We start from the raw sequence: 72,089 nt of genomic DNA, 5'->3' as shown, positions 1-72,089 counted from the left end.
TGTAACACTTGTAAAGCAGAAAAATCCCAACGATGGTCAGGTAACTCCCTGCCAAAAAACCGATGGGTTATAATTTGATGCCTATTGTTTGATCGTGTTTAACAACCGGGGAGCTTGTTTCCTCAACCAAGTAACACTCACCAGAAAACGAACTTTGTCATGTTGTTTGTCGTTCTCAGGACGTTTCTTGACCAAGTTAACCTACGCCAGGTCAACTTTCATTTTCATATTGATGTTGTTAAATCAGCGACTATGCGAAGTGTTCTTTTTTTTAAATTTTAAACAATCTTAAAATGATCATTAAAAAAAGGAAAAATTACCACAGTTAAAAATCACAACTCTGTCTGGTCTGTGAAAAAACAAAAACAAAATGAATGTGACCGCACACAGGAATATTTAATTTATATGGTGGATTAAGGAACATTTTTCTCTTATCCCTTTGATAATCACAAACTTTCGGAAAATGTTTCATTCACAAAAAAAAAAAGATGAGTTGAAAAAATATCCCTCGATTTAGTGAAAAAATGTTTCATTTATTTAAGAAAAAATCTATCAGGAAATATTTCAGTCACACCCTTTAAATGAATGTAAAGAAAGTAAATATTCTTCATAAAAAATGAGCATTTTAAATAATTCACCACACAGTTGAATTCAGAAATTCTTCATCACATCGAACTGCAACCCAAAAAATATTTCTGTTCCATGAAAAAACAAACTCTTCAAACAAATGAAAAGAAAAGAAACCCTCCTCCAAGGAAAAGTGAACATTTAAATAAAAATTCAACAATTCTTCATCACATTCGACTGTGATTTAAAAAAATGTGTATCTGTTCCATGAGAATCAATTAAGCTTGTTTAATTAATGTAAACATGTTTAATTAATGTAAACATGTTTAATTAATCTAAACATGTTTAATTAATCTAAACATGTTTAATTAATCTAAACATGTTTATATTGTCTCATTTCAGGTTAAAAAATAGGACTTATCATTGATAACCATTCTATATTCGGCAGATTTTTTGCTATCTTAATTGTGTTTTATGTCTTGTTAGAAATGTGATTATACTTTTTGAACAAAAAAATAGTAATTATAGCATGCACAATATATATGTGTGTGTGTGTGTGTGTGTGTGTGTGTGTGTGTGTGTGTGTGTGTGTGTGTGAACGTAACTCTGAATAGAAAAAAATAGTAATTATTCATGCACCTTAAATATATATATATATTTAGCTCTTTAGACTATTGTTCTAATCTCCTTTACATTATATATATATATATATATATATATATATATATATATATAGAGAGAGAGAGAGAGAGAGAGAGAGAGATAGAGATAGATATAGATATAGATATAGATATATATATGAACATAACCTTGAGAAATTGAACCCGGACAAAAAAAAGTGTTTATTTTGATTTTACGAACGTTAAAGACTTAAGAAAATAAGAACTGACGACACATGCGTTTTGTTCTTTTTTTTACCGCACTTTATAGTTAGAAAGATTGCTGACAACTTGCACCGAACCACGAACCATTTTTTGTGTACAAATTTCTCTCAGGAACAATTTTATTGATTTTGTAATTGTCTATGCTAATTATTCATTTTAAATGAATGTTAGTTCTAAATTCTGCCGCCAACTTTTCGAAGCGTAAAAAAGAAAAAAAGAATTTAGTGTTGCATTTAGAGTAGCAAAAATATATTGCTGAATAGTTCAGTCACATAACAGAAAGCTAGCTTTGGGTATCTTTCTCTTCTTCACACTCAATTTCTTACTTATGGAAAACTTTGTGGAAAAAAGATAAGGGGATGTTATTGATAATTTAAATGAAATATTTAAATAGTCTTGAAATTCTTGTTAAAACGGAAATTAAGGAATTAGCCACATGAGAAAAAATACTTAGTGGAAATAATAATTTTTGAGGATTTAGGTTTCAGTCTCCATGTGAGTCCATCATATAATAATATGTCAATCATTTTGGGGGGGGGGACAATGGGAGTCGATATCTCAAAAGAGGAAGGTAGAGATGAGTAGTACTGCCGTTGATAATGGGTATGTGTAACAATGGTCATAAAGTGGTAGTAGGAGGTTTTATTTAAAACCTCGCTTTCTTCCTCACTTTTTTCTCTTTCTTTGTTCGAGTGCTATTGGATAACAGGAATTTGTTTTTATGATTTTTAAAGAAAAATTATTTTCTAACATAAATTTTATAAAAAAGAAAAATACATCTGTATATACACGAGCCCTGTGGGGATCCTTGGATGCTGTAAAGCTTTCTGTTTCATTCCTGGACGAGCTAATGGAAAAAAGAACAATAAAAAAAAGAAAACATGTAACGAAACCGTGCATATATATATATATATATATATATATATATATGTAGTCATCAACATACAGTCCTGTTTTGTTGTATCACAACTCATCAGTGCCGCTAGACTACCACCACTCCCAAGCCAAGGATTGAACCTAGTAAGCAGTTCTACCAATCGACCAACAGGAGCGGCGCCCATAAATTATCTCGCCAAATGTCTATTTAAACAAGTGGGTGAGATTATTTACAACAGAGGTGATATATATATATATATATAAATATATATATATATATATATATATATATATATATATATATATTAAGTAATGTGATTGATGGTCAACAAATTTTTATGTTTTTTCTTTGGCAGACCATCTAGGAGTGTTTTCTAGGGTTTTGAAGGTCGCTGATTACGAATATAACATTGGTTTTGCCAGATTGGCTCTAGTTTAGAAGATACTGATAGCCCCAAATAAGCCTAAACTGCTAAAATTCTCCCTGAAATACTTCAATATAGAAGCAGTAAATAATAATTTTCTGATATTATTGAATCATACTAATGATTATGTATATATTGAAGTATTTCAGGGAGAATTTTTATATAATTATTTATATAGGGAGAATTTTTATATAATTATATACTGTAATTACTTAATAACATGTTTCATAAATATAGTTGCAGTATAAATTAAACAGTAATGAAGAATTTTCTTTTTAATTCCACAGTTGAAAATGAGTTCCAGAGAGAAAATGAGTTCTTCTAGAAGATGTTGCAGATATGAACCGGATGTCTTTTGTTACATCTGTGGACAGTATATGATGGCACAACAAAAGAGGAATATTACAGACTTTGTTAAGAGGGCGTACAAAGCATACTTCGATATGATACTTGGTGACCAAGACAAGTCTTGGGCCCCACATATGGTGTGCAAAACCTGTGTAGAAAGTCTCCGCGGTTGGACCAACGGTAAGCTGAAGTTTGCTGTACCAATGGTGTGGAGAGAGCCCAACAATCATTTTGATGACTGCTACTTCTGTCTTAATGACATGACGGGGTTTAACAAGCACAAGAAAGCAAATTGGCAGTATCCGAGCCTGGATTCTGCTATCTGTCCTGTTGCGCACTCTGAGGATCTACCTGTGCCTGTTTTCACCAGTTTGCCTGAAATCGATGAAACCGAAGAGATTCCAGCTGATCTTTCAATATCAAGTGATGATAGCTGTAGTGACTATGAAGAACCCTCAAATGGCCCTCAGGTTTTCAATCAATCTGAACTTAATGACCTAGTGCGAGACCTTTGTTTGTCGAAGGAGCAGTCTGAAGTTCTTGCATCACGACTCCAAGAGAAAAACATTCTTGATTCTGGCACAAAAGTAACATACTATAGAACAAGGGAAGGCAGCTTGCTTCGTTTCTTTTCTAAAGAAGATGACCTGGTCTTTTGTAATGACGTTTCTGCATTTCTTAACTGCATGGGAATTTCATCATATGACCCAGCAGATTGGTGTCTCTTAAGAGATAGCTCGAAAGCAAATCTAAAAAGTATACTTTTGCACAATGGCAATAAGTTTGCTGCTGTACCAATTGGCCATTCTACCAAGATGAAAGAAGAGTATGATGCTATCAAATTTGTTCTTAAAAAGCTGAATTACAACACTCATAAATGGATGATTTGTGTGGACTTGAAAATGGTGAATTTTCTGCTTGGTCAGCAAAGTGGGTACACAAAGAATCCCTGCTTTCTTTGTTTGTGGGATAGCAGAGCAAGAATCCAGCACTGGAGAAGGGAGAACTGGCCAGAACGAGAAAGTCTCGAAGTCGGCACAGCCAACGTCATCAATGAGCCTTTGGTAACCAGGGATAGAATCATCTTCCCTCCATTGCACATAAAACTAGGGCTCATGAAGCAGTTTGTTAAGGCGTTGAACAAGGATGGGGATTGCTTCAAGTACATATGCAGGCAATTTCCAGGTCTTTCCATCGAAAAAGCTAAAGGTGGCATCTTCGATGGACCTCAGATTCGAACGCTCATGAGGGATTCTGACTTCACTAATCATATGAACACGGTTGAGTTAAATGCTTGGGTGTCCTTCACAGATGTAGTGACAAACTTTTTGGGAAACCACAAAGCTGACAATTACAAGCAATTGGTCCATAAGATGCTTACTGCATACGGAAAACTAGGGGCAAATATGAGCATTAAAGTTCATTTCTTGTTTAGCCACCTCGACAGATTTCCTGGTAATCTTGGTGATTACAGTGAGGAGCAGGGAGAGAGATTCCATCAAGACATCAAAACAATGAAAGAGAGGTATCAAGGCAAATGGGATGAGCACATGATGGCAGACTACTGCTGGAACCTTTTGAGAGACTGCCCAAAAGTTGCTCACAAGCGAAAATCGTATAAACGTCAATTTTAGTTTTGTGAATAAAATATTGTTTTGTGTGTTCATTGTAACTAAGAATCTAGTGTATAATGCTTTGCATTAATTTATGATATATAACTGATTATGTAAATGTTTTTTTCACTTGGAAAATTAAAATTCAACAAATTTTTAGCAAATTTTTGGTATATCCTCGAAATCTATGAAAAGTGTTCAGTTATAGGATAAATGAAATGATGTTATATCTAACTTAACTTGTTAGATTGAGATTTTACACTGTCTTTGTGGTTTAAGATTATCATAAAAATCAATATCTGACATTTATGCACTATTTAGCCGTTTTTTGTACGTTTAGCTATGGTCACGATGTGGTGATTTCAGACAAACGACATCCCTTGGATATCTAAAAAACTAGAGCCAATTTGAAAAAACTAATGTCAGATTCGGATTCAGCGCCCTTGAAAACCCCAGAAACCAGTCTTACTTTGCCTGCCAAAAATATTGTGTGGACCAATGTAATTTAAAATAATAAAATCAAATTATAATTAAATTAAAAATCCGTTTCATAAGAAGGAATAACAACAAAATCAATTATATATATATATATATATATATATATATATATATATATATATATATATATATATATATATATATGTATGTATATATATGTATGCATATATATATGTGTATATATATATATATGTATATATATATATGTATGTATATATATATATGTATGTATGCATATATATATGTATGTATATATATGTGTGTATATATATATGTATATATATATATATGTATATGTATGTATATATATGTATGTATATATATATGCATGTATGCATATATATGTATATGTATGTATGCATATATATATGTATGTATGCATATATATGTATATGTATGTATGCATATATATATATATATATATGTATATATATATATGCATGTATATATGCATATATATATGTATGTATATATATATGTATGTGTGTTTATATATATGTATGTGTATATATATGTGTATATATATACGTATGTGCATATATATATATGTGTATATATATATATGTATGTGTATGTATATATATGTATGCATATATATATATGTATGTCTATATATATATATATGTATGTCTTTATATATATGTATGCATATATATATGTGTATATATATGTATGCATATATATATATATATATGTATGCATATAAATATGTATGTACATATATATGTATGTATATATATGTATATATGTATGTATATATGTATATATATGTATATATATATTTATGTATATATATATATATGTATGTATATAACTATGTATGTATATATATATGTATATATATATATGTATATATATATGTATGTGTATATATATGTATGTATATATGTGTATATATATGTATGCATATATATAAATGTATATATATATCTATGCATATATATATGGATGTATATATATATATCTATGTATATATATATATGTATATATATATATATGTATGTATATATATATATATATGTTTGTATATATATATATGTATGTATGTATATATACATGTATGTATGTATATATATCTATGTATGTATATATATATATATATGTATGTATATATATGTATGTATATATATATGTATGTGTATATATATATGTATATATATGTATGTATATAACTATGTATATATATATATGTATGTGTATATATATATACGTATGTATATATGTATATATATATATACGTATGTATATATATATACGTATGTATATATACATATATATATATACGTATGTATATATATACGTATGTATATATACATATATATATATACGTATGTATATATATACGTATGTATATATACATATATATATATATATATATATATATATATATATTTATATTCATCTAAATATTTTAAGACAGGAAAAAATATTAATTATAATATTGACTAGTTATGATGCATAAGCACTATCACTAATATTTATAATGTTTCTCTGTGGCTCTCTTTATATTAATTTTAAGTTCCACTTCCTATCTAATAACTTAGCTTCAATCTTAATATGAATATAATTTAATCACATTTATTAGACTTTTTATTCATATAGACATTGAATAACATCTTCTAAATACGTGTTTGATAATAATTTCTTTTTTAAAAGTTAAATGAATGAATGAGAGTAAACAAATAAGAGTGAACAGGGAGAGGAGGTTCTTGAAACCACTGTCAACTCCAATATATTCAGCGATAAAATCTGAAAGTATTGCAGAAGTGACAAGAAGCAAAAGTGTTGTTAACTGCCGCAATATCTTGTACTTGGAATGACATTACCAATTTAGTCATTCTCAGTTAAAGACGCCAGGAATATATATCTAATAAAAGAGATTGTGTGCTTTGATGTTATGTTATATGCAGGACCATGTGTTACTATGGTCAAGAAAGTAAAAGAACATTTCTGGTCGTGGCACAGAGCCAATGAGAGAAACAGGATCATGTTAGACAATGACGAAAATTTGTTCTTGAAACATCCCCATTCAGCTTAATGCTACATTTTACCAAATTATATTTAGGATTTTCTGTAGGGCGGACTGAAATATCTTCATGAGGTGATTAGTTAGCTGTGCATCAATATCTTGGTTGAAAACAATCTGGCCTGTAATACTATCTTTTGAAAATCTGTCGAACACAGCCGGAATAGACAAGGGAATATATTTGCTGCAAGGATTTCTAAGGAATAATAATAAAAGGAAAACTGAACGTTACAGATGCTTCCAAACAAATGTGATACTCTCTTAATATTATCTCACTTAAAAATGGTAATATTTAAGTGGTAGAAAACAATAGATAGCTTTCTGTATATCATCTATCAGTTCAAGAGTTGTATATGATATATGGATGATTGAAAAGCACCAGAATATTATCAGATCATTGTAAAAGTTTTTGTTTTTCGGTTTGTACAAGAAACATGTTAAACAATTGTCTTTATTGTATGTATATTGCTATTATTTAAAAATATATTCATTATTAATTTATAACTTTTTCGTTCAGATTATCAAAGCATCATTCATAGTTTTCTGCAATATTTTCATTCATATTGACTCGAGAACGACATTCTTCAGTCAACAGAAAGGAAATCATCTTCAATCATGATAATGCTCGTCTTCACACAGCGCTACAGACCAAAGATCTCCTAGGAGAATTTGGTTGGCAAAGTTTGCTCCATCCCTCATATTCTTCTGCCCTAGTTCCTTCAGATTATCACTTATTTTGAGAACTACAAAACAAATTAAATTGCCTTAGGTTAACATCAAAAGAGATTCATATTTCACTTCAAAACCTAAGTAATTTTAAGTTGGGCATTTATAACTTGTTTACAAACAAACAAAGGTCATTAGATTATGAATAACAGTTTCAAAAAACGCAGTTTTTCAATTTTCAATGTGAAATTCTAAATCAATAAAATCTTTTGCACTGACCTAACACATGATAATGACATATATCATGATGATTCGTGCAATATTTTAACATTTGCAAATAAATTCTACTTGCATATATTTTATGGAACTCACCCCACAACAAAGCATGGAGCCACTTGATATAAATAGCTAAAAATCTACCACCATAAGTTCACAAACTAATAATAAATGTTTTAGGGATGGATCCTCAAATAGAAAACAAAAATCTCCCTTTGTCAGAAACATTGCTCATGAGATATGAGGACTAAAACACAAAAAAAGGAAAGCTAGAGTACGAAGCTGCTGAAAGTAAACCTTACGTCTACTCTCTAGAAATCTGAACCTTACAAAGTGTTGTAAAGAAACTCACATCTTCAAACCTGAAGGTCCTGGGATGTGAGTGGCTTAATTGCAACAAAGAGTTAGCGTAAATAACAATTATTAGTTTGGTGCAAAAATAATGCGTTTTTTTGACGTTCCACAATATATATATACAAACGACATTATTTTTGCATGAACCTAATACAGACGCTTTGACTATATCAGTATAATGAAATTTGTAAAGAACCTGAAAAACCTGTAGCAAAATCCAAGTAAGGCAATGCCGATATTGATTATATAGATGGACAACTATTAGTGATTGGATGATTCCAATACTTCTTTTCTCATTCTGGTACAATTACTGATTCTGTTCTAAATTCCCGATTCCAATACAATAACAGATTTCAATTCTGATTCTTTGTAATTTCTAAATATAGAGTTGTTTTTTTGGGAGGAGAGTTACTGCAAAAAAATAAATAAATAAATAAATACAATATGTACATATAATTTCTTAAACATATTAATACACTTATTGAGGTGATATATACATTTTAGTTTTACTGGTAGTATAAAATCAATAAATATTTATCATTTCATTATTAATATGAGATATGGAAAATTAGGCTTTAACCAAAAACAAATGAAAAAAGATCAATCAAAAGCATGTTTCTTTTGGCATAGAAAATTTTTATGATACCGATTCTGATACGTCAACAAGTTCCATTTTTTTTGTTTCTTGACTCTAATTAAGCATCCCAACACTAGCAACTATAATGAAATTGTCAAATGAGGATAGACTCTGATACTCATACAAGAGTTCTAAGGACACACTATTCATATTAAAGACCAAATAGAATGAAAACTAATAAACTTCTCAACAATGTTTAAAAACTGAATAAATTGTATACAACAGTTGGCTAGCATCATTAGGGACTCTTACTTCAACTAGAGTTGCTACTCTTTTCCTCTTGTCCCATATCACTATATCAAGCTTAACAGTTCCATTTTCTAGGTACATGCTTATTGTAATACAAAGTCTTCATAAATGTTTTTTTAGGTCAAAAACAATAATTAATTTAATAAAACAAAAAAAATTAATAATAGTTAACTAAGAAAAATTGAAAATTAAAATGGAGAAGCAAATAAAAATTAACTAATTAAATGACTTTTCTTGTGCAAGTATAAAGAAGTTTCATTGAATGTCCTGGTGACTTGACAGACTGGGAACAGACTCAAACTGTTTCCATGAGTAGTGACGGTGGGAACGTTCTCAGAATTCACATTAGTCACCAGGTTTGTGTGCCATTAACAGTCTGAGACTGTTAATGGCACACAAACATTAAAACTTCCAGACAATTAATTGCACTAGCTTTCTCTAAATATACTTCACACATATAAAGATGTAGGGGATGTTAATACCTTTCTGATGAGCCCATCTACCATGAAACTTCAGCAAAGTGTTAAGATAAACCTATTATATTTATAATTGTCATCGCTACATACTGTGTTGAACCATTAATCTGTTGTGTGTGTAGAAACTTCCTGCTGTTCACAAGCATCGCATGGTGAGCAGGACAAATAAACATTCATAATTGTACATGTATATGTGTGTGTGTGAGTAGTAATATTGTTTGTGTGCTTTTAAACACAAACCTACATACATAAACTTGTAGATATGATAAATAAGTCTGGCGATATATTGTTACTTAAATTTTCTTTATATTCTTATAAATATATATGCACACGCGTGTATATACTTACTCACACGATATATATTAGTAATATTTCATTTTACTTTGTGTGTATATATATATATATATATATATATATATATATATATATATATATATATATATATATATATATATATTACTGATAAGCATTTTACCTTGCTGATTTCACACAGCGGGAAGCAAATGTTGACACTTTAATTTCATTCATTGTCGCATAAAAATGATCTATCGCCATTGCTTACAACAAAAAAAAAAACATAATCGCAAAAATATTTCGATTCCCTTGAAAACCATTCATTTCTTTTCTTCTATCCACAAGCCACGATATTTAATTTGATATTTATATCTTGTTGTTTATTCTGTTGTTTTTTTTTTGTGCGTGTGTAGAATCTGTTAAACAATATAAGAACGGAAAGACTATCTCTAATTGATATTAAAAAAAAAACATGAGAAAATAATAAAATAAAAACACTGTTATATGAGCCTCATGTCAGACTTGGCCAATGTAAGAACGTCATATCAGTGTAAATAACGTCTTAATCTTTTTGCGAAAGAAATACAAAATAAGCAGCTAATCATGCAAAGTATGTTTTAATCTTTAAAAAAAAGAAAGAAAAAAAGGTGAGCTACAGATGAAGAAGGAGATTTAAAAAAAAGGGAAAAGGATGAGTAAATAGTTTGAAAGTAAATTTCTAAAAACTGTTCAGTATATGCGAACATGTAAAACGTACTTTTAATCTATTTCTTTGCTTTTTCTTTCTTTAACGGCATATCAACCTCTTATGGGTCATTTAATGCTGAAACATTAGTTGTTGTTTAGTTGATAGAAGTTAAATGCTAGTAATGTTTCAGAGGAACCGTTCCGCTATATCTGGTTATATAGTTTCATTCTATTTGACAACTTGTTGAAGGTCTTTTGGTTAACTTCTTCGTAGTGTCTCAGTTGAATCTGGTAAAATGTATACAGCATGACAGTATATGATGCATTGTGCAGGATTATTTGCAAATTGGTACGTCTTTTCCTTTCACTAACTCTAAGTAAATTATATAGATTTGTTCTGGTAATTATCACTTCTTTTCTTGACATCTCTTTATTATCTCAGTGGTTTGTTTCATTGGCGTAATTTATTGTCTATACAGGAGTTCAATGATTTTTGCCCCTTTTTGTATATCAAGTTAGTTTTCATTTTAAGGCTGTATCATGGATTTTTCTGCTGTTGGGTTTAGTTTGAGTTTAATAGTTTTTTTTGATTCAATATGGCCTGGGATCCAACAGAAGATTGACTTAACGTTTATGATCATGATGATGGCTCAGTTAGATCATACAAATTAAGCTAAAATTGATAAAATCTTAATTTCTGATATTAGGCAAACCAAAATCAATAATATATGACAAGAATTCCTTGCAATTGATAATGTCAGGGTTGGAAGAATTCAAATGAAGACCAAAACAAAATAAACAAATTCCATTCCCTTTCATAATAGAGTGAATGGAAAAGGTTTTCAGAGATAAAAAAATAAAATGAAAAAATAAATGGCATATCTTACTTAGTAATCAGCCCAAAATATGATAACAAACAAGAGACAATCCTACAGATAGAATTGTGTCACAGGTGGAGTTTCTAATAGACAACCATATTAGTCTTTCAGAAAATGGCTGGATATATGCTCTGGCATGAATACCAGTGCAAGATCCTCTCATCAGAAGAGGATTGAACAGTTTATATGAAATTATGATTGTTTAATCATGGAGAGCAACACATAAATGAAGGTCATGTGAAGAAAATTCATGCTAGATCGAAGACAAGGATTAAACTCTTCGTCAGCAGTCAAAAACATGTCTCAATATAAATCAGCATAAACAGTATTTTAAGACGGAGAAATTTCCACAGTTTACTGAAACCAGTCAAATACAGATTTTAATTTTAAACCTGATATTTTACTCCAAACACTATCCATTTTCAAAGGAAGAAAAAAATTAGTTTATGTTCTTTTTAGCAACAAGATGGCATAACTTAATCTTTAGCTGTGATTCCAATAACAATCAAAAAGAATTTCTTTTCAAACTTTACAACAAATGCCTTGCTTTCCTGACTGCTGAAAAGCTGCTTCTGTGGTCCCAGTTTACAAGAATTCTGGCAAAATAACTGACCCATTACATTATCACCCCATTAGCCTCCTCCCACTTTTTGCCAAAATATTTGAATCCATAATTAACCAAGCTCTAGTCCATCACCTTACAGCTGCTAAACTTTTGACTGACCAACATTAAGGATTGAGGCAAGTCCATTCTACAGCAGATATCCTAACTGTAATCTCTGAATGTATATAGCGTTAACTGGACAAAACATGGGAGGGTAAAGCGGTAGCCGTAGATATATCTAAGGCTTTTGACAGGGTGTGGTACGATGGTCTTCTCAGGAAAATCAAATCATATGGTATCACTGTACGAATACTTAATATAATTAAATCCTTCTCAAAGAAGAGAAGAACCCAAGTTGTCCTTGACAGTCGTACATCTAAACAATATAATATAAATGTTGTTGTATCTCATGGGTCTATACTTGGATCTTTATTATTCCTAATATTCATAAATGACCTCTCTGATAAAATTGTCCCAGAGATGGGTATATTTGCTGATGACAATGCTCTATAACAAACACAAGGGGAAAACAAATGAACATATATCTAAGGAAATGGCAGAAACACTAGAGGAAGACCTCCCACCTGTAGTGGAATGGGGGAAAAATTTATGGTCACATTCAATGCTGCCAAGACTAAGCTTGTCACCTTCAATAATTACAAGAAACCTCAACCACTAATAGCAATGGCTAAAGATACATTACCTGAGGTACTTCATTCAAAATCCTCAGCTTAACGTTCACAGGGAACATAAGTTGGAACAGATACATTGAGAGCATTGCCAGGGCCGCAGTGAGGAAGGTGGGCTCTCTCTATCATGCTAGAAAGTTACTTACGCCTGAACGTATCATACACCTCTACAAGGCCACCCTCTGCCCATGCATGGAGTATTGTTGTCACATTTGGGCTGGTGCACCTTCTACTAGTCTCTAGCTCCTGGACAAGGTTCAAAAGAGAGTCACCAACTGTTATTCAAGCTTCAACCACTGTTCCATGATGAACAGTTACATCCCTCTTATTTTACATCCCAAGTATTTTAATGGTGGATGCTCTGACAAACTACAATCACTTGTACCCCCCAACAAACTTGACAAGCAGCCAAGTCCCATCCCTACACAGTAGAGATCCGTAGCTGTAAGAAGACCTTCTACTTCTAGACTCTGGAACTCCCTTTCGGGTTGATGTTTTCCCAACTGTACTGACATGCAACGGTTCAAGCGTAATATGAATAGATATCTTGCTGCTCAACTCCCTACATAGTATCTCTGCAACTACTATCCCCGATAGTAGTCTCCTACATCAAAGTGGCATTGTGGTTTGTTTGGGGTGAAAATGGAATAAAAAAATATTTTAAAAAGAATATCTGAAATTCTCACTGTCAAGAAGGGAATGTTATGTTATTTTCTTACAACTTTTATCAAAGTTCTATAAATCAGCCATTATAATATGAATGCTTTTCTTTGATAACTAGTTTGCACCTAACAACCAATTTCTATCATAACACCATTCAACAACCTGCTGACTTCCTAAATATAATAAAATAATGCACATCATATTAATCTCTGATGAGCAGCAACAATGAAACATAAGTGACAAATAATAAGGCAGACACATGATGTTACAGACAAAATGTAAACACAATCGATTACCATATAATCTATATGTAGAGAAAGTGATGATGATGCTACTAGGAAAACTTGTAAAAAATAAAAGCAATAATACAAAATGTCAGTTTCACATATAAATTTAAGTTTCAAACCAGACAACATTTAAATGGAATGTAACAAATTTTATTTTAAATCTTGACCATGTTAATATTTCTGATCAAACTTTAGTATAAAATATTTCATTGTCATTAAAAACATACGCACACTTCCTTCCTACTACAAACCCTAAGTCTGGGTAGTAATACAAAAAATAAAACGATCGTGTGGGGCTTTATGACTACACTATTCAGACTTATTATTAGTGATGACAAATTTAGTAAACTGTCTTTAAAAGTTAGTATCACCCAGAAATGAGGGATCATTTTATGTTTAATTTATATGCAAAACTAACATCTCCTCTAAATTCTAAAATAATTATTTGCTGTTTTCAGTCTTTATATATAATCGTCTAAAAAACAGCTCGAAAAACATAGTGTTTACACAGTTTGACACAGTTTGGAAAAAGGAGTTAAAAAAAAACTAGACAAAATCTGTTAGAAACCCACCGAATATATGTCAGCGTATGTCACGGTAACATATATTGAGTGAGTTTCTAACAGTATTTTGTCTAGTTTTTTATTTTTAACCCCCTTTTCCCAAACTTACCGTGTCAAAGAGAGAGTTGGGCGCCATTTTTAATTTTCCAATACATCGGTAAACACTGTATGTTTTTCGAGCTGAATAAACATGTTACATTAAATAAAAACACTAAAAAATTAGCCAGTGAGGTAGAAAAGTAACTTATCTTGGCTTTGATAACATTTATTTGTTATGTATTTGTTTTTTGATAACTGTTTCGAATCTGTATATAGTAAGACAAACCCAAGAAAATCGCTATTTTTGAGATACTTCTGCAATCACAGTTTCATGAATAAAAATTTGATTTAATTTCAAAGGGAAAAAATGCATTAGGTTTAAAGAATTTTAAACCCCCCCAAAAAAATGCAATAAAACATTAATTATTATAGAAAATATATACTCAGTGACCAGTCAACAGAGGGGAGGGGGAAGCATTTTTATACTCAATTGTAAAACCTTATTTAGACATCGTACAGACGTTTAGCAAATATGTGTGAAAAGAAATTTGAACATTTCAAAAGGTTTGATAAGGAGATCAGCAAAAGTGAACTCTAGAATATTTATTTTACTTATCATGATTTATCAACAAAAGAATAAAATTAAACTTGGAGAGTCAATTTTAAATCTAGGAATGAGATTCCTAACCTACTATCCAGTATACTTTAGAATAAACAATCTTGTAATAAATATTCTTTAATTTTCTTTTATTGTCAAAAAAAATAAAAATGAAAAGAATGTTTTTTTGAATCAGAAATAAGGCCTGTAGTTTTCTAATAGCAATTTCAGTATTCAAAAGAGTTCTGATTTTTTCAATCCTGATTTCCAATTAATTGTCCAACACAAGTAAATATGGAATAATATCAAAATTATGTATAAAATAGTTTCTGATATTAACATGAATGTCATGTGAATTGTTGATTTTATATCATGACAATCTAACGAAATGATATCCAAGTTATATTGTTCAATAAAGGGCAATGCTAATGAAAACCGAAATAAAAAGAGAGTGCATACATTCCCCACTGGTATTAGTGCATGAGAACAGAATAGAACTTTTTGAATTTTAACCTATTTTATGAAATTTATATTAAATGGCCTCTATTCTATCTTGTGAGACAAAAGATACCTCCTGTAAGAGTGTCTGCTCATGTAATCGTGAAGCAATATTTGCGTAATCCCCAACAACACTTATGAATTTGTTCTGCCTGATTTCAGTAGCAAGAAGTTCAGGACAATTGGAAACAATGCTGAGATAAGCACATATAGCATCTAGTATTCCCAAATAGTTATAAATTTCAGTACTGACCAGACTCAACGTTGCTTAAGCTCAGTGATCTGGAATCTATGTGAACATTGGGAAGTAAGTGAATAATAAGAAGATGCAAACAAAGTATTTTAGATTTATTTTATTGAACATTAATTATTAATAACTGCATTATATTAAGAAAATGTGATATTCCAAATACATTTTCTTTCTGTTTTCTGAGTGAATAAAATAAAAGGTCTAATTTTAATATTTCTTCATTGAAATTAGATTGTTATAAAAGTAATATTAGTTTTTGTATATTTGAAATTAAATCTGAAGATGTTGATGTTCTAAACGATTTTCAAGTTATAAATTCTTATTAAATTTACTGTATATGAATTTACTTTAACATTCCCTTTTATATTCGGTAATTAAATTCAATTAAATTTTTAATTATGTTAATCAATAATTCCACTGCTTTTTGTGTTGATGAACATGTTTGGCTTGTTAAGATCATTAAATACAGAATTTAGTCCATGAAGTTTGGATTAAGTAAAGAAAATCAAAAGAAAAACATTAAATTTGTGTGTGGTTTTCTTTTCTTTATTTATTTCCATCGGTTATTGAATGGTGTTACCCATAAAAACATAAGCTTCAACAAGAAAGCAGTGTGATACATAATATATTTGTGGAAATAAACTCTAATGTTGAAAATTTTAATTTCATGTTTTAAATTAAGGTTACTTAAAGGTATGGAAAGAAATAGTCTTATATGAGTTTAAACTTGAGCATAAATCAACACATTTGGCAAGGTTACACTGAAACAATATCCACTTCAATGTTAGTTTTCAAAATGATGCCATTGAGTTGAAATTGTTGAAGCTAAAGAAAGTCATCTATATATATAAAAGACAACACGGGCGCGCAAGTTTTTGTATGTCCTAAAAAGGCTTTGTTCGCCGGGCTTCTTGGGGGGTTACTATCACTTAGAACTTCTTATATACCGTGTAGATCATAATATGTACGAACTGCAAATGAGCGTTGTAGCTAGATTTCTTTATGTTGCCTTTTACAAAATTATTGCTATTTCGGCTTCTCACATGTTGCTTGAGCTTTCTTGCATGAATTTCTCGGCCTAGGGGCCAGGAGCATTCAGAAAGCAATGGACATTTGGTCAATGTCTATGAAACCCATCATATTAGACAATTGCTTTCATTTGGACACACTTCCCTAATAAAGGGGGAGCTGGTTTTCTCCAACATGTGGGGGAAACAAAACTCAAAGTTGGGTAAAAAACAAACCCAAAAGAACTTTCCCACAGTTAAAATAAAGTGCGGAATTTAATTTCCTTTGACCTAATTAAATTTGCCACGCACCTGTCACTTGTGCGTTTAAAACATTAAATTGAAATTCGTTTCAGTTACTTTCCTTTCGTGGGTGAGCGGTAACTTATCAAGTTTTTCACCTCAACGTTCCAGGTTTGATCCTACCTACCTACGAACACTTTTTTATTTTATTTTTATTGAGGTAGTCCAGCATTATTAGACAACTTACAAGTTTCTTCTTCTTTTTACATCATGTTCGCTGTTTTTTTTTGTGCTTCCGATTTTTTAAAAGAAGTTTAACATAGCATCTAGCCCCCCCAACACACAAACCTACAAAAAAATTTTTTTTTTGCTGTTTTTTTGTCCATTTTTTTATATTTGTTTTCGAGCCTACCTTCCTACCAAAACTTTTTTTTTATCTACCACTCCCCACAACACACACACACACCTACAAACACCCGGGCAACACCAGGTACCCTCGCTAGTTTGCATTAATTTGCAGTTTAGAACCACAAACTGAAGATTCTACTCAAAGCAAATCTATGCACACAGAGAAACTTGTAAGTTGTCTAATAATGCTGGACTACCTCAAGCAGCACATTTCAAAACCAATAATGGTTAAAAAAAAGGTGATAGTGAGCATAAAAAATAATAGTCAGATATCTACAAGGTTTTACATAAGCTGCATTATATTTACTTGCCTTCCAGGATTAAACATAACTTTGTTGGGTTTTTTTTATACGTGGGGATAGTCCAGCTCTCAATATAAGGGCATATTAAGTTGGGACATAAATAAAAATGTTGTCAGTTTAGAAATATTTTTTTACATTCACTATGAACGAAATGATAAAGTGTAGAATCAGAATCAATACTACACTTTAATCAAATCTGCAGAATATGTGTGTGGCATTGGTCAATAGAACAGTGTTAATCTAGTTGTATGACAATCCGGATATGGATGTGTGAGGATATTCGCCCGGGAACGATTAAATCAATTTTAAATCAATTTTCAAAAGCTGACTATGCATCATACCACAGTTATATTATGAAACATTGAAGGGGGGTGGGTTGGAAAAAACTCTGAGGACCTTTAATCGCATTACACAATTAAGATAATAAGATCAAACCACTTCCATGAAAAAAAGTATGGCCAAACTAATAGGATCTCCTTGAAAGAATTGTATCCGCAAGTTTTTGTGTTGATCAACATGTTTGGCTTGTTAAGATCATTAAATACAGAATTTAGTCCATGAAGTTTGGATTAAGTAAAGAAAATCAAAAGAAAAACATTAAATTTGTGTGTGGTTTTCTTTTCTTTATTTATTTCCATCGGTTATTGAATGGTGTTACCCATAAAAACATGAGCTTCAACAAGAAAGCAGTGTGATACATAATATATTTGTGGAAATAAATTCTAATGTTGAAAATTTTAATTTCATGTTTTAAATTAAGGTTACTTAAAGGTATGGAAAGAAATAGTCTTATATGAGTTTAAACTTGAGCATAAATCAACACATTTGGCAAGGTTACACTGAAACAATATCCACTTCAATGTTAGTTTTCAAAATGATGCCATTGAGTTGGGAATGTTGCATGTTGAAACTTCATGACAAAGTTAAACTATGTCCGAACTATAATTTTGCAGGAGCTTTAAAAAATCGAATGATTAAATTCAACTGTATCCATTGTATTCATCAAACTTAATACTCATAAGTTACAACTTATTCAAAAATCTGATAAAAAATATAATGTCTATGAATTTCTAGATGTTAAAATTTTATTCCACTGCAACTTGTTTATTTATAGTAAAAATTTGTTAGTTTCAATAGTTTTTATTTTGATTAATAAAGTTTTTAATTTGATTAATAAAGTTTTTAATTTGATTGATAAAGTTTTTAATTTGATGCTAAATAATAAGCATTTGAATTTAAAGATCAAATTAAATGATAATAAAATATACAAATTCTACTTTTCTTTTAATGTAAACTTCTTATACTTCTCAGGTTTTTAGATGAGGATTGATAATTTGAATCATTCAGAATACTGCTTTCTTTTTGAGTGTTATTCTCACAATGCTTTGGCCGATGTAAACTCCAACTTTCTTAACATCTTGTTGAACTTGGGAATCTTTCTGCCAGAGTAAGGAATCTGCACAGAATTTTGAACAGTACTTTTTTTTAATTCACACAAGAACTGATGGTCTAACGCATAAAGTACTAGATAAAATTCAGTTCTAAATGACACTCTTCTGCAGGTTGACGGTTGAATTGCCAGTATGGGAAATACTAAAAATGCAATTGTTAATTACGTGAGACATCTACCCAGTCGTGGTTGATGAAACGAGAGCATGCTACCCCCGTGATTACATAAAGGGTTCTTTTAAAAATTATGTGCTAATTCCCGAGTTTGATAAAAAGATTTGCTATTTCAACAAGATACACATGAAGATGATTGGCGATTACATCAATGAGAATATGAGAATAACACTTGCAATGAGAACAGCTGACAAAATAATGTTAATAATCTCTGCAAATGCTCTTTTCCATTTCTGAAGTTTTGAGATAAGGATTGGTTATTTGTATTACTTGGATTCATCAGACTACTGTTTTGATTTTGAGTGTCATTTTCACATTGTTTTGGTCAATGTAACCTCAGACCTTATTCAGGAGTATCTTGTCAAACTTCGGAATATTTTTGTCAAACTCAGGAATTTGGACAGAATTCTGAACAGAATACTTTATTTACTTCACAGAAGTAGTATGCTCTCGTTCCCTTAGCCATGATTAGATAGAGGTCCTAAGTAATTTGCAATTGTATTTTAAATCCTCAGTGTGGGAAATAGTAAAATTTTAATTGTTAATTATTTAAAACATCTACCCAGTCGTGGTTGATGGGATAAGCACATGCTACCCCCGTGATTACATAAAGAGTTCTATTAAAAATTATGTGCTGATACCCAAGTTTGATCCCCAACTTCAACAAGATACATCTGAAGATGGTTGGAGATTACATCGATTAACAATTGAGATGAGAACAGCCAACCAAATACAGTAGAAACCCGTGATATTGGTGCCCTAGGATACGGTTTTTTCAATGTTTGTTGCGGCCCCTGGTCATGGTATTTACCCCACTTTATGATGTAATTCAAAATGTTATTTGGTTATACACATATGTATTCTATACTGTACTGTATTTTGTTACTAATTTTTAATGCCGTATCCTGGGGTTCTACTGTAATGCAAATAATGCATGTTGATGTTCTTTTCTATTTCTGAATTTTTTAGATAAGGATTGGTTATTCATATTATTTTTAATCATTAGACTACTGTTCTCATCTTGAGTATCATTTTCACAATGTTTTAGTCGATGTAACTTCCCACTTTCTTTAGGTGTATCTTGTTGAACTCAAAAATATTTCTGTTGAACTCAGGAATTTCGATCGACTGAATTCTGAATTGAACCCTTTATTTCACAGTAGTAGCATACTCTTATTCAATTAAGCAATTCACAATTGTATTTTTTCTCACCTACACTGAGAATTGAACCGCCAATTTTCAGGAGTTTTCCGAGTTTAATAAAAAAGAATTCTTGACTTCAACAGGATACACCTGAAAATTATCAGAGCTTACACTGACCAGAATTTGAGAAAAACACTCGAGATGAGAACAGTCAACTGAATAATGCAAAAAATTTATGCAGATTTTCTTGTTATACAAGTGTATTTTTTGGCTGCCCACACTGATAAGTAAGCCTTCAATCTTCAAGAGAATATCACTTTTACAATTTATTTTTCCAAATACTCAAACCACTGACAAAAACTTTGTGAAAATCACACTCAAGATGAGAACAGTAATTAAATGGATCCAAATAATACAAATAACCAATCCTCATCTAAAAAATCCAGGAACATAATATGAAAATAAAACTGAAAATCAAATGCAAACACAGAAATAAAGCAGATGTTCTTGTTAGACATGAAGGCTTTTCCGCCAATGCATGTTCATGTGTGTTTTCAAATTTGAAATCTGTGTAAATCTTGATTCACAAATTTCGCAGCGATATGGTTTCTCGCCCGTGTGTATTCTCATATGTGTTTTTAAATGTGATGCGAGCGAAAATTTTGACCCACAAGTTTGACATGCGTATCGTTTCTCACCCGTGTGCATATGCATGTGTCGCTTTAGATTTGATGAAACGGAAAATTTGGCCGAGCAAACGTCACACGGGAATGGCTTTTCCCCACTGTGGATGTACGTATGCTTCCGTAAGTCAGAATTATCAGAAAACCTTGCCTCGCAAAGCTCACACCGGAAAGGTTTGACACCCGTGTGAATGAGAATATGTCGTTTTAAGTTTGATTTGCTTGTGAATTTCGATTCGCAAATATCACATTGGAATGGTTTTTCGTTCGAGTGCGTGCGTAGGTGCGTTCGTAAATTTGATGAAGCAGAAAATGCTGAGCCGCAAATCTCACACAAGAAAGGTTTCTCCCGTGTATGTATGTGCATATGCGTTCGTAGGTTGCATGAAACGGCAAACTTTGCTGCACACATGCTGCACTGAAATGGTTTTTCACCTGTGTGTGTCCGAACATGAACTTTTAATGTCGAATTATCTGAAAAGTTTGAACCACAAATTTCACAATGGAACCGTTTCTCTCCTGTTAATGCCAAATCTTGGATTGGAGTTGAATTCGAACCTTGCTTATCTTTGTTGTGTTTTTTCATGTGTTCATGAAATTTGTTGGCATTAAGAAATTTCTCCTTGCATATGTTGCATTTAAAGACGTCTTTCGTTTTGCCATTTAAATCATTTGAACAATTAGACATATCAGTTTCTAGTTTAGATTCCATAACAGATTTTTTCATTTTTAATGAATTTTTTAACAGTTCTTGTTTTGTTTTAAATTTAAATTCATATTAATGTAAATTCTTTTTGTTTTTGCTTCCATTTTTTTGTTCTTTTGTTCAGAAATATTTGTTTTATTACAGACTTCATTACAAGGATCGGCAATCTCATAAAAGAAAAAAAAAATTTTTCTAGACTGCAATTTTAGTCCATTTTTGCTAACAATGTCAAGAACGTGTTTCATCTTTTGAAGCATCCGGAATCTGAAAATACAAAATATATGAAATTTAAAACAAACATACTGATATTTTGAATGTCTGTTTGGCTACTATAACATAGAAAGTAATGGGTGTATTACAATAAAGACAAAAATTGAAGAGACTTAAAAAAAAATTACTTGGGCAAGTAATACAGAATAACATGCAACAGAAAATGGTAAATGCATAAAATGAGAAGGTTTTGAAGACATATTTTTTGGAGAACTTATCTGGGAAAGGTTATTCATGTGATTGCATGCATGCGCATGCTCATCAATTCTGTCTCTTCTCGGGACAGAAAGGAAATTTTTTGCCAGTTAACTGCCTTCTGCTGCAATTCAATTAGGCTAATGTCAATCGAGATGGGAATACTACAAAAAAAAGCTGTAGTAGCACCATTTTGTTTCGTTTTACTTCAATCACAGTTTGCAGAAATTAATCGTCCCTTTCTTAAAGAAAACACTTGCTCCCAATATGAGATACATAGATATTTGAATATTCTATTAAAGTATATCATTGACTGGCAATAAAAAATATGACAATTGCATATTCATCATAATTGAAATTTTGTGGAAGGTCAGGGACACACCAAAGTTTATTCACACTAAATATTGTTGAATTGTAGAAAAAAAATGTGAATTTTATTAATGATTTCATTGCCTAATATGTATTTTGAAGTAAGTCACCATATAATTCAACATCAATCGGTAACATTTATTAAAGTAAAACATTGTAACACTAAAAATATTTTTCTATATGAATAAAACAATGTGGCATCGTGCTGGTTCTTGGCCTTCAGGCCGGGATCAAAGTGTAGCATCTGTTCCGGCAGATACTGCAGGCAAAGACCATATATGTGGGGGAAACCCCACATATAAGACCTTGGTCAATGTAGGGGAAACCCTTCATACCAATTGTCACTATCCAGCTCCCCTACTCTCTGGGGAGCTGGTCCCCATTTCCCCTTCACTCCTCACATTAAAAATCGGCCTTGTGCCTAATTTGCTCGGTGGAGGAGCAAATAAATATCCAAATAAAACAATGCATGTCTGTGCAAAAGTAGTTAACTGATAAATTCTTAAACTACTGGTCACATAACACTAGAATCAACAGAAAATAATAATAATACACCAAGGATGGTTTATAACAAGTTAAATCTTTTTGGGGATGGATAAATAACACAAACCGAAACATGTTAGCAAGTTAAAGTGTTAAATGTTCATTTTAACTGGCTGACATATTTCTATAAAATTTCCGCATGTGCAAATTCTGTCAGAGCTTGAAGTGGTTTAATGTTAAATCTTTCATATCTAACTGTCGATAACTCAAATGGTAGGGAAAACGGATTGATCATTAAATGTTTTGGTTTTGATTCTAGCTGATGGCATTCAAATTATTTCTTTTTTTTAACTTTTGAAATCAGTACTATATATATATATATATATATATATATATATATATATATATATATATATATATATATATATATATATAATATTCAAGGAGTTTAATTAAAATCTAAACCGTAAGGAATATGGCTGGAGTGTTAAATGTTTTGGATTTAATTTGACCTGATGGCACCCAAGTTATTTTTTTCATTTTACTTTTGAAATCAGTACTATATATATATATATATATATATATATATATATATATATATATATATATATATATAGAGAGAGAGAGAGAGAGAGAGAGAGAGAATTGTCGCTGTAATGATAAATATAGAATCTCCATGAATGAAAATATATTTAACATATATGTCTTGTTATAAATAAATGTGGGAGTATTTAAATGCCACACAAAATGCTAGTGTACTTTTATATGATGTCTATTAAATATTTATACTCCAAAGTCATTTGTGACAGCATGCAAACTCGTAAACCAGTTGGAGAATTACTAAAGCTTGCCTAATCAGACTCATATTGGGAAACACTAATGACCTCAATCTTCAGGAAAAATCTCTTATAATTCTACTGAGATACACACATTCTAACAAGAATTTTTGGATCTAATAATTGTTGTAGGAGTCAGGATTATGGGGAGCTACCTAAACTGAGGTGTTGGGAAGCAAGATGTCTGTTTAAATAGCTGCATGTTTTACTCCCAGGAAAACAGAGAACAGGAAGGGAATTTCAGAGGGAAGAAATCTGTAAAAAGAAGCTATCACAGTAGAATATCTTCCAGCAGATACAATGATTGGAGGCTCTTACTCTGTATTCCATGAAGCATCTGTGGTAACCTTATCTTCACATCCAAACTGTAGTATGACATTATATAAATAAAGGAATTATATTCATTTAATGTGTCTTTCTCACATACATCATCATTCAATTTCATTTGCTATCATAAATTGCTACATTCTTTCTGAAGAGAGAAACTATTCAAAACAAGTCACTATAAACCATGGCAGGAGGATGACTTACCCACTTAATATTTTCCGCGGTGACTCTCCTAATTTGAATTGGAGCAAATATTTTATAGTCTACGCTTGTTGTGTTTCATCGTAATTAATGTTTTGTCATTATGTGCTTTCTAACTAACACCTATGAGTCAATTGTTGAGAAATTAATGAATGATCTCTTTCAAATTCAGTTCCACTAACAAAGGCAACTTCATTTACTATGCAGACATAACTGCACATTCCAGAATACACTTTTATTGAACACAGCAAAATGACTTAATCCACACTAAATATGTCCACCAGCCTGTCCATTAATTATCTGTTTTAGTCTATTATAAACACCATATCAAAACAGATTTAACTGCAGTTTTCATGGATTCTTAGCTTTAAGTGTATACTCTTACATTAACCTTCACTTTTGCTCAATGAGTGTATTTTGTGACAATGGTGCTGGATATAAATCTTTAACACCAGCTACTCTGAGAAAAAAAGAGTAAAACAGGCCAATTTACAATAAAACAAGGAAAGAACCATGTCAAGAAGGGCATTGTGACAATATGAGTAAAGAAGCAGAGTCTGATGCTGAAAATAGTGATTATTGAACTGACATGGTTATTCAGTGATGAGATATGTCTTAAAATGCATTGTGTATTCTATAATCTTTAGAAATGTACATTTATCAATGATGTCATAACCTCGCCTATGTAGTTAATCTAAAACTGTGTATGCAAACTGTTATATCAAAATATATGGTATTAAAAATGCAAACTCTTCTGTAAGCAACAATTACAGCTTTGAAATATAAAAATATTGGTGCTTTTTAGTGCAATGACTGTCATCATTTTATGATGCCATAGTTAAGACTTTCTTGGTGGTCAAATTTTGGAAAACTTTTAATAGGTTGTTGCCCCCTATATAATAGTAATAAAAAAAAACCCATAAAACTCTTTCTTGGAATTTGTTAAGGGTCAAGCCATATTTTGACTGGACTTTCATAACTATTTTAATTTTCTTGGATGGAGAGGGGGCGATTACCGGTTAGAACACAAACCTTTATTCCAGTATTTCCAATGAGTGATTAAGTCAGTTATCTTTAAAGCATGTGAAGATTTAATTCCCCCATATGTAACACGATGCAACTGTAATCTAATTTAATATTATAACCATAACTTTTATACTACTTTAATGTAAAAGCTTCAAATAAACTAGTAATATTTTAAAACACTTTTGAAAATAATTAAAATGCTAGATTATAATTGTATTTATATTATCGATGCCTTAAAAATGATTCTATGTAGTGATCATTTTGAAAGCATAAATACACGTTTATAAAATCTAGCAAAATCAACTAATGGTCAGATTTACATGAAATTTTTTATACTCATTCTTTTTTAAATTAACTTCTATTTTAAATGCAATTTTCGTTTAATATCTAAGACAATTTTTTTTTAGGTGCCCCACCCCCATTTCATATTACGAAAACTAAACAATAAATTTAGGTTGGTAAAATTTGCAATGCTGAAAAGATTAAATTTTAAAAATATTTATTTCTTTTGTATATATATATATATATATATATATATATATATATATATATATATATATATATATATATCCTATTAGTTTTTGAGATAGTAAATAAAAAATGGACATAAAATCAATATTATCCATTTTTTATTTACAGCTTCAAATAAAATAAATATATATATATACAAAACTAATCAGTGATTAGTTTTGTACATATATATATATATATATATATATTGCATATATTTCACACATTTCCGGTTGAAAGTCTATCTAAATAGCCATTTAAATGTATATAGCTAGATAGTTTTAGCTGACAGATATACCTTTTGTGCTTTTGGAGATGAGGCGGATTGAAATAAATCTATTACATCAACCACAAACCCTACATCAACTGTACCCCCAAATCTTTCCTTTAATCCTATTAATAACATTAACTTCATAGGCACCTACACATCAAAATAAATAACAAATTGAAATAAATCTATTAAACCAACTGCACACCCTAAGTCCAGGTGGTAATTGTACCCTCTACCTTTCCCTTAATCCTAAAAAAAATAACAAATCAAATAAATCTATTAAATCAACTAATAACCCAAACTCGATGCGGCAACGGTACCCCTAAATCTTTCCTTTAATCCCATCAATAAACATAAATCCATACGTACCCACACACAAAAAATAAACATGACGAATACTTTACTTTTCAGATTTAACTACAATGATTACATGTCATTCAAAAGCTATCTGGACAAAAATTGAAGTACCATTTTGCATTAAAGTTATGAATCTGATCCCTTTATCTAACTTCTAAAGTAGTATGTTATATCACATTCACTCGAGGTGGTTCACCCCACTTAGCTGACATATCAGTTCAGCTTTCTCCAACCACTCAACTATTGACTGTCTGAATTCACTGCCATCGAATGCTGATATGAGCTTTGAGTGGAACAGCTTGGAAAGCAAGGGAAGAGAGAACACTAAAAAAAAAAAGAAAGAAAGAAATATAAATATGTATATATATATTTATATCACATATGGCAGCACGGTCCTGAACAAGTTTGTCCATGAGCACCTCCAACGATTCAGCATGACAGGATCCGGAATGATACTGTCGACTCATCATGACATGATCCCAAATAACACTGTTGAATTGACATGACAGGATCCTGAACAACAACTTCGAATCAACATGGTACGATCCCGAACAATCCTGTCGATCATTGTGGGTAGGATGGATGTAGCTCAGTGGTAGCCTTTTGATTTGTAATCGAAAGGTTCCAGGTTCGTGTTTTGCCTAACTCATACACTGGCACATAATTATTGTGTGCTTCCACGTACATAGTTTAAATTTCCACATACTGCTTCTTTTTTATTTAAAAAATTATCCAACCTTTTTTTAGCAAAAGCAACAATTAAAATAATATTTTTTTTACAAAGTTCGTTATTAGAAAAATTATAAGTTAGGAAACTTATTGAAGGTATCTCATAAATGATTTATTTATATTGGAAATTGTATCAAGTGTCTTTAATGTTGCTGTTATTACTGCTACAACTGTTATTACTACTATTACTCCTGCTATCATGATGATGATGATCATCAGCAGCATTTGTTCTATCTTGACACGGAGTACCAACAAAAAAATTTGCGAGTTTCACTTCTGAGTCATTTCACAGCAACATTTTGATTGCTTTTTTGTTTTTTTAGGGGAATGCTTTCTTTTAATTATTACAATTATTAGAATTATTTGAATATTAACGGGGTATACCTTCATAATTTAATGATTACTTTTTAAAAAACAAAACATAAAAGACTCCTGCTTTAGTGCAATCGTTTTAAGACTGATAAAATATTTCTTCATAAACAGTTTTTATTCATAACTAATGTGTTTTTCAATATTTCTTCTCATTGACGGGGATCAATTTTTTACTTGCCTACCTCTTCATAAAAATAAAAAAAAATTACCTGAGACGACGATAATGTGCTAGATAACTACAATTTAATCTGCTTTTGAGGGGGAATCTTTTAATGAATCTGTTCTGGCTTTATATTATCTTTCCACTAGGCAATACTGGTTCGTAGGTCCTCTATTATATGTATACATAATGCACTTGGACTATGACAAACATGAATATTTTATTTCTACCACTTTCTTGAATTCATCAGAATTTTAACTCAAAAATCATGGGAACACATTTTCACATAAATTAATTTTTCTTTTTTTCTTTTTACCCCACTTCATCTGTTTCATTATTCTACATTTCATTTTCACGCTAGTATGATCCTTTATCAATCTTAATCTCTTTAAATACTTTACATGCAAAATTTCTTTATGTGTTTTGCTAATTCCTTGCCTCTGACGAGAAGAAAAGTATTTTTTTGAATCTCTAAGGATTAAGGACTTTCATCTCTATTTGTGTTTCCTTCGTGAATAATAAATATGTGTTTAACTCTTGCTAAAGTGTTTCTGAACATACTTTCACACTGAAAAGGTGTGATAAAGCAAAACAGTATTTCCGTGGATGACTATATATATATATATATATATATATATATATATATATATATATATATATATAATTATTTTTTTACTATAATAATAATCAAATACCTACAGACACAAGTGTTTCATCCTTTCGGGAATCTTCAGTGCAGCGTGTCACGATTAACACCGTCGACAGATTCGAACTCGGCAACACTGGCTCGATTAGCAGAGATTGTATCCAGTCGGCTACCATTAACCATATAAAATAACGTTGAATTTTAATTTTAAATGTTCTATACATCAGTCAGACAGTGATCTAATCATTATACGATGATCTATGTATAAGAGCTAAATTGACCGACTTAATTCAACTGAAAGTGCTCAACGATAAGAAATCAGTTTCTTAAATGGGCTGCCATAATTATTTTTTTTACTATAATAATAATTAAATACCTACAGACTCTAGCGTTTCATCTTTTCGGGAATCTTTAGTGCATATAATATTTATAATATATTTCTTATATATATATAACATATTAAGAAATATAATATATTACATATACTTATTTTGAGTATTAACTTATTTTCTCAAAAACTAAGTTAAGTTTTGTAATATGAAAATTTATTTCTATCAACCAAGTTACAGTGAAACATTTATGAGAAATAAAGTTACGTAATTGTATGGATTTGGATTTTTTTTTCCTAAGTAGTGTTAGCAAACTAAGCAATCATATTTACTGATTTCATTACTCTTTCTTGGCTTATTATTTCTTCATCAAATGGGTGTCAAGCACTTTATATGATAGACGCGTCGGACAAAATTTAGCACAGTAACCAATTATTAAGAGATTTAGGCATTATGAAAAATTGGTAGTTAATCAGACATGGCAAGTGCAGTTTGTCACAATTTTATAGCATAAAAACAATTGGGTTACAAACTAGATATTTTTACTTTTTCAAATCATGAAATCTGTCATTCCAAAATTATTATGAGATAACTTTAAAATCAAATAATGCAGGTGCATTTTGTGACATTTCGAAATTGAAAGTGAAAACCAACTGTTTTCTTTACAATTCATTGCAATTAAAATTGTTTGAACATATTCTGAATCAGCAGGTTATTTTTCGATTTATTGTATATGGAAACAATATTTTTTTCATATACAAACATATATTATGCTGGAATTCTTAACAATACATATACATATATATATATATATATATATATATATATATATATATATATATGCAGTTACTATATAGCATATATACACATATAATTAGAAAATATTAGAATATATTACATATATTTATATTTATTTTGAATATTTACTAGCATTACAAGTGTATGCTGTATTTTCATGGACATCGGCAATATTACATACCTAATGTGCTTCAACAAGTCATATCTTTTTTATTTGTGGGTCAATTTTTAAAATAATTACATTGATGGAAAGAGAATAGTGTTGTGGAGTACAAATCACCCCTATTTGATTACTAAGTGGAATCAACCAGTCCTATGAATACCACTGGTTTCAGAGACTAAATGGAGATATTCATACCATGTTTAACCGCATGCTACGAACACGTTCCTCTCATACCACTTTAGTGGCGCCTGTATTCGTTATGATAAATACATATTATATTTTATACACTGTTTTTATGTGTTCAATGTTTTTTATGCTTCAAGTTAAAAATGAAAAAAAAACGATAAAAAATGACGACAGCAAAAAGGGAAACTGTTTTTTCAATGTTTACATTTCATACATTACATTTAGATGCACATGCGCATGGGGTCAAATTTGATTGGATATGGCTGAAATTTTACAGGCTATGTACGCATAGAAGTCCATCTCTACTGGACTTTTATTTATATTTTTAGGACCACAGGAAGCAAAGTTACGACCGAGCAAAGTTAACAAAGAATATTTCAAAATTGATAAGATAAATCGGTATATACCATCCATTTTCATATAGATAATAGTTTCAGAATTATTTTCATGTATAATATGTAAATATTTGATAATTATTAATTGTGCGGAAATTTCTTTAAAATGTTATCTTTTATAGAAATTCAAATCCGCTTAACAGGGGAAAACAGCTCACTATGTGATCAGCTGTCTAAAGTCAGCGCATTAACTAGTTTCCTTGTATTCTCTTAAAAATAAAAAAAAATCTGTTTTTTCTGCTTTCAAAACGAAATCAGTTTCATTTTTTATTTTGAGTTTGTCAATTTAAAAAAAATTATTTTCAAGTTTTTCAAATTTGATTTCCAAACAATACTATTGTTGTTTTAACACTTTTAGTACACATGTACTAAAAGTGTTAAAAAACAACAAAATGTACTAAGTACATGCGTTTCTGTTACATGTGTTTCTGTTATTGTATTTATAACTTCTTACTTGTACTTAAGGTAGAATTGTGTTTTTTAGTGGTAAAAAAAACAAAAACAAATATATAACAAATAAAAGGTGCTTATGCACTTATGCTACCATGCTGAAATAATAACATTATTATTTAGAAACCTATTCTTAACATGGAGAAGAAGGGTGTTTTGTTAACTATTCTGTATTTTCACCTAACAATTAAATAAAATATATTGTGAAACATGAATTTATTTTTAACTGATTGTCAAAACCAATTTTTCGAATCTGTAAAACGAACCCTTTTTTTTTAACTGAGGATATCTAAATAATAATAATAATAATAATAATAATAATAATAATAATAATTAGGTGATTCGATAAAGAATTTCACTGTGATGCATGTTGTAAATTTTTACCTTATTTCCACCTTAACATTTTTCTTTAAAATGATTACCTTTAACGTTTTCGGGTATGCTGAAAACGAATATCGCATTTAGATTTTCCGCAAATAAGTAACTTTCCGGATATTAAGCATTTCTTATGTTATTGCTGGTGGCCATCTCGGTACGTGCGTTTGCGCATAGTTTCTCGGGGTTACGTTTGCCACCAGCGATAACATAAGAAATGACATTGCTTAATATCCAGAAAACTACTTATTTATAGAAACTTTAAATGCGATATTCGTTTTCAGCATACCCTAAAACCTATAAGAGTAATCATTTTAAACGTTAAGGTGAAAACAAGGTAAAAAATTACTGTTTTATTTCTTTGTTTACATAATTGAATTTTCAGTAAAACAGCAGAATAGAAATGACAAAAATTACCATCAACTAATGCATATATAGTTGCTGCTTATCTAGATTTCTACTGTCCTGGTACTGTGAAAGCTACATCAAGGATTCATGTAGAGTACGATTTATGGTTGCATCTCAGAAAATAGGGATATATTTTGGGTCAGATATAGAGGATTTAAAAAATTGAAAATTGGACTGGTCTCAAAATGCATAAATTCTGGTCGACTATGGGAATTTCCATCTTTTACAGAAATCTAAAATCTATATGAAAATTTTCAATTTATTTTTTAGATTAATTCATATCTACTCAATTTTTTTTCTTTGAGGGAAGTAGTAAATACAGGCCATGAATGCTCTTTAGGCATTCAATGGCTATACCCAAGATTAAACTCTCCTCTGGTGAGGAGGCAGGAAAATGCCTGCTCTCAATAAAGCTATATTTAAATACCACTATAATACTTAGTTTTGTTCCTGAATAGACACCCTATGTATGATACCATGCGCCAGTTTAAAAAAAATTGAAATTTGTACATCTTAATTTATAATTCATGGCTTATGGTAAAGAGATACATCAGATTTGACTGCATAATCAGGAAGAGCACACAATTTTACATAAGAGTACAAAGTTTAATGAGAATAGCTTGAAAAATAAATAGATGGTGGCGAAATTACCGAATTTCTTGAAATGTTGAGGTCCGCAATTTAGCCCACTTTTTCTAAAGAACGGAAACGCCTAAATTTTGGCACTTAAAATTCTTATACCTTTTCAACTACTGATGGCATTTCCATAATTCCAACGGTTTTAAGCGTGGCCTTCGTTGTAAAGATGGCCGGCCAGCTGAAAAAATGACGTCATCGCCGAGGTCCCAACAAGCAAGATATGTGGAACTCTTAGACTGTCAATAATGAACAGTAATTTTTACAGACAGCGTTACAAAACTTCAAAATTGGATTAAAATAAAGAAATAAAGAAAGAACACGATTTATACTGAAACTCATCTAATATTAATAATAAAAAAATAATAAAAAAACACAAGTTATTTGTTTAAGTATATTATAAGCAATTGAATATTTCGTTGTATTATAGATTTTAAAGATTAGAATGCGTTCTTTAATTACTTATAAATTACATTTTAAAAAAGTGAAGGAACACGATTTGATTTGAAATAAACTTGAAGTTTATTTAATATAATTAAATGAAAATTATGCATGTAAGATTATGAATATTTGAAGCAGAACACAAGCAAAACATTTGATATGAGTTAAGACAATAAACAAATATTAAAATTAAACTTTTTTTTAAAGCAAAATGAATATTTTTTTAAAATCAAAATGAATATTTTTTAATCAAAATGAATATTTTTAAATCAAAATGAACCACAATATTTTTTTCAAAATCAAAAACAATATTTTTAATAAATTCATGAAATATTGCACAGTAAAAAAAATAACCTAAAGAAAAAATCATGTTTCTTATTTAAGATTATTTCACCACATAACAAAAATAACATGCAAAATCATTTTTTTATATCCATATTTTCAGTTTGTTAAAATACGTGGGTTTGTATTACTGTACACATAGATTCGAAAAAGTTGTCAAAAAACAAATATATAACAAATAAATGTTATCAAAGGCAAGATAAGTTACTTTTCTACCAAACTGGATATATTTTTCGTGTTTTTATTCAATGTAACATGTTTATTCAGCTCGAAAAACATAGTGTTTACCGATGTATTCGAAAATTCCAGATGGCGTCTGATTCTCTCTTTAACACGGTAAGTTTGGGAAAAGGTGTTATAAATACAAAACCGGATAAAATACTGTTAAAAACTCGCTCAATATATGTTACCGTGACATAGGTTGACATATATTCGGCGGGTTTTTAATAGTATGTTGTATAGTTTTTTATTTATAACACCTTATCCCAAACTTACCGTGTTAAAAGGAGAATCAGACGCCATCTGGAATTTTCGAATACATCGGTAAACACTATGTTTTTCAGGCTGAATAAACATGTTACATTGAATAAAAACACGAAAAATATTTGGTAGAAAAGTAACTTATCTTGCCTTTGATAACATTTATTTGTTATATATTTGTTTTTGACAACTTTTTCGAATCTATGTGTACAGTAATACAAACCCAATTACGTTAATGAAATGAATTGTACTTATTTACTATGCCTCCCCACTGGACAGAGTTAGACACCAGGGTCGTTTTTTAACGTGGAGAAAAGGTACAAAAATAAAAATTGTCTCAGTCGTGAAGGATTTCTCCTCTACCGAAAGAGAACAAGAAATAGAATGCAGCATCTGGAGAACAGATACTACACTTTGATCTGGTCCCGAAGGCCAAGACTGTTTAAGACCACGAGTGAACGGGCGTTTTTTTTTTTTTTTTTTAGTTTAGTTTTATATATATATATATATATATATATATATATATATATATATATATATATATATATATATATATATATATATAAAATAAGTATTTTTAAATTTTATCTTTCTAGCTTTAAAAAAAAGTTTAAAAATTTTATCAGCCGGCATAATTTATTTTTAAATATTGAAAAATTTCAGGAAAATTAATTTTTGTTAGATTTTTAAACGTGTGTCAACAGCTTAAAAAATCGTGTTTTAAAGAGTCTCGCATTTTCATTAGTTTTGTATGCTGTAAAAATTTTTTTTTTAATATTAGCAATTTATTTGAAGCTTCTTTTGAATGGTAGAACATTTAGGATGATAATATTGAATTAAATTATAGTTACATCGTGTTAAATACAGGGGGGGGGGAGCACGTTAAAACTTACTTTGCTGAATGGAGATGGTGTAAAATCTTTTTTTTTTTTACTGCATTATAATTCTTTATCTTTCGGAAATGAAAATACTGTCACTTTTTGGTCCTTTACGATAATTTCCTCAGCAAGTTGGAACGATGCACCGTGAAGGCATTTTAATAAAAAAAGAAATATTACACTGACTTCAAAACGTTACGAATGCCTACCGGTGACTACCGGTGTCACCGGTATGGACTATCCGTGATGACGTCAGCAGATTAAATTATTTTTGCTCACCGGCCATCTTGTCTTTTAAGACGGTCTTGTTTTAAGCATCTTTTACATAGCTCTTTTCATGCAAGTTGATAAAATAACAATTATCTAAAAAGAAAAAAATCAACTTGTAATGCTATGTTTACTTATTCGCTCAAAATGTGAGTTGAGCTTAGTAATAATAGTATGAAAATATATTTATGACAAACAAGCTATAGCAAAACCTTGGCTAATTGCAGTGATGTATGGGTTTCAAGTCCTTTTATTTCTATCCGCTAGATTAGATCATTCCAATCATGATTCAGTTTCTGTTAATTTTGCTGTGGGATGTTCTGTTCGGTTCTAGGAGGCCCACCCTCACAGGCTTTGCCTTCTTCCTTTGAGAAGAGGTAAGTATTGCTAATCGCCTGAGGCGCCCTTATCAGGAATGCCAACAGGGCTGCTCAGGTAATTTTTGCAGGTCAGAGTGCCCTTCCTTTGAGGGGCTGACTTCTCAATCCCACTTTCTGAAGCTGGTGTCTAAGTTCTTAGAGTTAGAAAGAACTAAACAAAAACAATTTCTAACAAACTAAGCAATCAGATTCCTTGATTTTACTAATCTATCCAAAGTTATTATTTCCCAAGCAAATGAGTACCGAGCCTTTTATTTGATAGAAATTTCAGATAAAATTGACAACAGTAACATCTTGTGTAGACACATAGGAAATAAAATAATTTATCTGTTCTATTTTTATAAGCTAGGTCCATTTTATGTTTATTTTTTAGTTATGGTGTTTGCATTTATTTAGTTTCACTCTGTGTCTACATTTTATTACTATTTCCCTTCCGCGATTTGTCATTCACACTCGAGAAAACATAACTCTTAAAATCAAATCTGACAATTCAGCTTGACTCATCTATCTATATATATAAAAGTGAAAATGTATGTATGTATGTATGCATTATGGTTTTTTCAATCAGAGATTTGCTTCTCCTAGAAAGGTTGCCTTCACCACAGCTTACGGGAGCCCTCTCCACCCCAATACACATATACACACACACACACAAATATACAAGGTGCTAGTTGGCCGTTGACCCAGAAAAAGAGTTCATTCGCCCTTTGGAAGGTCTTGTTTTTAATCCTTCAGGGAGACTAGCCGCCCTCCTCACCAAACAAGTCTGGTGGGGGAACCAGTTTAGTCGCCGGTGACCCGACCACGAGACAGGTAGTACTGGGTTACATGGTACCAGTAGCACATGACATGACCTGACATGTAAAACCATAAAGCCGAAGACCATTACCCGCATTAAGCTGGTCTGCAGTTTAATTTGTTGCTGGCTATCTTGCTCTTGCTTGTTGCTGGATCTCAACATTTTGAACCGAGAGAGAGACTTAGCTGTCGTACAAAGCTAAGACTTTGTAACATCATATTTGTATAGATACTCCCTCAGGCATTTGGGCTCATGGATTTTAAATTTCTGAGGGAGTGGCACTCGTCTGACAAGACGTTGCAATCATCATCATGTACGCTTTTCCTCGATGTCCACAAAAGGCTTCTTTCAGAGAAGCGCTCACTCGGTTCACAACTTCTTAAAACTTTTTATATCATCTACAAATTGTAATATCTCACAGTTAACCACAGAGCTCGCCTGTCTATTTAATTTTATTGACTTTTAAACGTTAATTATTCGACATTTCCCGCATCGGCACGTGTTACATTCGGTTTTCGGTATAAAAAAAAGCAAAACTCGACTCTAATCACTGGCCGATAGCCAGTGGTCTCTAGAGAGCTAAGAAACGTTTGGTCAATGTCGACTTCGTCATGTCAGACAGTAGCTTTCATTTCGAGATGAGACGCTCCCCCTAATAAACAGGGAGCGGGTTTTTAAAAACAAACAAACCGATTTATTCACCTCATTCAAAACTGTCCCGCACAAAATGCTAACTGCTGAATAGCTATCGCCGTCACGTCAATCAAAAACGCGCATCTGTTTTTTTTTCACACTTTACTATTTTCCAACTGCGCGTCGTCAAGGCACCTGTTTTTTTTTCACATTTTGGGTTTTTTTCACACACACCTACAAACACCCGGGCAACGCAGGGTACCCCTCGCTAGTATATATATAAAAGCGAAAATGTGTGTATGTATGTTCGCTTTTTGTGTATATCCAAGAAAAGCTTTTTTCCGAGAAGCGGTCGGTCGGCTCATAACTTCTTAAAACTTTTTATATCATATACAAATCATAATATCTACGAGTTAACAATGGCGGTCGCCTGTCTATTTAATTTGCTCGACTTTGAAAAGATAAATATTCAACATTTTTCGCTCGCCGCATGTGGATTAGGCTTTTTTATTAAAAAAGCCACACTAATTCTGGCGGTATTTTTTTCCAGTCGCAATCACCGGAAATGTCTGAAAGCAATCAGCTTTGATCAATGTGGAAATTTTACTTATATCAGACAATTGCTATTCAATTTGGACAATCCCCTTTTTATGGGGAGCTAGCCCCCCCCCCCTCTCGGCAATATCTTGGAAAATAAAAATAAAAAAAACGTTCCCGGACTAAATAAAATACTGTCCCGCAGTCAAAGTTGACCTCATTAAGTCATTAAAATGTGCACCTGCCAATTCTAAATAATTAAATAAATTCAAATGTGTTTCTGTTAGTATTTTGCGGTGGCCCAATGGTTAACGTTGCACTTTTTTTTTCACACTTTGATTTCCAACTTCGCCTCAAGGGTTTGGGTTCGGATTCGATCCTCATAATTACCTACCAAAACTTTTATTTTTATTTTACCCCCCACCCGCCTCCCGACACAAACACCCGGGTGTTTTGATTTACCCAAAAACACACACACCTTCAAACATCCGGGCAACGCCGGGTACCTTCCCCTGCTAGTTCACAATTAACAGGAACTAATAATTTTCTCTGAAAGTGAAAAATATTACAGTTTAGTCCTTAAAATCAAATGAGTCATTTGAGTAAAAACATTAACCACTGAAAATTCTTCCAAAAATTTCTATTAATTATTTCCTTATTAATTTAACATAATTATACAATTGATATGACACCAGTAAAAATACCTCATTTTGTCCCACATGTATATAACTCATACTGATATCTACTCAATATAACAGATCTGGTGATAGCAGATTAGGTTGTCTGAAGATACGGACCTAAAATACACCAAACATTCATGATATCGTTTTTATTTCTTCATTTCTCTTTGCAAAATTCAAACAAAAATATTAATTTTTCTCTGTAAAACCACCAAACTAAACCAAACATCAGGAATAAATATTCGAAGATATAAAAAACTTGAAGTATAAAAACTTTCTTCAAAATTTAATTACCTGAAAAGATTTGATATGCCATAAAGCAAAACAATCAACCCAAAGATTAAATACTTGAAGATATAAGAAAATTTGAAGCATAAAAATGTTTTTCAAAAGTACCGTATTTGCCATTAAACAACCTGAAAAATGTTGACATGCCATAAAACAAAATAACGAAACCAAACCAATTCCTAATCCGTGCTTAAACAAATGGTGAATTGATTAGCAGTGCTTTCACGATTGTATCAATTATTTTCTACCAATTTTTTGCAGTAGTAGTAGAAATGGTCTAAAAATTAAATAGTTCCTCTGTTGATTGCATGTCTATTCGACTGAAAATATAATTTCATTTTTCTCATCAATATGGATCAACATTCAACAAAATAAATTAATTTCATAAAACAAAAGTTATTGATGACAAAAGTCAATATGATTTGTTTAATTTTATGTTTTAGATGAATTAGAGTTCAATGAACTTTTTGGTGTCAAGTGATTTATAAACTAATGCATTTTTAATGAAAACATTATGTATTTACATGTCATGTCAAAATTTGTATAAATTTCACAAATTCAAAAAAATGATCTAGTAGAAAAATAATTACAAGTAAAAATAAAAATTTCTTGACTTTATCAATTTACAGAGTTTTATTGTATGTTTTAATGTGGAAACTTTTTCAAATATCAGGGGAGGTAACTGCAATCAATCATTTTGAAAATTCACCATTTCAAAATACAAATTGTCAGATCATTTATTGTGTATAATGTTTTCTAAAAAAGCAGATTCAGCACATCTTATACTGGATCATTTTTTGTGATTTTTTGTGATTTTTGGAATTGATAATAATTTCAATATGACACATAAGTGAATAATGCTTGCACCTGAAATTTTTTCTAAATGTGAGTTACCACTTATCAAAGCCCAAAGGCCACTTGAGAATAAAGGTTTATAAGTGCATTGTAGTCATTGCGACAACAGTTTAGTAATCATTAATAGTAGTATTTGGTATCATCTTATTATTCAAGGGAGACGGCTCAACAAGAACTTGTTTACATTGGACTGGAAGACAACCATATTGTAGTCAGCTGGAAAGCAGGCCAGTTGAACAGAGTTCCACAGATGACAAGTTTTAGGAAAGAAGCTTTGTTCATAGAATCCATGTTAGATTTAGGCACAGATAGAGAGTGGAGGAAATTGTTGATTGTGGTTTTAGTTAGACAAGTGTTTTTTTGTAAAAGTTTCTCAAGAGAGGGGGGGGGGACATAGATTAGAGCTCAGATGAGCACTTACTATGAAAGTAGCAATAGAGCAGAGACAAGCTAACGACCTCTCGTCTATGGGAAAGAGGTTTGGGGTTCGTACAGATTTTCAATATCCATTTTCAAGGACATTTCAACGCTTTTCAGAGCTTTTCAAGGCCTTCACCAGACAAAATTCAAGTTTTCAAAACAATCTTGCGGTTTGTTTTACAATCCACAGCGATTCAAAAACGTGGCCAAAAATAAAATATACAACAAATAGATGTTACTATAGCCAAGAAAAGTTACTTTGCAATCTACATGCATCATTTTTTAGTGTTTTTGCATAATTTTAAATGCTTTTTCATTTCATATCAAATATAAATTCTCTTTATGACTTTTAAATTTCCAACCAAGATAGCTACTGTCTTGTCCATTTTTTTTTGCGGCCCAGCCAGTCTCGTTTTAAGTCATCACAATTTTTTTTTTCATTGCTGGAAAGTCCTATCCGCAGAAGAAAAGTTTTTTTTTTCGGGAAGGGGTCATTTTTATATATGGCAGTTGCCAATACATCTCTTCCCTTGAAAATTAAATTATAAATAAAAGCAAAAATAGAAGGAGATTTAACACCCCCCTCTCCTCAAAAAAAAAAAAAAAGTGAGAAAAAAATAATTTGTGATAATTGAAAACTAGGTGACGGGGCCGAAAAATGTCACATCCCTTTATACTGGGACAGTTTTGTTTTGTGATAATGGGATGTAAGTCTTGTATCCATAATACTATTATGCAATTTCAAAACAATGTATTTTTATTTTATTTTAAACTAGCATGGGTACCCAGCGTTGCCTGGGTGTTTGGAGGTGTGTGTTGAGAAAAAAAAAAAAAGAGGTGGTTGTAGGAAGGCAGGCTGGAACCCGTACCGCGAAGGAGGAAAAGAACATGAAAAAAAAACGTGACGTCTTTGCTGGTATGACCACGGCCAAACTGGAAGTGAGATAAGTTTAAATTAAGGCTAGACAGTTGAAAAGAGATGACTTTCGAAAATATCGGCGAAAAAAGCAACTCCTACCTGTAGAAAAGTGGCCAGTTGAGGGTGAAGATAATAATTTTTTTAGCCAATTTTTCAGTATTTGTTGTCTGAAGAATCGAGCTTCAAAACGGTACTGATCTTGTGAAAATCCATTGCCTCTATCGAAAGTTATAGGCAGACATGCAAACATACATGCATACATACATTTATATATTGGTAGCTCAAATTTTGGACCCAAACCGATTAAAAAGCTTGCCCTATCTCTGAATACCCTTTATGTAAAATTTCAAATGTTTAGACCAGAAATTGTCTTTAGTAATTTGGTAGAGACCGCAGAGCTCAATTTTTTTAACTTTGATCCTTATTATGACCCCTTAACATTTATTGTTTTGGGCTCAAATCAAGTTATTAAGTTAGATCCATGTCCAAGGAACCTATATCTAAAATTTCAAGTGTTGTCAGAGGAGTTTGGTTGAGTTCTCAAAGGTCAAATAATTGAACTTTGACCCCTTAGCAGCCAAATTTCTGGCCGAAAACCGATCACAAAGATTTTCCCAAATCTCAGTACCATGTACATCAAATTTCGAGTCTGTAGATTCAAAATTGACAGAGTTATTATGTAGGAAAATGTACACACACAGACAGACACACAGACACGTTCTCTTTTATAGATATATAGATAGATATTTAAAAAATATTTTATTGGGATTTAAAAATTTTTTTAAATAATTTAATAGTATTTAAGTTTACTTTTAATATTTCAACACAAATTTTTACTGAACATAAAGAATACAATTTTTAAGACATTTTCAAGATATTTTGCATATTTTCCAGGATTTTTCAGGTAATAATAGAAATAAGGCCTTTTCAAGGGAAAAGTTAAAATTCAAGGACTTTTCAAGTCTGTGCGAACCCTGAGGTTGCTGAGAAGAGAAAAGTGCATCACCTACCAGGTTTCAAAGCTGATTTTGAATTCTGTCAAAGCAGAATAAGGTGCACCTAGCAGACCCTACCTAGATGTAGCAACCGTACTCCATCCTAGAACATAGAATGTTTCCTACAGGTAGAGGATTGCATCAGCAGTGACGTTTGCAATGGTTCTAATTGATGTACTCCTTTTCAGATCATGTGTGAAGATCGGACGCAGAAGCTTGTCAAAACATGATGCTTCTCAAAGACAAGAGCCATTCATTTTAATTCAAACCAGATGTCGGTCAAAGTGTTGATGATGGACAGAGAGAAGTTTCGTTTTAGATGCATTAAAATTAATCAGTCACCTTTTTCCCCATTACACCATGTGCTCAAGATCAGAAGAGAGATAATCCAAGAATCTTTGTCATTTCTGACCTTTGAAGTGCCATCTGCATAAATGTCTACGAATGATCTAAGCATGTGACTTGGGAGATCATTGATGAAGATCACAAAGAGAGTTGTGCCCAGGATGGAACTCTGAGGGATGCCAAAGTTGATACTTCTGATGTCTGGCCATCAACCAATATTATTCTTGTATTATTTTAAAAGATCACCACTCTACACAACCACTACAATTTTCCTTAACTTTATACATATTTTTTTATATTTCTTTGTAAAAGTTTTTTGTTTTAGGATGGCACAGAAAATGAAGAATAAAGATGAAAAATAAAAAGGTGTCACATGAATTATATGAAATATTAAATATGTTAATATCAATGTATTGTAAAAAGATGAATAAATTATGCATGACTGTCCATCCGAAGCCAAAAAGAAAAATGAAAATTCTTAGTGTTACATTAGTTAAGATTTCCTGCTATGAATATAAATCAATTTCATAACTCTCAGATGAAATTTTGATCTTGTCTGGCTTAGAAATTGTGAAAGAGTTCTCTTTTCATGTCTTAACACAGAGAAGATGGTGTCAAAAATAGTGTCCGCTACCAAATCAAATCACATTATCTGAATAATCGAAAGTTGTATATCAATCTGTTAAAAAAACTACAAAAATACGTAGGAACACATAAAAATACAGATAATTTGGATTCTTCAGACTAGTATTTTTTATTTATTTATTTTTTTTTACACAGTGGTCACCACTTATCAAGGCCCGGAAGCCACTCAAGGATAAGTATTCTCATCTTGAGTATTATTTTCACAACATTTTGGTCATTGGAATCTCTGACCTTCTTCAAGTGTATCTTTTTGAATTCGGGACTGCACAGAATTTGGAACAGAACCCTCTATTTAATCTAAAGGGTTGCATGCTCTCGTTCTGTCAGCCATGCCTGGGTAGATGTCCTAAGTAATTGGCAATTGTATTTTGAGTGTCACCCACACTGAGAATTGAACCTTCAACCTCCAGAAAGAGTGTAAATTTACAACTAAATTTTACCAATTTCTTTATTTACTACACCATGCGTCCTTGTGAAATGTAAAATAAAAAAAAAATAGTGAAACTTTAAAAAAAAAATTTTACTGGGAGGTCATCACTTGTCAAGGCATGGAGGCCAATCTAAGATAAGGGTTATTAAGTATTATGTAGATGGTGAGAACACATGATAAGTTATGGTGGAACTTGGGTAGGGCTAGATTATGTAAGAGGATGGCTCAACAAGAGCTTATTTACTTATTTATTTGGACTTGTAAACTGAGAAGCAGCCCCACAGTATTGTGTTCCACAGACTGACAGTTCTAGCAAAAAAAATTATCATATATTCAAATCCTTATGATTACTTGAGGGAAAGACCTATTGACAATCCAGAAAGATGTTTCAGCTGTGTGACAGAGGCATGGTAAAGTGAAAAGCAAAAAGATTAACCGTTTTTAAAATTTTATTAAATGAGTTGTTTTTTGTTTTGTTTACTTTTACTCATCTTCACCTCAAACAAGGCATATTGCCACTTGGATGTAAAGAGCTACTAATTGGGATCATGCCTAAGAAAGATTAACAAGATGGTGGCTTACATTACATTTGAACTTCTGCATATCAGTACAGTCAGGGAAGCATGTAGCAGGAAGGGAATTCCAAAGTCTTGCTGTTCAAGGGAAGAAGCCATTAGAGTAGAAAGCTTTCTGAAATTTAGGGACCTCAACAGTGAAGGGGTATGATTTTGTTGCTAAGCGGGTTTGTCGGATATATGTATGTTGAGGGGGCACAAGTGCAATGAATTCATCATAGCATATTCTATTAAAGTACTTGTAAAAGAGGTACAGGGATGCAACATTGCGGTGATGGGACAGGGGTTGGAGCCTAGTTTACAAATTGCAACATTGGATTGGAGACCCTATTTGTAGCCTTATCCAAGAGGGAGAGATTAGTGGTAGATGCACCATCCCAGATGTGGCAACAATACTCCATGCATGGGCGAATGGTGGCCTTGTAGAGATACAGGATACTTCCAGATGTGAGTAGATTTCTAGTACAATAAAGGGAGCCCACCTTCATCACAGCAGCCTTTGCAATGCCTTAATGTATTTGTTCCAGTCCGTATTTCCTGTGGATATTAAGCCATGGAGTGTGAAGGAAGAATTCTCAGGTAGGGAGTTATTTTTCATGGATATCGGTGGTTGGAGAGGATTCTTGCAATTTTTAATTCTGGAGGTCGTTTTTTAAGGATTCAGCCATTGTCTTAGATTTATGCACATCCATTCTTCCCTTATGAATGTTATAATGTTGTATTGTCAGCAAATATACACATCTCAGACCCAATATCATCGAGGAAGTCGTTAATGTGAATATCAGGAATAATAGTGGTCCAAGGATCGATCGCTGAGGCACTTCTCAATTAATGTTATGCTTCTTGGATGTACGTCCATCAAAGACAATCTGGATGATCTTATTGCCTAAGAAGGATCTAATTATATTTAGTAGTCATTCAGTTATACAGTACAATTAAATTTTCATTAGCAGCCCTTCATGCCTGACTTTGTCAACAGCATTGAGTATATCAGGGCTACAGCCCTGACTTTGTCTGTCATCCAGTGCATGGTATGTGCATTCAGAGAGGACTGTTAAAGTACCTGCTGTAAAACAATATTGTCTAAATCTGTACTGTTTGTGAGAGAGAAGATTAGTTTTTGTGAGGTGGTGAACTAGTGCTTGATTGAGTAGCGTTTCAAAGATTTTAGCGAAGTGGGGGAGTGATAGCGCGATAATTGAGGGGATCAGTCCTTTCGCCATAATTCTTGTACACTGATACCATACAGGCTATCTTCCAGCTATTAGAGAAGCAAGATTCAGAAAGGCATTTATTGTAGTGTTTGGAAAGTAGGAGGTGGGGGGGGGGCTAGTTCAGCTTAGCATTTCTTAATTAGTATAGCAGGGATGAGATCAGGTGCATACACCTTGGAGGTGTAAGTTTTTTATGATATCTCAGACGTGAGAAGAGGTGATTTTCATCAATTGTCGCTTCCATCCACATAAATTTGTGAGAGAGTTGTTTGTTGGCAAATTGCCAGACAAGCAGTTCTGCCTTCTCAGTTGCCATGCATGCAACCTTTCAGTTATTGGATAATTACTGATTACCATTTTATCACTACACTATTATAAATTTTCCAGAAATCATGAGTTTCTATCTTCTGTGATTCTATGGCTTCTGTGGTTATTTCTATTGGCTGTAGCTATTTCTCTCTTATGATGATTTCTAGCATCTATACATTTTTGCCGATTTGTATTTGACTTATAATGTATGAACTGGAGGAGTACATTTTGTCTTTGTGCAATGGCAGCTGCTCAATCTGTAGCGAACCATGGGGTTGAGTGAGGCTTGCTATAATTCCATGTGGGAAAATGTGCTTTAATACCCGCTTTGCACTATTCAGTTATCTCATTGGCACATTGTTTAGCAGGAAGAGAGAAGATATTGGTCCATAGGGCATCTTTAATATGTTTTCTGATAGCTTTCCAGTCAGCCCATTTGTAGTACCTTGTTGTTTTGAGCAAATACTCCTCACCTTGAGGTTGGGATTTAAGTGTGATTGATACCACGAGGTATGCATTTCCAAGTGGACACACAATCCTCAAATAGAGGACTAGAAGTGAAGTTTGCTGATGTTCCTGATCTGGGATGCGAGTTGGGAACATGTCTATGTGAGAGAATGAACTATAGAGAAACTACAGCTGTATCTTTGCAACCTAAGAAACTAAGCCATTTTTTATGGTGGACATTAAAGTCACCAAACATATGTATCTGGGCGTTACTATCTAAGGAGAGTGCTGCATCTATACTATTAAAGACATGATCGATTAGGTTACAGTTCTGACTTGAGTGAGTGAGTGTTGTTTAATGACATTTCAACCTCTAAGGGTCATTTAATGCCAAAAAAGTTTTGTTGATATAATAGGTTTTCAGTTTCTTGTTAAAATATTTTAAGTTTCTTGAAAAGTTTATCTTTTGAAGCAAGATGTTTGAGGTTTTTCGAAAAATTGTTTTAGTTGTAAGAGGTTTGTTTTTCTAAAATGAATTTTACTTGTTTACTTTATAGGAGTTTGAATACATTTGTTTCTTTTAAACAGTTTATGATTTGTTGGACTCCACTTCTTGGAACACTTTTCTAATGTTTGTTGTTTTAAAATATTTCTTCCGAGTGTGTTTGTGTTTTCTACATTCTGTCAGTAGATGTTTAATTGTTAGTTGTTGGTTGCGGAGTTTGCAATTTGGTGTTTCCTCCACTTTGATTAGGTAGGAATGAGTTAATTTTGTATGCCCAATTCGTATTAGGTTTAGTATAATTTCTTCTCTTCTTCCCTTAAAAATTTTTTTGTTTTTCATTATTGGTTGGTGTTCGTGCAATTTGTTTGCAGTGCATTTATTCCATTCCTCTTGCCACTTGTTTTCTATATATTCTTGATTTTTCTTTTTAGGCCTGTGTGTGGTATTTTAATTTTTTTCCTTTGGTGGTTTGTGGCTTCTTTAGCCAGTTTGTCTGCCTTTTCATTTCCTGGGATGCCGACATGGCTTGGTATCCAGGCTATTATAATTTTTTTTAATTGTTTTTTTCGGTTATTTCGTTGTATTCTTGTATAATTTCTGTGATAAAAGGGTGTTTAGATTTTTTTTCAAGGGCCATGATACAGGATAGGGAGTCTGTATATATTATGAATTTTTGTTCGTTGATGTCTTTGATGTGTTTGAGAGCTATTTTGATGGCCTGCAGCTCGGCTGTATATATTGAAACCTCGTTGGGCAGTCGTATTTGATATTGATTTAGTCCATCTGTGCATGCTGCATTTGTTCCATTTATAATTTTAGACTCAATGGGGACATTTTAGTTATTTGTGTGTTATCTTGCGATTCCAAGATTATATACTCCGGAAAGTTTGTGTTTTCATCTTCATCACTTTCTGCATGGGGTCTTTTAATTTTTTTGGAAGCCATAGAATATTTTTTGTTTTTTTTCATTATCCTTGCTCCCCACCCTCCTCAAAGCCCTAAATTGGGAGATGGTTGGGGGGAAACCCATTCGCCCAAGCATCTCAGGGATACAATGATGATATACTCAAACAGTGAGTATAGCTGCTTATGACGATCTTTTTCATTTCCTTGGACCCAGCAAGGTATAGAAAGGGTTAGTTGTCAATTGTATCAGTTTTCACCATCTGATTGGCCCTTGCCATCGCCTTCTAATGATAGTATGTGTGTGTGTGTGTTTTTTTTATATATAAGTGCAATGTGCTTGTATTTCTCTTTTGGGGGTTTACTATTATTAGGGACTGTCATGACTAGCCGGTTGATAGGGTCAAGCCTGCCTGACCGCTCGTCTAGCTGAAGTAAGGGCCAAAGTGGAGTGTTGCTAACTCACGGCCACTTGGTTCTGAGATCATGAGGTGCTCAGCCACCAAGATCCCGTTCTAAGGCATTACGGATCGCCCCAGCAGCCAACAGGTGGCCCAATTGAGGGACTTTTACTCTCTGCAGGGGAGCAGTCGGTGTATTCTGATACTCCACCGACAGGGCCTGAGAGTTGGGGGGGGGGATAAAATAAAAAGGGGAGGGAGAGGGGCTGTTGTTTTTGATTTTGCAGAACAAAATTAAGTTTTACAAAAAAGATCAGAAAACAAAAAACATCAAAGTAGGTGCATTTCGTCTCAGAAAGCCAAAGGACAGCCTGATCTGATAGCACCAGTCTGACTTGAGGGAGATACAGGATAAGACGAAAGGATACAGAGTCTCTGCTTTAAAACTAAATATAAAGTTCTAATATTTTGAATCTTACTTAAACATTTTTTCCTATTCCTATACTACTGATTTTAACAATTTTTAACCATATCTTAATCCATCTTTTAAATTAATATTACTAAAAAAATTTTTTTCTCTATTTTATTCTTTATCTTTTTTTTTTCAATACTTCGTGCTATCTACTCGCTTAAAACACTTTTTCTCCACATTTCCGTCTCACATGTTTATTTGTTTAATTAGCAATATATATATATATATATATATATATATATATATATATATATATACACAATAGAGAAATTGGAAATATGCATCTATTTTCTAGCATTAATCCACATTCCTGAATCATAAGCCATGTAGTAGTTACTGCAGAACATATTACAGTGGCACTCACTCTACTGCTAAGGAAAGTAAGAAACAAAATAGTTTGGGTATATAGCAATTATGGTGATGACACCTGTGACTTCATCAAAGTTGATAAATAGGGATCAAAACTCTCAAATGGCTCCTACTGAAGATGGTAACAGAACCGTTAGCTGTGAGTCAAAGAAAATTATCAAGTTTTATTCAAATCCCATAATATACTTTACTGTTGTTTCCCCTCAAACAAGATATATTGTAACTGAGATGTAAGGGATTACTGTAATAAGAGGCCAAATTTATAAGGGACATTCTAAGTAGGAATTCGTACAGCAAGATCTTTGTTAACATTACATTTATATTCCTTCATTTGGGACCAGGGAGGTAATTCTAAAGGCAAGCAATTTAAGTTAAGAAGCTTTTAGAGTGCAAAGATTTATGGCATCTGGGGATCTGTACAGCGAATAGCTGGAATTTTGCAGCTTTTCTGGTTGGTTAGATATATTTATGATGAAAGGGTGCAATTGTAGTAGGTTTCTTAGAGTACATTGTATGAATGTATTTGCAAAAGAAGCACAAGGGTGCAAAATTGTTGCAATGGAACAGAGTCTGGAGCGTGGTAAAATCACATGACTTTTTTTTATACCTTGTCGTAGAGACAAACATTATTTCATCATACAGTACACGGATTTCATGAATCACTTATCAACTAATCTAAAACCCAGCAGAATACGAGCCAAATATGCTCATCAGCCATACTGTAACATGGTTGTTAATCTTCTTCAGTGGTGTTCATCCCATGTTACATCCAGAGACAGTCACAAAGGAACAGAAAAGGAAATAAATTTCACTCAGCTTTTCCAACTGAAATAACATGCATTTATTCATGGCACTTTCCAAAATAATGCATTGCCTCTTGTTTTAAAAGTCTCTTCGTTCACCATGTACTTGACAAAACTCTGCTGTGTTGAACACGTGATTTAAAAATCTATCACGCAACCACATGGCCACAAATCCATCTCACGCTGGTAGCCTTACCAATCCACTTACCACATAGTTAACTTAGTTGGGTAATTGTATATATATATATATATATATAGAGAGAGAGAGAGAAATTTTAAAGAAAAATGCCCAAGAAACTTTCTTTTAAATTTTATTTATGTTCTGTTCTGTTACTTAAGATTTTCTCCAAAAAATGTTCTGTCTCTTATGGATATAACGTCATGGGTGATGGCAAGAGACTAAAAAAAAAAGGCTTTCCATGAGCAAAGCTTCTTTCTTAGAACTGCACGCCAGTGGAACTCTCTGCCGCTTGCCTGTTTCCCACCTGACTACAACTTGGACGTCTTCAAGTCAAACATAAACAAACTCCTGACAAACCGCCCCCTTAAGTAAGACACTCTATCAAAACCCCCAATACTAATGATTACTACAATACTATCTCATTGATTACTGTACACGCAATAATCCTTATCCCTGAGTGGCCTTCAGGCCTTGATAAGTGGTGAACCCCCCATGTAAAAAAAAAAATAAAATAAGGCTGAATTATGTCGATGGAGAAAAGAAAAAAATGCATTCATGTCGACATTTCAACCATTTTTGAGACAGCGAGAGAACAGAAAGAAGGAGAGAAAACGTCTACTGATTGCATGTAACATTAATTACTAGATGCAACAACAACACCATGTCGAATTACGTGATTTCTTCTTTTATTTTAATCGGTTCAATATTTTGTCTTGAGGCTTACTGATCTTGATGCGAACAAATAAAGTAGAATCATCCATTATAGAATCATAAAAAACTAACCTCGGCAACAACACAGTAGTAATAGTTTTAGTAGATGTTTACTTGTTTTCGAATCTGGCACAAGGCTAGCTAACAACAGGAGAATCTAGAAAGGTATGAAAATAGCAAATAAATGACCTGTCAGCAAATTTCTAATAGACATGTCTCAGGCAATCAGAAATAAACCACTATTCTCCCAGAGGAGGAGGTAAATCCTGGGGGGGGGGGGGAAATTAGATGTTCGTCTGGTAAAAAGAAGACCATTTAATCATTCTGAAGGGATGATGGATGACGTTCTAAATTATGAAGCAAGGGTTGCACAATTCTTATCCCCACTTCTCCTGAGTTTGCACTGCTTAATTCCAGTGGCAAAGAGAAGTCCAGCATGACTAAAAACAATATCGAGACAAGGGGAGAGCACATCCAAACCTGGTATTCTCAAATGGTTTTAATACTGACCAGGCTCAATGATCTAACAAGAACCAGTGTGTCAACATGATTATGCAGTATATAAAAAATTACACGAGTCTCAAACGAAACCACATTTCATTGTGATGTAGAAGGGTCTGATTATCAGAAACGCAGTCCGTAGGTTTATGACAAGGTGAACCAGAACCTTTACTGGGACGACAACTAGTCTAAACAATATGGTGACTAGTGGTGGGATGATTAATTGGAATCATTAATCGTATGAATCATGTATTTTGGGGTAAATCGGAATCGCATCGTTAAAAAATACCTTAGATTTACGATTCTTTCATTACGATTCTCTTATATTTTTAAGTTGAACTGTTTGTTTGAAGTGAAATTAATGCTGTCAAAAATTTATGATAGAAATGTCATAGAACTTTTCATAACATATTTAATATGATATAAAGGAATTTTATTAACTACTTTAAAGGTAATCTTTATTCATCTTAATGAGTTTCCTTATTCCGTCACATACACAGGCATGTCTGTCTGTTTTGAAACTTCAAGACCCATGATTAGTTATCTGTTTGCACTTTTACAAAATTTTAGGGGCGCGAGGTAACATTGTTTTCATTTGTGAGTGAAGTTTATTTATGCATAAAACAGCCTAACTACGTAAAGTCTATGAAAAAGTTGATTAATACTTAACCTTAGAGAAAAAAATTTTTACAGTGCTCTCATTGCAAGTAAATCATGTTAAAAATCAGTGGTTTTTCCAACTGGTGACTATAAAAAAAAGGGGGAGAGGGACTTATCTTTTGGCAAGTTTTTTTTTACCGACATTCTTCCATTAGAAAATGAATGAAAAATCTCATTAGTAAATGAAAAATGTCTTGTCAACTTTTATATTTTTAAAAAATAAAACAAGCAAAGTCAAATTATTATTATCAAGTGAATTTAATTTTTTTTCTTTTAGAAATTTACATTTCATTAAAATATTCTGCGAATGAAGCAATTAAACATTTATTTTGGAACTTTTGGACAACAAAAAATTTTTTTTTTCAAAATGTGAAAAATTTATTAAAAAAGGAAAAAAGTTTAACTTTTTTTTAATCCTTTGAACCCTAACTTTGCAAACTAACTAGTCACTCAGAGCCGTTCAACTAAAGGACTGTAGGGGCTTGGTCAACATTCACCGATGCCTGGTATCACAGTCGTGATGTGAGCATTTCCCAACACCTAACAAAAAACAAAAAGGTAGTCAGAAACAGCATTAAGGCGGAGGTGATTTCAAAAGTTCAATAAATGACTTTTATTTAACAACAGAAATAAACAATTACCAAAAATTTACTTTTATATAGAAATAAAGAGGTAAATTAAGACATTAAATAAGAATAAACATTAAAGGACGATAAGTATATAATTATATAATAAAAATAAATATAGAAAGACCAAAAGCCAAGAAATGTCTTATGAATTCAATTGGGCAGGAGTTGCTTGGAGCACTCTATCCTAGCTTCACAGAGTTCAAAATCGACTTCAAAACTTGTTAGCTGAAGTACTTTTCTCCTTCCTGCAAACTCTCTTCCACAGAAGAGACGTTACTAGCCAGTCTCTGCTCTATTGTTATTCTCATGGCAAGTGCTTATTTGAGCTTCAATCTATGGTCCTCCCTTGCCAAACTTTCACTAAAAACCCTCATCTAGCTACAACCACTATCAACAATTTTCCCCACTCTCTCTCTCTGCCTAAATTTAAATGTGTATTCCATGAATAAAGTTTCTTTCCTAGAACTGCCCGCTTGTGGTACTCTGTTCAGCTGGCATGTTTACCAGCTGAGTACAATATGATCGTCTTCAAGTCCAATGTAAACATGTTCTTGCTGAGCTGTCGCTTTAAATAATCAAATTATACCAAATTCCCACTACTAACAATGATTACTACCCTGTTGTCCCAATGACTACTGTATAAACCCTTATCCTCAAGTGGCCTCAGAGCCTTCATAAGTGGTGACTCCCTTGTAAAAATTTTTTTTAAATGCGTTAAACAAATTTGGATACATAATGATTGTCTAGTGTTCTGTAAAGCATTTTTTGTATTCATAATAAACTGCCATGGCTAACCTTGTATCCAAGGGAAGATAACTTTCCGTTTTATGAAGTTTAACTCTTTGTTGCATATTATTTGTAAGATGAAGCTTAACAGATTTATACAGAGAAATAATGTGACATATTTTGTTGGCTACCATTCCATCATCATCATTAAAAAAAACGACCTTGTGTCAAATTTGCTTTCGTGGAGAAGCAAATAAATACCATCTGTTCTGATGCTATACTTCAATTTTTTGTTCTCTGTCAGTGGAGGAGAAATCCTTCACGACTGGGACAATTTTTAATTTTTGTCTCTTTTAGCCACATTAAAAAACGACCCTGGTGTCTAACCCTGCCCAGTGGGGAGGCAAAGTAAATAGGAATTCCTGCCCAAATGTGGCAACAGTACTCCATCCTCGGACATACTTGGCTATTATGTGTAAAGTTTTATCTCTTTATGTTTTCGGCTTTGTTAGTAAACCTATAACAGTGTTCATAATCAGTGATAACATATTCACAGATAATCACACCATTCTAATGAGCATGCATGAAGAGAAGAGACCAGATTTTCATACAAATCTGTCATTTCAAATGTAAAAGTGGAATGAAGCAGGTAGAAGAATGCAGGAAATATATTGGACGTTTTGATTGTATTCCTGAGAAACAAGTTATTCTTTTGTTCATGTATTACTTTTATAAATGATGTAATAAGTTCCACTTCACAAATTGCGAAGAACCCATTTTCTTTCAATGGCTAAGCCATGATTGCGGTTCACTATAAACAATGATAAACAACGATAGAAATACATAAAGTTTGGCAGGTAATCTCTTGTGAATTCCTTCCTTATTTGTTAGTTTTCATTTGAAGAAAACAAAACTGAGTCTTTCATAAAAAATGATATTTTTATTTTTTTGTATTTATTTTTTTCATTCTCAGAGCATTTTATAAACATTGAGCGTTAATAGAAACCTTTTTTATTCTTGTTGCAGTAAACATTGCAGAAAGCTAGAGATTGATAAATCAGAGTTCAACTCCAGTAGAATCCATGGTGTTCAATTAATATACCAGTTGGAAAAGTATCAACACTATATAGTAAAAATAACCAATGTAAGGCAGAGAAAGTTGAAAGTTATTAACTAGCTGAAAACTATATATAAAAGATAGCAATGCCAAAAAGCAGTTAGTAAGTTATCTTTGACTTTGACCAAACATTTACTCTACATGAATGTAGAATGAACATAGTGTTTCTACATTAGCATATTCTTAGAAGTGACATAGGAGCAAAAGGACAGTGTAAATCTTCAATATTTACAACTTTTTAAAGGAACTCTTAAACTTCCAGAAGGAGAATAATGAACAATATATTCAAAGGTGGTGAGTAGTGGTCAATGTTTACACACTGATGTCCAAAAACAAAATGCGTAAACTGGTTTGTACGCATATCGTCTGTGCATACACTATCCTGAATAAAAACAAATAATCATATTTTGGACCAATCAGAAAACTTCCTGAATTTATTCAAAATTATCTTTCTGGAAGCTACCTAAATCCTTACTAAAACCAGATTTTTCTTCAATAAACTAGTGGAACCCAGTAGACCTGAGTCTACAGATCAGTGTCACTGGGCACTCCTCTTTGGGCATTAATCTCTGCAACCCCTCTCCACTCACACACATACAAACATTAGCAGACACACAGAATGACTCCTTGAATCCCTCAATGTCGTCTGCTCATTTAAAACAACTCATCAATTAAAATATTCCCAACCTTTATCATTGAACTATTTTTTAATATGAAAACAAATGAACATTGACTCTTATAAACAACTTTTAATGGATTATAATTTATATAAATAAGCAGAGAAGTTTTGAATATAATTTTCCTGACCCCTAAAACTCACATGTCTTAGTTAATTAATTCAGACCTCTTCAATGTTTCAGTTACTGAATCCTCCTTGTTTTTACAAGAACTCTAAAAATATTCACGAACATTCTATGTTTTTCCTACTGCTGTAAACTTCCATTTTAAACATATATCAGGGCTCTACATTGCAAGTGAAAAAGTCGCATTTGCAAGTGATTTTTCAAAGTGGTGACTAGAAATAATGAAACATTTATCTTTTGGCGATTGTATTTCTTTTGCCTACAATCTCCAAAATGAAATTAATAAAAAAATATCTTTTCAACTATTTTTTTTAATATAAAATAAACAAAGTTAAATTATTTAAACAATAAAAGTTTAATAGAACAATATACTCTTCTTTTTTTTAACAAAGGCTATTTAAAAAATATCTGAAGAAATTAGCATGTTTATATCTTCAAGTATCAACATAAAATTTGTTGTATATTTAGAATTATACTTATTTAAAAAACACACACACACATAAAAAAAATGTATGATGTACATACTCGTCACAGAACTAGAATGTCATATTCTAAAAATCAAGTGGGTTTGGCTAGTAGTTTTTCTATTTGGCTAGTAAACGAAAATATTTAGTTGTCAAAGGTCAACTAAAGATAAGTTTGTCCATAGAGCCCTGCATATAAAATATTTCTTTTGTGAATATATGCCTTCGGAACTCATTATCTCATTTACCGTATAACAATGTTTTTCGTTTTCTCACATTTAATTATAAAAACAACCTTTTTCACTGAAAATATTTCTCTAAAACCGGCTCACACTTGAGGTAAAACCTCAAAATTGGCATGAACCGCATCCTCTAAAAACTGATGACCAACATTTACCAAAGGTGGATCTTGTAAACAACAAATAGAAAGACCCAATATTGAAAACAATTTTCTTTCTTCAAACCCATACAATAAATGTCACTAATTGTGCAAAAATGTAATATTCTATCAGTATTTTGTTTAATTTTCGATTTTAGAGCAATTATCGGGGGGAGGGGGTAATAGCTATAATAAAACCATCATTTTTTTTTCTTTGGTTATAACTCAACAGACTTGACTCTAGTATTGTTTCAAAATAAATAAACAATTAAAAATAAGTATATAATGAAAAAAAAATATCCTGGTATATAGAAGAGTATCTTCTTTTGCCTTTAGTAACATTTATTGACTTATTGTTTTGTTGGCTATTATATAAATAAGCCTTTCTATGTTACCAACAACTTTTTCAGGTTGTTTTCATGTAATCGTCTAAAACGAAAAAGTAGAATTTTATTTTTCAGAGAAGGGGGAGGGGTCATACAATACAGGTCCTCAATAAAAGCAATGTTTGTGTTTAGTGGTGTAATTGGACAACTGTGGCTAAAATAAGCCTGCTACACTGCTACACATCAAACGTGATATACCTAGACTGGCAGAAAGAAAAGATCAAGCAAAATATAGTTCAGTTAAAGGTAGAAAAAGAAAGTATAGTCAGATTGTTCGGTAAATGTGTAGTTTAGGGGTATAAATTATTTGACCAATAAAAAATCCTAAAAACTATTTATTTTTATATAAAACACGTTATTAGATCCAAAGGCTGAAATAAAACCAGAAAAAAAAAATGCATTTTTATTTATTTACATCCTTTTTTATTAAACTAAATATACGCCATTCAAGGCCGCTGTATTGCTTTTAAAATTTGGCCTTTTTAAGGTTTAACAGATTGGCTTTTTAAGGCCAAATTTTGTCTTTTTTAAACTCTTTCATTACAAAAAAATATGGCGACCAAAAATAAGGTCCAATACAGAGCGTAAAAAAAGGCCAAATTTAGCCTTAAAAAGGCCAATCTGTCACATCTTAGAAAGGCCAAATTTTAAAAGCAATACGGCGACCTCGAATATCATAGATTTAGTCTAATAAAAATTATAAAAAAATAATAAAAATTAAATTTTCTCTGGTTTTATTTCAGCCTTAGGATCTAATTATATATATATATATATATATATATATATATATATATATATATATATATATATATATATATATATATATTAAGGCCTAATAATGTGTTTCAGCCTTAGGGTCTAATAATGTGTCGCCATAAAAATAAATAATTTTTATCATTTTTTTTTCTATCAAATAATTTACGCCGCTAAACTACACATTTTCCGATTTTTTAAATGGGATTTTTTAAAATTAGATTTAGCTTTCTCGTATGTTATTTTAGAAAATAAAATATTTATTTATAAAACTTACGAATAGACGAAAAAAAACGCACGCAGATAAATGAGGTATTCTTCGATATTTTAATAAATATTTCTCAGCGAAATCTGAGAAGGAAAAATATAACGCACAATGTATAATTATTACAAAAACATAACTTGGGTATTAAAATTGATTGACGTAAAACGCAAATTAAATAATTTGAAGAAATTCAGTGATTAATAGTTGCCTTTTGTCTAATCTACTAAGCAGAATCAATGTTTTTGTTTTGGATTTAGTTAAAATTAAAAACGTAAATTATTTCCCGAACGGTGTTCCATATTTTGCTTAAACGTAAACAGTAGCAGAAGTTGTTTATCGAATGAAGTTTTATTTTCTACATTCTCGCCAGATCAATGTTCGCAAAGTTCAAAACAAAATCTGAAAGAAAGAAAAAAGAGATTTGTAGTATAACTAGCTATTCTTTACACGGCGTTAGGCGGGATAGCTTTTGCTTTGTCTTGTTTTTCACTCCTTTTCTTTTTTAACAATGTTTTTCGTTTTATATTCAGATTTTTTCTATAGAATTTGAATCGAATTAAACGGACTTTGCTGAAACTAAAACTTAGATTATAGTTAGTTTATGGTTTATATATATATATATATATATATATATATATATATATATATATATATATATATATATATATATATATATATATATACTGCTTGGTTCAAATTCTGTAGAAGTACCGTAGTTGTAATCTCTTTATAAATTGTTGCATATAAATAGCGGCAATCAGGTTGATGGCGGCCGAATAAGACACTTTTAAACCGGTGTGAACCTAAAAGAATACGCTCTATTATTTGGGCCGCGGTTCCGCCTCCTTTTGGAGGTTTGGCCCTCGGGCCAAGATCAAAGTGTTAAAAAAAAAATGTTTTAAAAATTGGGAGTTAAGTAGGATGTCCCCCAGTATGAAAGGGTGAATGCGGTATTATGGTGAAAGATACTAGCTGGGAGAAACTTTTGATTTTGTTTAGTTATGGAGTGACAAGGATGACCAACGACCCCCCCCCTTTTGAGTTGGCCATGTGCCTAAGTTTTTTGTTCAGTGTTGATTTTCAATGTATTTTAACATGAATAAAGAATTTAATATCTCAAAGTGTAGTATCTGTTCCGGCAGATACTGCAAGCAAAGACCATATGTGGTGGAAATCCCACATATAAGACCTTGGTCAATGTAGGGGCAACCCTTCATACCAATTGCCACTATCCAGCTCCCCTACTCCCCGGGGAGTTGGTCCCCATTTTCCCTTCATTCCTCACTTTAAAAATCGGCCTTGTGCCTAATTTGCTCGGTGGGGGAACAAATAAATACACTATTATTTGGGCCGCTTTTTTTTCTTTTTTTTTTTTTCAATAACTTAGCAAATAATTATCAATTTTTTTATTTTTTGCTTGACATCTATGCATTACACGGACGGCACCATTTTTTGGTGCATTTCACTAAATTGTCGCCAGGTGGCGCTTTCCAAACCTGATTCAAAAGTGACAATAAGTCGGCCAAGTTTATTCATTTTATTCCATTCAAATTACTTACTTTATTAATTTTAAAAATTAAAACTATAATATATATAACTTTGTTCACCATTCAACAGATGCCACAAATACATTAAAAGTTGTGAGAAATTCCAGTTACAATGCCATTTTCATGTTTTAAGCCGTCTACACACATTTGTTGTAGGCAGCATTTGATTGGTTAATTTGAATGCGCCAAGATAATTACTTGGCACCTTTTCAACACTCTGATCCCCATCTGGCATCAATGGAAATGAATGGCTCTCGCCTTGGAAAGGCCTCATATTTTGATAAGCTTCTGGGCTTACCCTTTCTCCTGATCTTAAACAGAACACATACATCAAATCCGTTGCCAAGGCCGCTGGAAAAACGGTGAGATCCTTCTATCGATCCAGTAGATATCTCACTACTGATGCAATTCTCTATCTATATAAGAGCCAGGTACGTCAAAGGATTGAGTACTGTTGCCACATTTGGGCAGGAGCTGCTAGAAAAAACTTATCCTGCCTTGATAGAGTCCAAAATAGACTTCGTAGCCTTGTAGGGGATGTCATTTTCTCTTCCCTGCAACCTCTTTCTCACAGAAGAGATGTTGCGAGTTTGTCTCTGCTTTATCGTTATTTTCGTGGCAAGTGCTTGGCTGAGCTCCAATCTATGCCCCCCCTCGCCAAACTTTAACAAGAAACACCCATCTAGCAGAAAACACTATCACTAATTTCCCCACTCTGTATCTGTGCCCAAACACAAACGTAGATTCCATGAGCAAAGGTTCTTTCTTAGAACTGCATGCCTATGGAATTGTCTTCCGTTTTTCTGCTTTCCAGCTGATTACAATATGGTTGTCTTCAAGTCTAACGTAAACAAGTTTTTGATGAGCCGTTCCATATAAGTTAACAAATTTACCGAATTGCCATTATTAACGATTACTATATTGTCCAATTTCTACTATACACTCTTTAACCCTTATCCTCGAGTGGCCTCTTGGCCTTGATAAGTGGTGATGCCTATGTAAAAAAAAAAAAAAAAAATCCATTTGCTTTTCAGTCTACAACAATCTCCAGCAGAGCGAGACTCACCAAAAGTCGGCTCCGAGAAGAATGCCTTATCGGGAATGGAGCCTCAACAATTTCTTCATATTTATATCGCCTAAATGTTTGGTGAAAAAAGGACTTGTAATCTCTACAAGCAGAGACGCCTTTATGGTGTGCCAATTAGAGGATGGCATCATTTGAACATTTTCATCATGTTTGTATCACCTAAATGTTTGAACTTTTCTCCATTCAATTAAGGTCCCAAGGGACTCGATTTATGCCTAATTAAAGGCACCAGAATTCTTGCAGAGAACATCATGAATTATCATGGACCTTTTCGAAGGAAAACCACACTACCACTCCAACAAAAGGAGTTAACTACTGGCTCCCAATTTGGGAGGCAAAAATGACCCACCATTTTGCAAGGACTGTACCCGGACCAATAACCTTTCTTTGATGTTATAACTGAATAAAATTTGAGTTTAAAAGGTATGGTTTTGTAATTGTGGAATTATTTTTGCCTCTGCCAGGGAGTATTGAGTTTGTGAGATTAATTTCTCACAAAGTATCTTTTGTTACAATGACAATTTTATTTTAATTCAAAAAATGTTTCAGAAAAAAAATCCAATGTTGCTTTTATTCAAAGAGTGTTTCATTTAAATTATTGAATTGTTCCGAAAAAAAAAAATCCAATGTTGCTTTTATTCAAAGAGTGTTTCATTTAAATTATTGAATTGTTCCGGCAAAAAAAAATCCAATTTTACTTTAATTCCAAAAGTTTGTCAGAAAAAAAAAAAAAATCCGGCATTCCGGCATATTTCTCGAGACGTTTCATTGTTACATTACTTCCCCTGATTTCTAGATGATGATAGCTGATTTGGTGTCCCAGGCGAAACATAACAGATATTTTAACTGAAGAAATTTATCATATTATTATTATTAGTAGTAGTAGTAATAGTAGTTTGGTCTAAGAATGATACTTTTCATGTACCTAATTTGTAAACATTGATATTTATTTCGGACAATATATTACATATTTTACTTCTTGTTATTTGTTGACACTGTGTAGGTGATAATATCTGAGCATGGTGAAGAATAGTGAAAACAAGAGAAAAAAAGGGTCAGTAAATGTTACTAAATACAATAAGAGTTAGCTTTTTTTTTTACCTACTAATATGTGTTTTAAAATCTTTGCAAGCATGTTTTTTAATTAAAAAGTTCAATCAAAAGATAATGTTAGACTTAAAATCAAATATGGCTGATAGACACCCGCAGAACATTTTGGAAGTTTGATTACTTTTTTTCTTTTTCATGTTCTTCTTTCAGTTAGAAAGAAAAGTATATTTTATTGCATTTTGAACAGCTACTTATATATTTGTTGTTTTATTTTTATTTTTTTTTGCACAAAACAAAAATTCCGTCAAACAAGTTTCGATAAACCGTGTTGAAAATGTAACTAAGCAATCAGGTTTGGACAAAATATTACAATGCCATGAACATGCTTTGGTAATTGTAGCCTGGTAGACCAACATAAAACCTACCTCAAAAAACTTGTTTTCTAGGTGTTTTCAGGTGTGCTGAAAACAAATATTGTATTTAAAATTAGGCTCACCAATTAGTTTTCATGATACTGAAAAAATACTTTCCTGTGTGTTTCATGTAGTAATGTAACACAGCAGTCATATTTGTCCAATTATACTTGGTTTCCAGCTTAACATTAAAATGATGACTTTTCTAGATTTTCGGGTATGCTGAAAACTAATATCACATTTACATTTTCCGCAAGTAAATAATTTTCCAGATCTTAAGCAATGTAATTCTTTATGTTATAAGTGGTGGCAATTGTTGTATGCGCAAGCGTGCATATTTTTGCCGCGTGTGCATATGCTGCAAAATATACACGCACTTGTGCGTACAACAACCACTCATAACATAAAAACTCACATTGGTTATTATCTGGAAAATTACTTGTTTGCGGAAAATTTAAATGTGATATTTTATGTTACAAGTGGTGGCCATTGTTGTACGTGCAAGTGCACAAATATATATTTTTTATTAAAAAGATTAACTCTTCATTATCTTAAATTCATTTCACCATTTCTGTTTTGAACAAATATGATCGCCGTGTTATATAACTACATGAAACGTGTGGAAAAGTATCTTTCCAGTATTTTTAAAACTAGTTGCCAGACCCAATTTTAAATGTGATATTCATTTTCAACACACCCAAACACCCATAGAAAACAAGTTTTTTAAGGTAGGTTTTATGTAGGTCTACCAGGCTACAATTACCAACACATTAAAATACTTTAGCACACGGTTTCACTAAAAATATATGACTAAAAATTATGTACAATCAATGTACGACTGATTGCCACAGTTCTGCTGATTAAAGCAACTTTGACACAGGCGATCGACTAGGTGAGTCAGCATAAAATATTGTAAAACTATCTTGTAATAAACAGTAAAACAAATTTACTCAGAAGTTTCACCAACTATCTTTTTATGCCCATAACTAAAAAAATATTTACTACAGAAATCTCCCAACTTTTATTAAATATTCCCTTTTACACGAGCGGTTTACTGAGTCTGTTAGCGCAAAAACTGTTGTTAGTAAAATAAACAATAAAATGACTTTAGTCGTAGTCATGTTTATTTTTTACAAACAAGTGCAGCATGCATGGTCCACCGTGAGTACTCAGTGAACAAAGCATAAAAAAATGATTAAGTTCAGCCCCCCCCCCCATTCAGCCCCCAAAATCCCCAGGGAACGTCAAATCCTAGTGAAAATGAACAAATGGTGCAGTTTTAGGCTTTAACATATGTAGATTTGAGTTCTGTACCATGTAAAAAAATGAAATGACTGTCCATCATTTGCTTGCGCCCCAGAAGTTGCCAAGGCTTTAACATATTAAAATCCAAGTTCAACACCATGCAAAACTACTAAATAGACATACACAGATAATTTTGGACAAATATGGTAAAATAGTACCAAAAATGGAGTGTTTTTATTTAGCCCTAAAAGAGCCCCTGGGGCACACCCAAGAGTTATTGCAAAGTATAGACAAACAAAATTATACAGAAATCAGTTGGTTACAACTTTCCAGAAAGTTTTATAAAAATCCAAAGCATCAATTTCTTTTAATAAGCACAAAAGTGTCAATTTTAGCCATTTAACCGAAGAGGCACCCCTAAGGGAGGCAACTGGAGTTTTCCATGAAAATCTGTTCTGTTACTTTTTTTTTTTAACTCATATCATGTTTAATGTTTGTGCAAAATTTCAAAAAATTCCAAGGCATAGTTATTGAAAAAAGTGCAGACAGACAAATGGGCCAGGGTGAAAACAGGTCCACCCTCCTTTTGTCAGGGGACCAATAAGACTGAGACATTTTTTGCAACCCAGTATGTCACTTTTTTATGCTTCAATCTTTGTAAAAAAAATAATAAGTTATTATTCAAATAAAAAACAAAACGAATTTTGTCAGTCACAACTTCCAGTTGAGAGTTTTTTTTTTTTTGGTAAATTAAATTTTATAAGTAACCTTTTTCTTTAAAATTTGAGTTTTGTAACATAATAACAATGTAACAATAGAAAATCTTTGTAAAAAGTGGAAGAAATCCTTATTATTATCGACTATTGCTTGTTTTTTATTGTTTGTTTTTGTATTTTTTTTTTAATTAAACTTAAAACTGTCAAAGTTACTTAGATTAATTAAACCCTTAACGATACAATACAGTGTACCAAATAATTGTCTCAGTCTTTTAGGATTTAGACATACATAAAATCATGTTTAATTATGAGTCTTGCATAATTAGTAAAATCAAGGCACAACTAATACCAAAAACAAACTTGTTTATTTTTTTACAATCATGTAAATAAACACTTCAGTATTTATTTACGTGTAAATAAATACTTTTTTACTTTCTGCCTTAAGAGAAAATATTTTTTTTTAAATAATTTCTTTTTTGTAAATACTTTCTTTTATGACTCTAAAATATATTTGCCAAAAAATAACCTTGACTAAAACTGGTGAGTTAATTTATTTTATTGTTTACTTTTAATGATATAACACAGGTTTTTATAATATTCTGCGCTGATAAACTGTTGTTTTAAGTTAAGGAAACAGAAGTCTTACTCTGTGTGTGTCGGGCGAGGTCAGCCGATAAAGAGAGAGAGATTAAATATGGCACCTGTGGTTTTATAAGCTGTGCTCTCATGAAATCTTGCCGCACACATGCAAATAGGGAGGATAGGCTGTATAAACGTAGCCCGGGTTAAGAAGTAGGGTTGTGACCTCTGACAATTGTTGGATTTCTAGCCACACATTTGGCGACCACTGTCACGACTTCTCATGAGTTGATCAACAAAATAACAAGCTATTTTCGACTATGGCCACTGGCCTGAACAATATGATAAAGCCATTCAGTGGTGAAGGCGATGTGGTGACTCGGCTAAAGAAAGTGGACCTAGTGAAAAGGTCCAAAGATAGGTGATGTTGCCACAGTGATACCATTATTCCTGGAGGATGATGCACTTAATGAGCGGGAACAAGATGACGCTGACGCAATTAAAGTCAGATTTATCCAGGCATTTGCCAAGGGGCCAGTTGAGGCATTCACCAGATTAAAAGAAATGAGGTGGATGGGGGAATCCGTCAATGTGTATGCTAATGAGATTAAAAAATTGGTGGAGCAATCAGGAATTAGGAAGCAAGCAGCAAGTTACGTGACCAAGATGGCATTTGTCACTGGATTCCTGGAAGAGATTTCCAAAGGGTTGCAGCAGGTCCTGGGTGTTGAGACCTTGGAGATGAGCGAGCTTCTCCCAACTGCAAAAATATTAGTGAGCACCCAACCCTCTAGGTTAGTAGGAACAGCAGCAACAGCGCGGAAGGATGTGAGTAGAAGTTGGCCAAGATCACGAGGTGCATGTTTCAACTCTAGGGGCCCACACCTGCGGAGAGACCACAGGAAGTTCCACAAAAAGATGGTGTGCCACCAGTGTAACCGGAGTGGTTACATGGCAGTGAACTATACGAGTCCGGGAAACTGGCAAGGAGAAGCCAAAGTCCCAGTGGCTGCCACAACTCAGGAATAAAGGCATGCTCGCAACAAATGCCCAAGTGAGAGATTGTTATGGAAGGACAAGAAGCCATCATCCTGATCATGTCACAGTAACAGAGCAAGTCAACGAAGGGATCAACGAGGCAGGAGAAAAGAGATGGATATCGATCGGTGATCCAGATTTACAAGCGGAATTTAACGGGAATCAGTGGACAGTGGAGTGGGTGTGGAAGAATAAACCGCCAACGCTAACAAACAGGGGGTCATGCTACAATAATTCGCTCAAAGGAGGAGCAAGAGACGATTTTGAACGAGAAGTTGACAGATGGATCGAGGAGGGTACACTGTTGCCATTGATTGATGACGTCAAATCAGACATCTTGCCATTGATGGCCCTTCTGCAACTAATAAAAAGGAAGGTCAGACCAGTTCTGGATTTCCAAGAGTTGAACCAACACGTTGAGTGCCATACTGGGAGTGACACTGTAGATGTATACAGTGAGACCATTAGAGAATGGAGGCAAATGAACGGTGCGACTACGGTAATCTAAAACCTGCTTATTTGCAACTCCACATCGCCAAGAAACTCTGGAAGTACCAGTTGGTCAGATATGCGGAGGATGCTCGATTCATTGAAAAGGAAATTCTACAACTGCTTGAGGATGATGTAATTGAAACAAGTTATTCACCATGGCGTGCTCAGATTGTTGTGACTTGGTCGCCTAATAAAAAGAAACGATTAGTAGTTGATTTCTCCCAAACTATTAACCGTTTCACCTTACTTGATGCATACCCTTTGCCTCGGATTGAAGATCTCTTGAACCTAATAGCCCAATATCGTATATTTGGTATAATTTACTTATCCAAAGCGTACTACCAGATCGAAATTCATCCCGTAGATCGGTCCTACACAGTCTTTCAAGCTGGAAATCGTTTGTATTAATTCAAATGAATACCCATGGGTGTTACTGATGGGGTTTCTGCTTTTCAACAGTTTATGAATTCTTTCATTTCTGACAGCAAATTATCTGGAACTTTTTCATATATAGATGATATTACTATTTGCGGTAAAACTCAGGAGGAACATGAGGAAAATTTGGAGTGTTTTTTAAAGGCTGCCTCAACATATAACCTCAAAGTAAACCGAGAAAATTCAAAGTTTTCACTTCACTCCATGAATTTGCTTGGATACCAAATTTGTAACCAGATCCTAAGCATTTGAAACCTCTTTTGCAAATGCCTCCTCCTTCAGATTCAGATGCGGTAAAAAGTTGTCTTGGTATCTTTTCATATTACGGGAAATGGATACCTAAGTATTCTTACAAAATTCGTCCACTGGTCGAAAATAAACAATTTCCCATGCCTCCTATAGTTATCAATTCCTTTGAAAAACTTAAGACGTTGTCGAACCGTTTGTAAAAGTTATTGATGATGAATTACCATTTCCTATTGAAACCGATGCCTCAGAGGCTTTTCTCGATCACTAAACCCATCTGAAATACGAATTCACATAGTCGAGAAAGAGGCTTATGCCATAGTCGAGTGCATCCGAAAATGATCTCCTTGCTGGGAAGCACTTTACTATTGTAACAGATCACAAGCCGTATCTTTTATGTTTAAACCAGCGAACCGAAAAAAACTTAAAAATGATAAAAGTATATGGTGGAAAATGGAACTTCTCCCGTTGTCATATGACATAAAACACCGTCCCGGAAGTGAAAAAATTGTTGCCAATGCATTATCAAGAGTGTATGGTGCTGCTGCTTCTTCCTTGGAGGAACTAAAGTTACTACGCAATTCATTAATACATCCTGGAGTACAGCGCTTTTGGCATTTTGTAAGATCACGAAATATGGCATATTAAATTGATGAAGTCCGGCGTATGACTTGTGCTAAAATAAAACCTCAATTCTTCGATTCTGCTAATAATACACTGATCTGTTCTACTGCTCCCTTTCAGCACCTCTCTATAGACTAGAAAGGACCTGTCACGGTATGTTCGACAGAATATCGTTACATATTTACTGTCGTCGATGAATACAGTCGATTTCCTTTTGTTTTCCCTTGTTGCGATTGTTCTTCACAAACCGCAATCTAGTGCCTGACAAATATTTTCTCCATATTCGGACTCCCCACATTTATCCATTCCAGAAGAATTCAAACATTTTTTGATATGACTTGGAATTGGATCCGGCAACACTATTGCATACAGCCCAAGAGGCAACAGTCAATGCGAGCGCTACAACAGCATTATTTGGAACACTCTGTTATTAGCTCTGGAATCTAGACGATTACCCTTAGCACTTGGCAGGATGTTCTACAGGATGTTTTAAATGCTATTCGCTCCCTGCTGTGCACTACTACAAATGCAACTCCTCACGAACGCATGTTCAACTTTGAAAGGCGCTCTTCTACTGGTACTGCTTTACCTGTTTGGCTCTGTGATTCTGGGGAGGTATTATGAAAACGGTTTGGTAACAGGAGCAAATATGACCTGATTGTCGAGGTAGTGGAACTCCTCGAAGCAAACCCTACACATGCAAGAATACAACATAATGATGGCCAGGAATATTCAGTAGCGCTGAGATATCTAGCTCGCTTTCCATGCTCTGATAGACCTCAAAATCCTGCTAAAAGTATTCAACCCGACATTGCAAATTCAGACCCGACCCAGTTGACTGAAACAAGTCCCGTTAGTACTACACCTAATACAGAAAATGAATCTAACTATAATAGTCAGAGCCCTAAGAACCAACCTTCCCAGAGGACTACCGGTCCTTCGAATAGCGAACTACTTCCACGCCGATCTAACAGAATTCGCAGACCAATCCAGTGACTGGATTTATTTAAAAAAAAAAAAAAAAAAAAAAAAAAAAAGCAAAAAAAAGCTATTTACAATCTTTTTTACAAGTGGGAGAGATTGTTATATTTTCATTAAAAGGAAACGCTAATGCAAATTGTTTCGTTCTTACTATTAAAAAAAAAAAATTAGATATGCAAATTCAGTTTCTTGCCACATGATTTTACACGCGTTCCTTTTTCTTTAAAAACAACTCTTGCTTTAGCTGTGAAATTGTTCAATAAAGCCTTGGGAAGAGGGTTCGTTTTACGTCTTCATTTATTTACAACACTACACATCTGTTGCAGTAAAAAAATAACATAAAAAAGAAAGAAAGCTTGTTTTATATGTGTACTCGGCTTTTTCCGTTCGTAGTTGAAACTGCTTACGTCACAACTACGTCACATGTAAATCTTAAGATGTTTATTCAGCTACAAAACTATAAATTGTAACAGCTTTAACCTATAAATTTATACAACAATACTCACAATAAGATTATGTGGTTTATTCAATATGGTGATTATATCGTTTATGGACATCCGTAGTTCAGATTGTTATTTATCACAAAAATATAATTTGTATTAACACAACGACATGGAGAGACAAAGGAAATATACGCTAAACTTAAAACGACTGACTAAAAAGTTCTTTCGCTAAGTTCGAAAGTAATATATATGTATATATTTTAATAAAACATGCAAAATATATATTTTTTAATAATCGTTGCTTAGATCCGATAATATAAACAAAGCACGCGTTGTCAGTGAGTGGGTCGCCGTCGGTCGTCTCTCCCTCTCTCTAATAAACTGAACCGCTACTTACCGGTCCTTGAATTTTGTTTTGCACTTTATCTGACAACATATGACTGATAGGGGCCATATGTTTTTGTTCATATGGGAAAACTTGGAGAAATTATGTGTCCATTTAAATCCGGTCCATTGTCCACTGTTGTCGGTGCGTGTAGCCGGGGAAAATATGTCACTCCGCCGACGAATAGAAAACAAACAAGGGAGATAATTAACACCAATCTTCTGAGATGAAATTAAGAAATATTTGTAGACGCTTTCCCGGAATCAGACAGTGCTTAGATCTCATTATGAACACACACACACACACACACACACACACACACACACACACACACGCGCGTGTCATACTGTTTATCTATTGATTCTCTATCAATTTATCAGGTCGGTGCAAAAGTGTTTGCCAGTTTGTAGAAGGTGCATTTTAAACAATTGTAATTTATTTTAGGCATTACTTGTTATAACTTGAACATATCACCATGACTAATTAATAACTTATCATTTCAGATTATTAAAGCGACATTAATATTTTCCTGCAAACCATGTTGACCCCAAAACGACATTTCTTTTGTCAAAGGGAGCCATCTTCCATCATGATGATGCCATTTCTAAAGTAGCACTACTGACCAAAAATCTAGGAGAATTGATTAAAGAAAACTGGGCCAATCCTGCATATTTTTCTGACTTAGCTCCATCAGATTATCACATATTTTGAGGATTACACAACCCCAAGTTGGCCTTAGGTTAACATGACGGAGGGAGATGCACATGAGTCAGAATTATATTTTACGTCTGTGCAATCACACACACACACACACACACACACACACACACACACACACACACACACACACACACACACACACACACACGCTCGCATGCAAATAAACGAACGTTTATTCATTTCAATTTCTCCGCACATTTTGCACAAAAATAAGTTCTTCGAGCAACGGCATAATTTCAAATACGCCCACACACTTTTTCTCACAACAACTAAAGTAAAATGAACATATTTCTGACGGACGTAGTTGACGACAGTATCACGTGACACAAGCGATCAATGAGAAAATTTAGAAGATTGTCTTTTTGACGCTTTTCCAAAAAACAAAATATCAGCAGTAGCAATCTTGTTTTGGAGGCGGTCCAAAATGTATAAAAAGCATCAAACATTCTTTCTTCCCTTCTTGTCGCTTCGACGTCACACAAGAACATGCCTCTTGTTTTCATAACATCATCGCTGTCAAAGCCATCAAAACCATAATTACACACGCCATGCGGGCACTCAAAAATCATACTTATGCACACACACCCATCCACACGTTTTCTAATTAATAACAACGAATTACTTTCCTCACAAATTACTTTTCTCGTGGGACTTTTAAATAAGGCGAACTTCGCCAGTTGAAAAAAACAACCTTAACATAAGGACATTATTTTCACACAAGACTTTTACCTTCTAGTCTTATTAATTCCACAAAGGACTTTCATCTAACATTCTAATCATAATGATTCTGCAAGAACTTTCACCGATCTGACCTTTGCTTGTTCATCTTGTTTTTGTTTTTGTTAAAAAATAAATGCAGTGCATTTTAAACCAGAAGGAGGTGCATTTTGTTTTATTCCTTTTTTATTATTATTTTGTTTGGGTAAAGAGATTTAATTTCACTTAAACTTCTTCTCCGTTACACGAACGTACCTGTGTGTGTCTGTGTGTGTGTCTGTGTACATTTTCCTTTGCAATAACTCTGTCATTTTTTAGTCTACAGACTCGAAATTTGATATACAGGGTACTGAGTTTTGAGAAAATCTATGGGATTGGTTTTCGGCCAGAAATTTGGCTGTTAAGGGGTCAAGATTCAACGATTTGGACCTTTGAGAACTCTACCAAACTCCTCCAACAATTTTCGGTGTAAACACTTGAAATGGATCCAACTTAATAACTCGATTTGAGCCCAAAACGGTAAATGTTAAGGGGTCATAATAGGGGTCAAAGTTAACAAAATTACCGTTTTTTTTTGTTTTTTTTTGCTCAGCATACACCTCCAAACAGACGGGCAACGCCGGGCCGAAATGCTAGTATAATATAAAGCTGAACATCTGTGTGTGTGTCTGGTCACGAATAGGCTCCTATATGGTTGACTATTATAGAAAACTGATCACATATAATGATAGAAGATGTATCGAGACACAGGAATGGGTATGTTTGATCCGGCATAATGATGATTCATTAAAATTGTGGGGTCTGCGTACGCGCCTGGTCCACAAAGTATGGAAATAAAAAATTTAAAAATTAAGAAAAAAACGTTTACAAGTGTTTTTGATATAAATGTACATAAGAATACTTTGATAAGTATGTTTTAACTTAAATAGGGATGGTATAATAAAATTGTGGGGTCTGCATTCGCGCCTGGCCTCCAAAGAATGGAAATAGGCACAAACTCTAATAAATACTTTTCATATCTATCTGCATAAGTATACTTTGGTAATTATGTTTCAGTTTGAAGAAATATGGTATAATAAAATTATGGAGTGTTCGTTCACGCCTAACCTCCATAGAATGGAAATATGTCACAAAGTTTAACAAGGTTTTTTGATATAGGTCTACAGAATATTGTGATAAGTGTTTCAGTGTGAACAGGTATGATATAATAAATTATGGGGTTTATCTATTTTATTTTTACTTTTATCATATTTTGCTTTGGTTTTGATACCCCTAAATTCGAAACTATCTCTTTACAACCCTTTCTTTTCATAACCTATCATACTTTCATAAATCAGAGTCCATTTTCTGTAGGCTGTTTTTGAACCCAGTCAACGCCGGGTACTTTTGCTAGTATATATATATATATATATATATATATCCGTACATCTGTTAATTTATTCTAATGTATATTCATATATATTCATATATCATTTCATATATTTCTCCATTACAATTTTTATCTCTCTCTCTCTCTCTCTCTCTCTCTCTCTCTCTCTCTCTATCTATCTATCTATCTATCTATCTATCCTAACGCTTATTTACTATTATATTTTTACATCTTTTCAACCATCTTTCCCTTTATCCAAATATATATTCATATGAAGGCCATTGGTTTTAAGAGGTTAGGGTAAGGGGTAGATGTGTGTTCACAGCAGGTTTTTGGAGATTTTACTTTAGGGTGATTTGTATGGAGATAAATATGATTGTTGATGAGCCGGATTAAGAGAAATATTTTCAGTGAAAAAGATGTGCAGGTTTTATATTCAAATGTGGGAAAACGAGAGACATTGTCATATGGTAAACAAAACAAAATATCGAATTAAGAAGGCATATATTCACAAAAGAGATAATGTTTATGTACGTGATTAAAATGGAAGGTTTACAACAATAGGAAAACATAGAATGTTGAAGAATATTCTTAGAGTAAAAACAAGGAGGTTTCATTAGTTGAAACATTAGAGGAAGTCTGGATCTATTAAGAGCTGTGAGTTTCAAGGATCAGGAAAATCATATTCCAAACTTCTCTGTCAACTAAATAAATTATAATTCATCGAAAGTTGTATATAAGACTTAATGTTAATTTGAGTTCGTATTATAATTGGAGTTCAGTGAAAATGATTGAAATATTTCAATGAATAAAGTTTATATAGATTGTCAGATAATACTAACTCAATGAGTTGTGTGTGTGTGTCTGTGTGTTCATTAATGTTCACATGCGTGTGAATCGAAAGAGGTGTTGCTGAGAGAACAACCAGCGACATCGGTCTGTAGATGGTTCGAACATGCTTTTTTCCTCACATACACACATCCACATGTATGCACGCACATACGCACACACACACACGTATATACACATCCATGTCCACACACGTACACGCTGATGCGTGTGCAAACATGCACACATTGGTGACGTCACTTCCTTTTAAGTTAAATCCAGACATGCGCAGTCAGAACACTGACCCCGGTATAAAACTCAACAACAACGTTCAACTTCCTCTTTCTTTCACTTTTGCCTTGGTTCGTCAACCAAACAAGTTCGCGTCCACAGCTTGTGGCTTGAAGACACTTCCACGTGGCCGACTGCTACCATGCATATGCAGCTTTACTGAGTTCAACTCTCTCTCTCTTTCTTTTTCTACATGCTGAACTGCCATTTCTCTTTCCCCACTTTATTCCTCTTTTCCATGCACGTAGTCGTCAACAACTGAACTGAACACATGTTCCACCCAAACCATTTATTTTCAACAGAAAATAAACAACATGTTTATTTTATTCAACAATTGAGGTTTTTTTCCTTCCTTCCATTCATTTCATTAATTTCTTTTGTAGTGAGTTAGGATTATTATATCTTGGTCCGCAACAAACGATGG

The 72,089-nt window shown here is 32.7% G+C and overlaps 1 protein-coding gene across 1 annotated transcript; it reads right to left on the bottom strand.

The window, feature by feature from the left end:
• Positions 1-14,131: 14,131 nt before the first annotated feature.
• On the bottom strand, positions 14,132-67,961 carry LOC145279747 (uncharacterized). Its single transcript, XM_080131047.1, has 2 exons — positions 67,753-67,961; positions 14,132-22,324 (listed from the first exon to the last, which is right to left on the bottom strand). Exon 2 carries the CDS (start codon positions 22,079-22,081, stop codon positions 21,182-21,184), a length of 900 nt encoding a protein of 299 aa, XP_079987173.1. The 5' UTR covers positions 22,082-22,324; positions 67,753-67,961; the 3' UTR covers positions 14,132-21,181.
• Between the last annotated feature and the right edge of the window lie 4,128 nt (positions 67,962-72,089).

This window comes from Euprymna scolopes, chromosome 7 (assembly GCF_053919585.1).
Source record: "Euprymna scolopes isolate OS-2025 chromosome 7, ASM5391958v1, whole genome shotgun sequence".
In the NCBI taxonomy this organism is placed as follows: Eukaryota; Metazoa; Mollusca; class Cephalopoda; order Sepiida; family Sepiolidae; genus Euprymna; species Euprymna scolopes.
This window is presented reverse-complemented; position numbering and strand designations above follow the sequence as displayed.

Excerpts from the sequence above, each read along its gene's own strand:
- LOC145279747 (XM_080131047.1), bottom strand. The coding sequence starts at position 22,081 with ATGAAAAAATCTGTTATGGAATCTAAACTAGAAACTGATATGTCTAAT.